At 44.6% G+C, this 72,089-nt stretch overlaps 1 protein-coding gene across 2 annotated transcripts; it reads left to right on the forward strand.

Moving 5' to 3' along the window:
• Positions 1-13,940: 13,940 nt before the first annotated feature.
• Positions 13,941-57,391, forward strand: LOC142764776 (uncharacterized). Of its 2 annotated transcripts, none has more exons than XM_075865299.1 (6): positions 13,941-14,084; positions 14,217-14,326; positions 38,012-38,077; positions 38,300-38,341; positions 56,852-56,905; positions 57,259-57,391. In XM_075865299.1, exons 1-6 carry the CDS (start codon positions 14,000-14,002, stop codon positions 57,334-57,336), a joined length of 435 nt encoding a protein of 144 aa, XP_075721414.1. In that variant the 5' UTR covers positions 13,941-13,999; the 3' UTR covers positions 57,337-57,391. The 2 variants fall into 2 exon arrangements, with proteins under 2 accessions (XP_075721414.1, XP_075721415.1); XM_075865300.1 differs by having other exon boundaries at positions 14,250-14,326.
• The last annotated feature ends 14,698 nt before the right edge of the window (positions 57,392-72,089 follow it).

Raw genomic sequence — 72,089 nt, forward strand, 5'->3', positions numbered from 1 at the left:
TCAAGAAGAGTCTCAAGCGCGTGGCGCGCGTCAGCAGGGGCCAGCTGGGCTCTCGTGCTATCATCATCGTCTCTGCGCAACACTAAACGGCGCGCATGTATGTCCCTGTGCGCGTGGTGATAGGCGCGTTGTTTGAATGCAGGCACTATGTCGCGGCAATATAATACCAGTTTTGCAACATGTCATGTTAACAAAACCATCACTAGAGCAGCAAGACCGTGAAATGTAACTGAATAAATTCATGACATATTAAAATTTTCATGTTAAGTCTACTCAAATATTCTCGTCATAGAGTCATGTGTCATCTTATGCCATACCAAGTTTGGTATAGAAACGATTATCCAAACGGCCAGGAGGGGTAAAAGTTGTATGGGGCTAGACAGATAGATAGATAGATAGATAGATAGATAGATAGATAGATAGATAGATAGATAGATAGATAGATAGATAGATAGATAGATAGATAGATAGATAGATAGATAGATAGATAGATAGATAGATACGCTCAGAGTTGCCGAAGTTCACTAAGAAATGCTTGACATTCAATAACACCTTTGTGACAAAATTATTGCCCACACTAATAAAGGTAGTCTGGCAGCATGGAACTATGCATACACTGCATGCTATAGTCAAATTCTAGAAAGCGTTGCTATAATATGCAGGCACGCTGGAAAATTTACCAGTGTTTTGTTTAGGCCCGGGCCCAAGAAGCCGCTTTCAACTTGTGAAATGCGTGCTTATATTGTGAAGTGAATCCCACTTTTGTTATCGTCCCTCTAAATGATTCTACTGTATGCCCGCTGGAGGGAAAGTGTCTAGATATTGGCTGACGAATTCTACAATGCATATACGCGTTGTGATGTTGGAAGTGACACCAAAACCACTGTTTGTTTGACCCATATACCACAGCTTGCAAATGAAGCACTCAAGCATTAAAATCACTTTATCTGCCTCACAATAAAAAATCATTACGAATTTTTAAGAGCAAATCATTGGTGGTGCTATGAGCCACATTGGTATTGATTGATTGCATGCCTTGCGCAAAAGTTTGCAAAGTTAATGGCAACTGGCGAGTAGAGAGAGAGAAAGAAGCAACTTTATTTGAAACGACAAGCTTCCGAGAAATGATATCCTCTCCCCTGGATGGCAGCTAAGAGTCCTTGAGCCCTAGCGGCATCTTCGGCTAGGCGGATAACTTGTAGCTGGTCCTGGATGTGTGAGCTAAACAGCGCAGTCTCCTACTGCTGTGCGTTGAAATATTCGGTGTTTGGCCCTTTCACAATGTTAGAACAAGCCCAGATATTGTGTTTGAGGTCTGCCCGCTGATTGCCGAGTTTACATTTGTCGGAGTAGATATCTGGATAGCAAAGGCTGCAAGCAATTGGGTTTGGGAAGGTGCTTGTTTGTAATAGGCGCCATGCTGTCGCCTGCTGCTTATTTATTGAGCAATGTGGAAGATGGTAATGCTGCATTCCTAATCGGCAGAGTTTAGTGATTTCATTTTATGAGACCACGCGCTTTTTCTCCACACGCGGGCTTCGCGTCATTCCTGCAGCTGCTTAGCTCACTAACTCTCGAGCTAGGGTGCGCGCGGTTTCCTTGCCCGGAAGGGAAGAGTGAGCGAGCGTCCATATTACATACACGTCGCGCTCTCCATGAAAGTTGGTCAAAATTCTTTTTGCCTCTTTCGTGACCCTACCTTCAACAAAATTAAGAACTGCAGTTTTAAAGGTCGCTGAATATAACGCTGGCTGTTGCATTCAGACGCAAGCGCCGACGCTATGGCTGCTTCCTCAGCGATTTCTGACCTTCCTTGATTTGATAGAACTGCTTGTGAGCAGGTGGCCCGCTTGATTTGAAGTGATCGATGCCATGTGTCGACCTTCCGGATGCTCCGCCACATCCACATAGACCACATCGACATAGTTTCGAAACGTCCTGTGTGGTGCTTTCGCCATAGCGTTCCTCCGCTCCCAGTGATACTCGGGGTGCATGTTTCTGGGTAACGGCGGTATCATGATGCGCTCTCTGGTTTATCTTGGAATATCGTATTGATCCCCGCTTTGGTCAGCGTACGTGATGCCCAGTTTGTGTATTACAGTTTTTCCTGTGTCACTTTTTGATAGTCGTTTATATTGTGCAGTAATATGAGCCTCAATAAGTTCGTCTAGCTTGTTATCCATACATAGTGCTTCAAACTTCTCGTTTGATATGGTGATGGGTAAGCCGAGTGCTTGCTTATATGCTTTTTTGATGATGAATTTTACCTTTAGTTTTTCCGCTGCTTGCTACGTTAGGTATGGGGTCACATACACTATGTGGCTGATGACGAAGGCTTGTAAGAGCTGCACCAAATTGTGTTCTTTCATTCCGTGATTCTTGTTGGTGATTCTTCGGATAAGTCTGATGGTCTGCTGGGTGTTGCTATTCAGTACGTTTATTGCTTCTCCATTATGTCCGTTCTCGGATATGCGGAGGCCTAGTATTCTGATTTGATGGACCTAAAAAATTGGGTAACCCCCTGCTCAGATAGGTATGCTAGGCCATTCTTGAGTGCACTTGCGTCTCCAGCTTGTAGGTCTGTAGAGCAGTAACTCTCATTTTCGGAGAGAGTATTTCATGCCTTTGGCCTCCACGTATCTCTTAACCGTATTTACTGCTTCTTGTAAAATGTCTTCGATGTGAGCCTCACTCTCGCCCGAAACCCAGAAGGTGACGTCATCTGCGTACAGACTTGCTGAAGCCCTTCGATGCGTTCCAGCTCTGAGGGCATACCAATCATCGCCACATTGAATAGGAAGGGGAAAAGCTCAGAACCTTGGGGTGTTCCCTTGTTGCCAAGTTTGATTTCCTCGGATTTCACTTCGCCGGACACGATTATTGCTTTATGGTTAGGGAGGAAACCTTTCAAATAATTATACACTCGTCAGCCGACGTGCAGCTGTTGTAAGTTGCGCACTATTGGCTCGTGGGAGACGTTATCAAATTTCTTGTGCAGGTCAAGGGCAAAAATGACTTTTGTATCCAGGGTGTGTATTTCGGCGTCTGTGATTTGATGCTTTAGCCGCAACATGACGTCTTGCGTTGAAAGTCGTGGTCAAAAGCCCAGCATCGTGTTCGGGTATAGCTTGTTGTCGTTCATATATCTGACGATGCGTGTTAGAACTACTTTTTCTATAAGCTTTCCGATGCACGACGTCAGTGAGTTAGGCCTTAGATTCCATATGTGTGGTCTTTTACTGGCTTTGGGTATAAATACAATTTTGGCAGTTTTCCATTGCGGGGGTATGACTCCTTTCTCCGAACAATCGTTCATGTACTTTCTTAGAGCAATGACGAATTGCGAAGTTTTTCAGTCGTTACACCGTCGGGGGCCTGGGACGAACTGGGGACTCAGCCGTTTGAATCCGTATCAAACTTCTGCTTCAGTTACGGAGGCATCAATGGCTATCTTGCCCTTACCTTGGTACTGCGGTAGTCAGTTCTCTGTTGCATCGCTAAGGTAGGTCTGGTGTAGCTCGCGCAGAAGCTCTGCCTCTGTGTCTGCGTAGCTGTGTAGCTTGCACTGTTGATTTTGCCGTTGTGTTGTTTTTGTGCCCTCTAGATCAAGGAGGCCTCGAAGCTTGCTCCAAGTTTTTGGCCTTCTGAATTGTCGGTTTGTTAAAGCTCACGTGCCTTCCCATTGCTGTTGGCACAACCTGTTTGCGTGATCCTCTATGTCTCTGTCGAGGGTGACGATTCTCTTTCTCAGGCGCTGGTTGTGCTTTTGACATTTCCAAGTTTCTTGCAAGCTGCGTTTTGCCTCCCACATGTGGAAAAAGCTTGCTGTCCATTACATCCACGCCAGTGTCTTCGGGAACGTGTTGACAGGCTTTCTGCACGCAACACTGAAGTGCGTCTGTCCACTGCTGTATATCTTCGATGCTCTCTATCGCATCGTCCTTCCTTAGCTTACGATAAGTGTACCATTCAGTTAACATTATTTTTTTGCCTTTCTTTTTTCGCGTGCCCACTTGGAGCTCTTTGCATACGATAGAGGAATTGTGCCAAGATTCACGCTCGTGTTGGTCCAACGTGGGTTGAATATGTTTTTTTACAAATGTCAGGTCCGGCGTAGTGTCTCTGCTGACGCTATTTCCCATTCTGGTTGAATCTTGTGGGTTGGTCAGTAGCGTGAGGCCCTTGTGTTATGCGTCGTTCCACAGGTTGCGACCTTTAGTGTTCTCAATGATGTAACCCCAGGTGGCGTGCGATGCAATAGTCTCTCACGATGATCAGTGCCTGTCGGCCCGCGACATTTAGCCCTTTGTGATAAAGTGATCCAAACTTCATCTTTTGTCGTGGTGAGCTGTATACGTTCAGCACAAACAAGCTTCTCTCCTTTTTTTTTGAGAAGGGATAATTTCTAGTAGGACGTGGTCTATGTTTTGTGTGGAAGTGTCATGTTCGACAGCCACGATATTCCGGTGTATCAGTGTGGTCGCTGCTGCTTTGTCACCTATAGTGGTGTATGACTTGTATCCGGATAATTTAGCGGTCCTCCCTGTTTGCTGGAAGGGTGGGGGGGGGCGATTACATCTGGTGCTTGCTTGGTTTTTACGAATTGCTGCAGGTTACCCCTCTTACGACGAAACCCACGACCATTCCACTGCCAAATAATTTACTCGTTACTCGGTGCCATGTTGGCTGCCGGATTTTTTCATGCAGCTGTTTTCAGCTGCATCTGATTTGCTGTACGGTTTGCTCTTGACCGGCCTAGCTCCCACGGGCTGGGCGTCTTTCGGCACGGTTTCCAACTGCGCTACTCTGACCTCGAGGCTGTCGAACCTCTGCCACATTTCTACTCGCGTTTGCGTCATCTGTTCCTCGAGGTGTGTGCGCATCTGCATGAACTGTGTTTGTAAACCTACGACCATTCCCTGAAACATGTCTTTACTTCTTCTAGTGTTGAGTTGCTTTTTTCTTCGGTGTTCTCTTCGCTTATGCGGCGGCGTCTCTTCACTCCCCGGCGCGCTGCAACAAGTGTCGCCGGAGCGTGAGCAGGCGTCGATGCAATACTAGCTGTTGGCGTGGCATTGATCGACTCTGTATGTTTTGGATTTTTAAGTTTTGCGTTTTCACATTAAACTTTTTTTCTCTTACCTTAGCGTCGTGCTTTCACGCATTATTTGCTGTAGTGCCTGTTTGATCTGTGTTATTTTCTGTTCTAACACGCACGCCGTGCTTGTAGGTGTAACAGCAGTACCAGAGCCCGCGGCTACAAAGCTCACTTGTGCATTGGTTTCCGCCTCTCCACGGCTCGATTGTGACATTGAGCTTGCTTTGTATCTTGAATGGATTCTTGAACGGGTTCTGCACCGGGTCCTCGACCTGGGCCTGCGACCGGGCCTTCCCCGACTGTCGCCTTTGTGTGGTGTGGTTGAAGAGCCTTTGGTTCTTTGGCCTTCTGATGCCTCGGTGTCCTTGCCCATTGCCTTGACAGCTCGTGTGTTGTGGTCGTTGATGCCGTACTGTGCTTCGTCCTCGGTTTCTCTTCTTCGTCACTCCCAGCGTCTTCGCCGTACCAGATACGGTATCTTGTATATTTCTTTGCAGCGTCTGTCTCCCGTAAGATGACCTAGTCCGCATAGCTGACATCTTGTTTCACACTGATGTTCTTGCGCTGGGTTGGTTACGCCACATCCCCTGCATATTGTTTCGTCAGGATTGGGGCAAACGTTTGCTGTGTGTCCCAGTTTTTCACATTTATAGCACATGTCTATGTGTTTTTGGTACAGCGAACACCGAACGATGAGTGCTCCATATTTCGCGTATCTTGGCACGTGCAGTCCATTGAAGAGTACAATCACATTCTCTGTGTTGCCCATACTCTTCGCGTGGAGTATGCTTGGGTTTGTTACTGTAACTAGGTTGTCAATAATGTCTTTGGAACTTTCTTCTTGGGATATCCCTCTTATGAGTCCCTTAGATGAGTTTTCCGACGTGGCTCTGTTTAGGCACTGGCTTAGTGTTCTTGCTCTCCCACGTGTATCTTCGTTGAAGCTCCGTACTGCCTGGACCGCTCTCCGGATGGCGTGCTTACAACCACAATATTCTGCTTATAGTTTATGAATATGCTGTCTGCTGCTGTTGCTTCGCGACCGACGCCAGGGGCGTTTCGCAAGCAACAGTAAATGCGCGCTTGCCTGTGCTCCGAAACGCTGAGTCCTCCTCAGGGTCACACAATCACTTTGAAATCTTCTGGTGGTATACGAGGTAACCGGCTTGCTTTAGTAACTTGTCGTATGTTTTATTCACTTTTACACTTGCTGGCTCCATGAGCACATGGGGGTGCAGCAGCGTCTCGGTTTGAAGTTGCTTCGATTGTTTTCTTGATGTTTCTTCTGCGCACTTCGCACCATCTGGCGTCGTTGGTAAAATCATCCGGTTAAATATCTTCTCCTACCACGCTTAAAACCTTCATTGTGATGCCAGACGCACCGTCGAGGCGTTCCGATGGCGTTGCATCTATGCGTTCCCTCCAGCTCTACCTGCCACCGCGGCGGCTGATCCGGTTAAGTATCTTCTCCTACCACGCTTAAAACCTTCATTGTGATGCTAGACGCACCGTCGAGGCGTTCCGATGGCGTTGCATCTATGCGTTCCCTCCAGCTCTACCTGCCACCGCGGCGGCTGATGCAATAAATGATCTGTCAGGCGAGTCCAATTCGGTGTCGGTGCGAAAAAAGCGGGCTCACTTTTGCAAATCTTCGTGTCCAGGTGTTCCGCTGAACTTGCTTCGTTGATTGGTGTAGAAATTTAGCCAAGTACAGCGATTTTACAAAGAAAATCATTTGAACACGTCGGAGCCCAGATAACGTGCGTCCGCACTCTGCGACTCTTAGTGTCCAACCAACCGGCGGGTAGAATATAATTAACAATTCGACTGTTTCTTTGCTTCTCTTAAAATATTTTGAGTGCTGTTTTATTTGTTGAATCTATTGTTTTGGTTGAAAACTATGTAGTCAAACTATTATGTGTACCTCCCCTACGTAATGCCTCACGGCGATGTAGGTGAAATGTAAATAAATAAAATAAACAGTACCAGCTTTAGAGGAAGTAAGAATGTCCGGCAAATTACTGCAACGCCGATATATGACACGGCGTGGCTCTGGAAAAACTTGTTTGAGTGCTCACTTTGCGTCAAAATGTTGTAATGTTTCTTCAGATTTGCTGACATTAGGCGCGGACGCGTTACGCGTGAATACAGAATTTCCTCTCTAACCCGATAAGCTTAATGCTGTTGTGATATGTAGTGGAGTGTTCTGTCCACTATGCACCGCTCAGCTGTTCTTTATGCGCATATATTCTGATTGTGGTACACTGCGCTTAGTGTACAACTACTTACTAATATATAAAGCCAGTACCACCATGTAGTACATCTATGCTGACGAAGGCTTGCCCTCCCCTCGCCCTCCCCCCAAACAATATTAAAACCCCACATTTCGTGCGTGCAAATTTCTCCTCTGCCAGTGTCCTAACAGTGATAATAATTCTTGTGGTTTAACACCTTAAAATCACGGCAGGGTTATTACGGATGCTGTATAGTAGAGGGCTCCGGAAAATTTCAACAATCTGGGGTTCTTTAAAGTGTGCATATATGTGGCAGTAACAGGAATATCTAGCCTGAGAAGCGCTTTCTATTTGTACGGCTTGCGATATACACATACACACTTATGTACGACTATACACAAGTAGACGTTTGCAGTGATGTATTAACCACAATGCCAGCTGACAGAAGGTGAATGTTTCAGTTGCCTCTCCATTTGTCCTCTATTTTAGCATACGGAGCGAGTCTTCCTTCGGTAATCGACTAGTTCTCTCGGTAAGGTCATTTGTCTCCGGATAAAACGCGTATTCGAAGTGGTGTTGGGCTCATCTTTGCAAAGGTTCAGGCGTCGTTTATAGCGGTGGGATGTTGTTCAGATCAGATAGATGTTGATCAAATATAAATGCTTTCTGCAAACGACGTCTCTAATATAATGTGAGTTTAAATGGAGGAATAAATGAACGCCGTTGAGGGATCGTATGGCTACCACATCCATATATCTGGACCCATCGTCTCAGGTGTACAATGATGTTGTGGTTTCTAGCAGTGGGGTTGTAGGAAAGGGCCCAATTTATGTAGATACTGCTACCCTCAAGAAAATCTGATCGGATATCATCAGTACAGATGCTAACAACCCGAAATGGCGCGCGAGCCGGAAGTTGCTTAAATTGTCGACGTGTATACGCTTCGCAGCATGCGTCATGACCACCCACACAATGCTTTGCATCTTCAGCCCTCTGAAGCATTCTTGTGGCTCATCGAGCATGGATCATGAACCGATGTGTCCTCTGTCGGAGGGATCATGAACTGCTGATAGCATTTCTGTGCGAAAACATTTCGGAACGGCCAGGAGATATACTTTTCTTCCGAGAAGTGATTGCACCGCGCATTCATGATGATATGGTCTACATCTACATGGTTGCGTATTGCAAACATCAGGTTTGATTTTGCGGTCGTTATACAGGTAATGATTGGCGCCAACTGTTAACTCTCATGTTGAATTTCAAGCATACTTAATCAGGCAAAATATATGCGATTTACTCGTTTCTATGACACCAGTGGGTAGGGGGAAATGGCCTTGGTGATATTAATTGAGACCCGCGCAGGATGACGCTCGTCGAAATCACAGTCTTGTAGTGTGATAAACAACAGGACAAACTGTACTTGAGCAATTACTTGGAAATCATATACGTCAATACATATATGTTACAACGGTGAATCTGTGCCCGAACATATATTGCCACAATTTATGTTCTATGCTTACGATCAGCGCTTTATACAGCCCCCCTTTAAACAGGTTTCGATGACACCATATTTAGCTGATAGCTTCACCGTTGTCGTGATGGCGTAGTGACGATGGTACTTGAGCACTGATCCGAAGGTCATTGAATGTTGGCCGTGGTGATATTGATGGACGCGACATACTACATGGACTTGAGTGCACATTCTGCAACACCAGGTGGTCAAAATTTCCACTGCCTTCCAACGGCATCCCTCATTACCATACGTTGGTTTAGGGATATGAAACCTGGAATATTTTTTAAAACGAGTGATTTTGTATATTCAGCAACTAAACGAACCGTGCTACATGGACCTATACTGTACGATTGCCTCGGTGCACTTGACGCTTCTTTATCTTATCTATAATACACCTGACGAGGCTCAAACACCTAAATAACATTTCTTGATAATCATAGCTGGCGCTGACCATATCTCTAAGAGAAGGTTCCCTGTACATCAGTGATCGAACTTATTTATTTAGTTATTTTTTCTGTGTTCTAAAGAAAGCCTATATAGCACAGCGCTAGACGTATCGTACAGGAAACAATTTAGTCGGTGATTTGTGAAAGTGCTCTACATCTCAATGTTCATATTTTGGGTTTTCAGCCCTTATTTAAATTATGTAATTAGAAATTAATAATTAATTAGTATAGGGACAAATAAAAAATAGCCTGAGTACCTACAGGCTAGTGCAAATATTAGGCGTTTGATTCAATCAGCCACCTAAGTGTCTCATTTTCAAATTTTTGGCTCAAGTTATGTGGGACAACCTGTATGTATAGATCACGCCCACTCTTCGAGACTGGCCAAGAAAGGATATATTTTTTAAAAAGTGTTCACATAAGAATTCTATGACTGATAATTTTTATAAATAGGTACCCTAAATATTGACGGCTAACTTGGATAGTTCAGGTCGAAACTGCCATTATTCTTTCAAAACATTTTACTGTAGAACGAAGTTCTCAGTGACAATGACGATGAAGAACTCAGAACTCCCGAGGATAGAATATTTGAAATGACGAAATCCAATCGAATTTCAGTAAACACTGCCTTGAGAATGTTTCCAATTAGTAAATTGAAGCAGATGCATGATAAGCAATAAATTTCAGTCGCTTTGCCTTTTTTACAAAACTGTCAAAAAAGGAGAGGAGCCAGACGAACTCTGTCCGTATAATAGTTCAATTTCAGAACGCGGCAGCGTATTTTTATGGAAGTAACTATACGGCTTTTCGTCTTGAACAGAAATTCCTACGCCAAGAGAACAGTAGGTGCCAATGCTCGTAAATGTGAGTAATGAATGACTTCACAGTGTGAAGCTTTTCTTGGGTTCTCAATCTATCACGAATCATGAGGGCTGATAGCATGATTGAGATTATTGGTCCACTGAGAGCGCCTCTCGACGGAGCGTCAACTATTTCGTCCTTTTCGTTCATTTTTGTCTCTTTTATTGCCCGGTACCCAAATTAATTCGATTAGAGTTATGGGGGTCGGGAACAGAGAAGTAGAAGTCCGAGTTAATTGAAAATATCGATCATACCATCTATGGGTTATAGGTCACAAAGACACATAATAATTGAGAACCATTATTTTCAGCGGGTGCCGCACACGCAAAAAAGTATGTGTAATTGCGGCCACTCTTGAGGTTGATGGGCCGAGCTTTCCCAATGCCATTCGGCCGAAGAAACTGATAAAATATCGGAAAGTCTTAATGAGAATGAACAGTTAAAAGTCTGGGAAACAATACCGATGCCGGATTTTTATTCAGAACGTCAGGCATTTGTAGCTATAATAGCTTTTTATATTTATCCGCTCTAAATGCCTCTGCAGAAGCTACTTTATCATATAGTCAGGTGAAATTTTTGAATGACTCGGATATATATCGTGAGAAACGTTTTTTTCAATACCGATTCAAGGAGCTTCTGTCAGTTATGTCAGTTTGATATCTAATGGTCCAACAAGTGCTTCTACGAAGGCCCCCCACGCTGTATGAAACTGAGGTCAATGAGATAGAAAAAAAGAACTCTGACTGATGCATAGATGAAAAATAATTTTCATTTATATTTATAGAGTTCTCATAAATTTTTAGGAATGACTGCACAGTTAGTATCCTAAATCTGCACAAAAGAGAAGAAAACCTCGGTTCTAAATTAGGTCATATTATTGGCTATGAAATTCGGTTATCTAAGAAATACATTTAGGCCTCTCTTTCCAAGAGTACCAAAGGACGCAGTTTGTGAGCCAGTGGACCAGAATATAAAACACATCCGAATTTTGATACGATGCTAAACCACTGGCGACCAGAAAAGCTGCATGTTTGTAGATTTCGCAAAACATAATTAGCGTGGCTATCCATATGCCCGATCGACTGATGCACATACTTCGTAAGACTCTCGGCTCCCATACTCCTTTCTTCGCCATATGTCAAAGGCGGTGGTTATGACAAGAAATGTCCAGGTATTTTACCGAGTCCAGCTGTGGTATGTTCCGTAGGCTGCGAGTTATTCAAAAGTAACCGGGTTATCCAAAGGTAAAACTATATTTGCGCTCTTTGAACCATAAGGGCATAAATGAATGACCTGCTACTAATATTTAGAGGCTCACTTGTACGTTTGTAAGTAAGTATATAGCAAATGTATATCACTGTTTGAATCGAGAAAAGCTATATCATCTGCATATACGTATGTGTATGCTTCTTCATGACTGGGAGTAGTGCTTAGCAGTATATTAAAAAAAAAGAAGCGAGGGGACTGGTTTTTCAGGAACTCCTCCAACCTGGAATGTATATTTTAATAATGACACTTCAGTAAAAATTAAAACTTCCCACTCAGTTGAAAACTCTCTAGATCATCTCACCTTTCAACTAGACGTATCATAGTATTTCAATTTAGCCATTAATAGTTTATGCTCTACTCTGTTGTAAGAATTTTACTAAAGAGAATAATGTTGCTTTCTCTCTCTCTCTTTTTTTTTTGCTCGTGCGAGGAGGGTCTACAGTGTGCGGAGCACGCGGCCCCGACAGCGTCGACAGGCTGACATGGGCATGCTTGATCACAAGTTTTATCACGACGTAGTCTGAGGTGCTGTCGCATGGTACCTATCAACCTGCGTGCGTACGTTCGAGACACAGCCGCTTCAATGGCGCCAAGCTGGATGTGGCAGCCACATTTTGACAAGAACTAAATGAAAACAAAAATGACAGTATGACTGTATGAAAACTTCGTTTTCATTCTGTCATTTTTAGTGTTCTCGAAGCTATCCAACTTCACTTTGACGTAACGCAAGAAGCAAGCGAGCATCACCTCAGTAGCACACACACAAAAGAATAGGTTATTATACAACTGCAATGTCCTGTTCGTACCCAAGAATAACGCTAGACGTTTGGTGAACACGACACCTTGAAAGCACCAGGCTTCTCTAATATCCCCAATGATACGGCAGCACAGAAACTGAAAACAAAAATACAAAAAAAAACAAATACGCTTCTTTTGATACGCCAAGGGTGCGTCTAGGACGGCCAATCATTTCGTGCGCAATGCTGCGTGTTGTCTGGCACGGTATGTCTAGAAAACTGTCAATTCATTGCCAGTCATCATTGAGATAACGCCGACGGACGCACCACACTCTTTTTTCTGCGCACTGAGGCGAAACGAACGTCTCAGGGTGCACGTGAACCATTTCTTTTTATTATATCTTGTTTAGTGCAACGTCACTGCATACGTCAAGGCGGGACTTATGAATTCTTTAAGGTCCATACGCCACGTGGTGTCGTTCACGCAAACTAAACCGCTCATGCCCAGAAAAGCTGGATATGTTGAAGTAGAGCTCCGAGGTGCCAAAGGTGCTATTCGAAGTTTGAGGAAACCACAGAGACGCCATCCATGTGCACGATGCAACTCAGGCACTTCAAGCCGAGAAGTATTGTATTTATAACAAATTGGAACGTCGCGGGAATGAAGCAAAGACCAAAACACATGACCTTGTACCCGAAGTGGTCGCCGGGTGTCGAGGCCGTCCTCTCTTGGTCGCTCTTATTGACTTCAATCTGCCAGTAGCGTGTCTTGAGGTCCATCGATGGATCCACGTCGATAAGACTGGTCACGGCGGAGTTACACCGTCATTTATGCAAGAGCAATGAAACTTTCCAGCTTTATTTCTGCTGGTGGTGAAAGCTTTAAAATAACCATTGAGGTTGGCATCCACCGTGAAATCTGAAAAAAAAAGAAAACGTTGTAGTACAATTGTGACGCTTCTCAAACACAGAGATGTGGTCCTAACCGAGCATCGCTGACAGTCATTGTAGGCTTAAATCAAGCCCATCAAAATAACACGCCAGGCACTATTTTCCTAGTATTACTATGGTCAGGACTAGAGTGCACAGCAGCGTGCCAACACACGGGGCAAACGGCGGCTCGGAGATGGTGGTTTACCAACCGGAGACGCCACGATGTAACGGATGCCCACTGATTCAGTTTCTTCCTCGCACTTGCTATCATCCTTGTGTGTGGGAGCTGGCGAGGAACATCCCTCTTCCAGGGATAACCCCTACCTAGAAAAAAAGAAAGAAAAACTAAAGATGGAAGAACGCAAAAAAGATATAGAAAAAAACATGAAGACTACAAACAAAGCTAGCAAAAGTTAAAAGTAGTGCATAAAAGCATGGCCAGGAGAAGGCCTTGATTACCCGACTTGAAAAGGCTCCCAACTTTTCATAACATGTACTAAGGGCACACTTTTTCTCGTAGAAAATTCCTCTCAATGAGCTATATAAGGCGGCTACTTGTATTATTTATGAGCTACAATTAGGTCTAGTGATAGGCTGCATCTAGAATTGAAAAACATACTTCTATCTGATGCACTGGAGTGCTTAAAAAAAGGGGGACAGTTTATAACACGCTGGCGTGTTCCAAAATGAAATCACAAAGGAGAAATGTCTCGGCACGAATTTGTCGACATTTTCCTCTTACTACCGCGCTACCAGAAGCAATGGGCAGTATTATGTTGAACCAGCCGTTCTTTCTTTGTACACTCATCGACTTTCTGGCTATCTGCCCTTTCGTAGTCGCCGAGACAAACCAATCACATTCTACTCAATCTTTGCTGACTCTGCTGGTACTTTCGCACACCTAAAGGATGCTTGGAGTTTCTATGGGCGTTCTCCTCCTTCTGTCAGGAGCAAATGGAGATCTCAACAACTGTGAGCCTGACCCGAGAGATGGTGAGTTTCGTTACATTCATCGCTTGTGTGAAGATGATGCGTAAACACCCTCTTTCTTTCAATGTGGCAGCTTGCGTGTGCTATCGATAGAATTGGTTAGTAAATAATTCGAAACTTCTTGTTATCTCACAGCCATAATTTACGCCAAACAACTGGCTCTCGCAGTGAAACATTTCATGAAAAACTGCATGGGCTTTATGGATTGCTTCAAAGGTCGACCAGCCATCAACCTCATCATTGAGGTAAATAGCATCTAGTGATAACTCATGCACATGTATCTCACAGAAAATGTAACATTGTCGCGAATAATAAAAATCAATTATTTGAAGGAAACTCCAGGCAAATGCCTGCCCATCATGATCCTGTTGCTAACATAATACATAACGATCACACACAAAAGCGGTATCTTTGATATCAAACTGTGAACTGCAGAAGGGTGGTGTGGCCAGTTGTCGCGCTTGATAAACGTCAATGTAATTAAGAGCGAAGCTGTAAGTTATAAAATTACGCCACACTATTTTCTGTGAACCACAGAAACAGCCACGCGCTGCTTTATTGTGCGTTTTTCGGTATTGTCGAGTTAATATTATAGTACACTAGCTGCAGGAAAATAGAAAAAAATGGTCAATACTGCATTGTCTTAAACATGTCGTTTGATTGCTCAAAAATAGCGTAAGAAAAGATGTGAAAGCACAATACTTAAGAAAATGACATTAGCACATTTTAAGCAAAGTCACTGAGGTGCACCGTAGTACCTCTGTTATAGTGTTCCTATGACTGCACAACATCGCCAGACCCGACACTGTATAGCGTACAGTAGTGATGGAACTGGTTTAGTGTAAAAATACTTTGATAGGTGCAAGGCAACTGCCGCAACGAAATTCAGAGTTCGTGAAATCAGTTCGAGACACGGTAACGGGAGTCCCACCACGACACATCGCGATAAAATATGCGTACTAATACATCCTGCATATCCTGTCGGTGAAAAATTCCACACTGCGTAATATCTTGTTGTTTTGTTATCCCAGCACGAGGTACCTATTGTTTTATCATTGTGCCGGAAATATCAAACTCCTGATTCCCAACTATGATACCAGCATTCAAGTGCCAAAGTTACGAGGCTAGAGGTTCAAGTATTTTACCGAAAACGAGTGTGTTGTTTATTTCCTGTACGCTGCGTCATTTAACACTGAAGTGGTTTATGCCAGCCGTCAGTCATATTATTTATTGTCAGCTTCACTCCCGAAACACCCGCGCCGAGCTGTCTCGCATGAGATGGCATAAAACTAATAGCTGGGAGAGATATATAAAAATAAAGGGAAAATTAGGCTTTTTGAGAAAAAAATTTATGGCGAGGAGGGATAAGAACATCTTAAACGAAAAGCGGCGCACAAAAAGACGGAGACAAAGAAGAGAACCACACACATCTGTACCCTCAATCTCTGTACCCTCTGTACCCTTAATCTGTACCCTCAATATCTACCCAGAACAATGGATTGCTCAGAACCCTCAATACGAGAGTGGGTATTGTAACCATTAGGCTACCCACATACTACAAAAGAGCATCACTCAAATTTCTCTATCATAGTATCCCGAGGCCAGAGTGGGGAGGGGGGGATAAATGGAAGTGATAGTAAAGAGAAGATGTGCGAGTGTGAGTTTGAGGAAAGTAGAGAAGAGAGAGAAAAGCATAGCTGACAAAGGAACCGGAACAATTGAGAAAAGAAGGCGAAAAAAACAGAAATGTGAAGAACAGTAGAGAGCAGAAGAAACGAAAGGAAGTTTATATATATAAAGAGAAAGAGGTGTGGCAGGTACTGAAAGAGAGAAATAGGGCGATATTTCAAAAAAAGGGACGAAAACGAAATAAATATAGAACGACTTACAATTTAAAGAAATCCAAGCACATTTAAATAATAAATTAAAAAATGACGAGAACAAAAAATATAAAAACGCATTGTGACAACACACAAAACGAACGCAAGGGACAAAAAAGAAAGAGCAAAATAAAAAGCAAAAGCAAGCAAGCCTGCTCTGCACATATTCCAAGCTTCTCACGACAACTTGCTGAGCTTTTGAGTTACTTTGGAGCGCAGGATATCTGCACTGATGTGAACGTTGCCTTGGACGCACTGTGCAAAATACTCTCTGCGAGCACCGTAAAGAAAAAAGCTTATTCGGCAGCCTTCTGAGAAACTTCGTTGTTAGCAGTAGGTATCCTCAATGTCTGACCTCCTGGAGTTGCCTGGACCAGCATTGTTTTGTCACCGGAAAGACGTGTTGCCACGTCCGCCTCAGGATACACCTGTTGGGGCACAGTGGGGTCTTCTGTTGACTTTTCTAATCCTCGGCCTGGGTCATCAAAGGGCGCCTCTACCTCGTTTCATCCTGCACAGTGCGAAAAGCTTCAAGCGCACGTGACTAACATGAACGTGCCGAAAAGTATTCCGCATCTCTACCATATGAGCCACAACGCTAACTGGCCCCAGTGCCCACCCTTCCGTCCACGACACCTTCTCTCGCCAGACAGTCGTCACGTAAACACAGCCTGCTTCTTTGAATGAAAACGGGACCCTCCAATGGTCATGCTGCCGTTTTAGTTTCCTGTTCTACCTGTATGTCGTCTCTCAACTATTTTCTTACTAAGGATAACTTCGTGTGACGTTTTCTTCAGAAACAATTCCACTAGACATTTACGTATTCCTGTGTAAGGCAACGTCTGATACGCCAGCAAAAAGACGATAGATATAGCGCGAGAACAAAACGACGACACAGAGACAAGAAGGACACGAAAGACACGTGTCCTTCTTGTCTCTGTGTCGTCGTTTTGTTTTCGCGCTATAACTATCGTCATGCCATACCAACTAGCCCAAGCTGCCACACTTCTAAGCCAGCAAGAAGTCACGCAGTGTCTTCATCAGTGGCCTGCTGTTGCTCCTCCTCGTCAGGCATTACCTGCTTACGAGAGCTTCTCTATGTTTTTCACGGCCATTTCAGCAACTTTATTGTATTCTGGGTGATATGTAGGGCTCTACGCAAACTGAATGCCTCAAGCATGCAGCTTGTCCTGAAACTCCTGCGTAAGAAACTGGGATCCATTATTGAAAACCACTTCAGCAGTTCATCCGTAAGCAAACATGCTCAATCAGTGCTCCATCCAATTCGCAACCGTAGTTGACTTTGCAAGAAACGTATTATTTCACTTAAAAAACGAATCATTTTCCAAAGTTGAGAAAAAAAACCACATCAGTTCCCTGCCAGCCTTAGGTTTGCAGTGGTCTTGGCTCCAGTGGGGTACAATATGTTGGGTTGTGCATTTCCTGACCAAAGTTGCAACACTTTACCTGTCTTTCTAGGTCTTTTCTCCGCCCCGACCACCACGGCAGACTCTATTTTCTAGCATCTTCATTAGTGACGCACCGGGAGGTCCTGCATGCAGGTGTCCAAGCACTGCGTCTTGCAACTTTGCAGGCACGATAATCCGACTTCCCTTTCCCCGTGATGCACGCTGCATTTAACGATAGCTCCAAAAGCCTGAAATGCAGCGGTTCAAGTTCAACGCCATCGACTTGTGCAGGGCATCTCTTCTGCATATATCGGTAAATCTTGCTTATCGTTTGGGAGCCCTTCTGTACTTTTACTTGCCATTACGCTTCGCCGCAACACTAAGGGGAAGCTTTGTGCGCTGTAAGCGGAGACAGCGTTTAAGCGCTGCCTTCACTTGCGCAGTTTTCCGCTCATTCTAGTAGTATACCCAGTCTGTTATGTCTGATGATCGGAAATGATACCATGCACCTGTTGAGTACTGGTGTGTCCGTTAGTATACATGTAAAATCACGAAAAAATGTCGAAAATGTTATGCTCGGGTGCCCTGGAGACAGTGAACAGCGGGAGCAGTGGAACCCGCATTCGTCGGGAAGAAAGGGGTTTGTTTCACAGTTGACTCCCCGAATGTGCATTTTCGCGGAACGTATTTTGGTGAGAGTGACAGTGTACTACAGGAAAGTTGAATTTGTTTCTATTGTGTAAGAGCACGACGTTTCCTGAAAGTTTGCTGGACGCTGGGCCGAGCATTTCCAAAGGCCTCCCAGCGTAACCGCATGGCGCAAAATTGTCCAACGCTCACCCGCTTACACAACAAAAACATAAAGCACACACACAGCGTATGAGCTGTGCATGTATATTGACGCGACAACCTAGTGCTCGTTTGGCAAAAATTGTCGCATCGGTATTAACTTTGGCATCGTTGGTTGAAAGTGAAAAATTATCTTTTACGGAATGAAAAAATCGACAAAAGTACAAGTAAAATGAACTCAAAATTTTCAGGTTAGAGGGAGGGTAGATATCAAAAATCCTGCTTGGTAGGCCCTATAGCCATGACATTTTTTAACGACTTCTAAAAAAAAACGCCAGGCCTGTGTTGTAGGCAGAGCACTGTCACAGCGAATGCTAGAAGAGCGGCCTTTCAGACCCTTTTCAAAACACTCATTGGGTAACTACTGCAAGCGCACTTGCTTGGTACCCACTATGGCATCATTAATAAACTTTTGGGTAGTAGGCCGGCATTTTCTATGCTATTTTCCGTCATTCTTTTGAGAAGCGTGGTATCCGCTAAACACTTGCAAGGAATTTTGCGCCAATCGTCCATACAGTGACTGACGACGATGAGCAATTATGGCTGAAGTGGGTATGTGCCACAGTTAATAGGGGAACACGAAGAAGCTTTTGTGATGGGTTGGAGCATTGGATGAGGCACTCGTTACGCTATTCGCATTGTGCGATGACTGGTTAATGTTTCGCTACTTTAAACCGCTTTATGTTTCGGTTTCGTATTAATGTGATTGCTTTCCCGATATCAAACCTGCCTAAGACAAGTTTTTTGCTGTTATCTATTTATTTACATATTATTTATTAATTAATTATTTATTAATTAAATATTTATTTATTTATTTATTTATTTATTTATTTATTTATTTACAACACGATGTTGTGGGAGACCAGGGAAAAAAGGCTGATACAATCAGCTTGAAGATGCCCTGGCCACCCTACACGTACTACAGCGTAAAAGATGGCAACGAACAAAAAAAGAGAACAAGACAATAAAATGTACACATAATGTCGTGTACTTGAATATTCTACAGGCAAAAAAATATGTACACTAAATATATTTTACAAGACTATCCTTCAAGCAAAAAAAGGGATTTACTTTTAATGACAAAATAAAGAAAAAACAATACAAATAATTTTCGCTTCAGAAACAGTGAAATACAAAAAATAAATATACGGCGTTACATGTGAGACATATTCATGATAATGATATTGTGGTGGGAAACCTCCGCGTCTCTTTCAATGTGGTTCTTCGAATGTTGAAAAGCTGCTCTTTACTGATTCTATTTATTAAAGCGGGGAGCATGAACTGAAACATTTATTGGCCGTAGCCAGTGTGCCAATTTTTGATTTTCCATCCTTCAGAATTGCGATTTAGCAGGGTCACTTGTAATTCTGCTAGTGTTTGTAGTAAACTAGTTTTTTTTTCATTAGGCTGGATTTATACTGCTGACATTGATTACTGTTAAAGATTTTACAGGTATATTGTTGTGTCTTATAAAGACGTCACCAGTGTGTGAGAGGAAACGCTGCATGCTATTCGAATTATGCGTTGCTGTAAAACTGCGAGTTTAGCATTGTTTTCTTTTGTTGTAGTACCCCAAGCTAGTATTCCATAATTAACTATCAGTATAAACAAAGCATTATATAAGAACATGCTTATATGATGAACATGCACATGATGCTTATAGGGCATTCAAACGAGACACGACGCGTCACACCTAATGTACTAGATAGTTTGCTAATTAGGTGATTTATGTTGTCATCTCATGTCATGAGCTCATTTAAATAGACGCCTAAAGTTTGTATTGACAGTGCGAACTCAATTTCTGCTTTATTTAGAGTTAATGGTGCTAGTTTACCATTCTAGTTCCATGGTCAAAACAATATTGCCTGAGTTTTGCCAATGTTAATTTTAAGTGGCTTTGAGTCGTTCATGAAAATATTTTCGATAGCACTTCATTAGCTTTATTCAATAGGTGTGTTTCTGAGTTCCGTGAAAAAATAGACTGGTATCATCTGCGTAAATAATAAATTGGCTGTATAACTGATTCTAGGAGTTTCGTTATTATAAAGTAAAAATAAAAATGGTCCTAGGATACCCTCCTGTAAAACACCGCATCTGACCGCGTTTTCATCTGACCTTTCTCCCACAACAATTAGTGATTGACTTCTATGTTTCAAATATGATGAAATTGATGAATGGCCTATGCCTCTAATGCCATAAGTTTCCAACTTTGTCAACAAAATGCTACGGTTAACAAGGTCGAATTCCTTTATAAAGTCTAAGAAGATGCCCAGCACCATTTCGACAGATTCAAATTTCTGTGATATAAATTCTTTCTGTTCAAGAAGGGCAAGCTCGATGGACGTATTCTTACCAAAACAAATAACGTTGGATGCAAAAGAATATGGCAGTCTAGAAAAGATGACAAGGGCTATAAAATCAATGTTTCGAAACCTTTCGAAAACACTGGTAATATGCATATTGGCCTGCAGTTGCTCATTTCATTTTTAGTTTGACAAGTCACAAGCACCGGTGTAGCTCAGTGGTAGAATACAAGGCTGGCACTCAGCGGACCCGGCTTCGAGCGCCACTGTGCCATTGGTGCTAGGTCATGCCTGTCTAAGGCAAGTTTCACAACAACTTACAAGCACCAATGTGATTCAGTGGCAGAATATTGGGCTGGCAGCCAGGGGACGCGGGTTCAAGCCCCACTGTGTCCGCTAAACACTTGCAAAGAATTTCGTGCCAATTGTCCAAGGTTTTTTTTTATATTTTGCACGATGTGGTTATGGACACCGGCGGTGGCGGCGGCGGCGGACAACAAGTGTGCGTGACTCGAAAAGTGATCTCAAAACAGCTTTTGCTGTAAACTAACCCTAAATAATGTCGTGCAGTCAAAGGAATGTCCCTCTACCACATCGTATCTTGTGTGCAGAAGTGTACAATCACACCGGAAGTCCAAACACGTGAGTCGAGCAACGTGCGGTTGCTTTAAAGTCCCATACATTACATAGGGTTCTGATATACTTCATCATCATCAGCAACACAACCGTCATCAAGGTGAACAGCTGCGTAGGTTCGTGTTTTTGTCCACATGCGCGTGATGCGCCCCTCGCTGATTCGCATTACGGAGTATGGGGCACTGACAAATATGCTTGCAGTAGGTGTATTAAGATACTTTGAAATGGCTAATTGTACACGTACAGTCATTCGTTTCCTTACAGCATGGTTGAGGCCTGTCTCGCCTCGGTGGTGGCAGTGGTTATGGCACTCAACTGCTGACCCAAAGGTACTATTTTCAATGAAGGCGGGAATGCTTGAGGCCTGTGTACTTAAACAAGGGTGCACATTAAGGAACCCCCGGTGGTCGAAATTTCCGGAGCCCTCAATACGACGTCTCTCATTATCATATCGTGGCTTTCAAACGTCCAACTTTATATAATAATATGGGGGAGCCATGTACTGGGAACCGAAACAAGCTCGCAATTCAGAAGGTGATGCGCACGAGGCCCGACTACGCTGGCGACCTGCTCCGGAAAGCGCAGCTCTGGCAGTCTCCAGTTATTAAAATTAAGCCTCTAAACTGACGAAAAATTTTAGGTTGCGAGCACTAGTAACAGAAGTTTTGAATAAGGAAGAGGTAATCATAAATCTCCCGTTGGGCAAGAGATGCCTGTATCTGCAGCGATAACTGTAGATGACATATTATGAAGACCTCGGCATTCACAAAGGCCGGAATTAACAGAAAAAATAGTCAAAGCTCTAGAGTGGAATAAACACGCAGGGTTCCGCGTGCAGACAGCTAAGATGACTCGAACGTGAATATCATCTTTTCCTTTACCCGATGCAATGACGCTTCACCACCGTTCCCTGGAAGTTGTCTGCAATTAAGGAGGTTACGTGCCGCATGGAGTATCGGGTGCTCCGCCAGCTTTCTCCACCTCCTTGTTTAAGCATTGACTCCGTAAGGCGTGCAACGAGCATGGAGGCACCGCAAAACGACAATATTGTGCGATGGCCTGATGTGTGACGTCGTTGTGACGTCTTCAATTCTGACAAGCTGTGACGTTGTTGACGTGATAAAACGTCGTCATCACTTGATGAGTTGTTGCAACAATCATGGTGACACTGCCTGTGTGCGATGCCGAGGCCGGAATTAACAAGTCACTAGTGAGGCCGCTCTGGCTCAAATCGTCAACGCGTCCCACCTCAACATCAGAGGAGAGCGCGTTGCTATCCTACCCTTGAGACCCCAAGTCACTCAAGTCACCGTTCTGTTCCTGCAGTGCCGCGTCTCCAGCGAGGTCCTCGCGCAAGCATTGTCTACCTACGGGAAGGTGTTGCACATCAGCACCGAACTCAAGGGGTCCCATTCAACCGTCACCACTGGGACGCGATTCAGCCGGATGGAAATGAGGACATTGTCGCCGGTGCCCAACTACCTCAAGGTCGCAGGTCATCGAGTGAACTGTGAATATAAACGAATCCAGTGAGTGCGCCATTGATGTGGAGACAGTGGGCACTTCCGCATGAACTGCACAGCTCCGTTTTGTTGAAGGTGCAACGTTTACGGCCCCGACGGAAAGGGCTGCTCTCTGCCGTGTCGCCGTTGAGGTGACCCGCATGCCACCATCGACTGCATCATCAGGCCGTCGTATTCCGAGGCGGCCTCCAAGAATTATCCTCCACTTCAACCAGGCAAGAATAAGGACGTCGTGTCATTGACGCCAGGCCCAGATATTTGCCACGACGAAGATGGACGCATCACAACGCCACACCAGACGCCACACTAAACGCCCGCAGTGTCTCACGCCAGCCCGGATCAGGCAGCCCCTTAAGGTGAGGGTGATCCATCTAGCGGCCCACGACCAGAGGTGATTCCCACAGAACCACAGGTCGAGCCCTCGCCAGAGGAGGCGTCTCTCGGTGAACACGTCGCAGATGATGACAGGATATCTGATGCTCACCCCATGACTGCACAGTCTTCTCTTAGTCCTTCTATTATTGAAGAGACTTTGTCCCAAGGTGACTAGGTTTCCATCAACGAGGAGTTGAACAGCACTAGGAGGGATGCGGCCATGCAGATAGACACCGACAGCACACCACGTGAAATCAGCCGGGACAGTTTAGACGAATTTGTGCCATCTTCGCTCAAGAGCGTCGGCACCAAGCGCCACCGAATATCCAGCAGCGACTCGGATGTCCCTAGCAGAGACAGAAGTTCCCTGCGGACTTCGATGTGGCCCCAGAGCCCCGCGCTACCGGTGGATCATCTGGTCGTAAAAAGTGATTGAGCTGCTTGTGGGGCACCCGCTCCCACGTCTGTCTGAACTGTGAGTTTAGTATCCACATTTGCCTTTATTGTTTACCATGGCTACTGCATTGAATATTATTTCCCTCAACGTAAAATGTTTTCGCAGTCCGGTAAAGCAGGCTGAGGGGATTAATGTAGCCCGTGCTGCAAATTGTGATGTTTTGTGCCTGCAGGAAACTAATTTCTTTTCACTATCTAACGTTAGGGCTTTTAAACTAATGTTTAACATAGATTGCTCTTTTTTCGCTACAACTCGTTTTATGGGACTAGGCATCATTATATTTATTCGGGCTTCATTGAGAGGTCACCACGTTATTTATGGCGGCGTGGGTAGAATTATGGCTCTAGATTATACCTACTTTTCTTTTCGAATGAGAATACTCTGTGTGTATGAGCCTGCACAAGCCGGACTGTCTAATAATTTTTTTCAAACTTTGGATGTTTTTTCCTAGACGGTTGTCACGTAATTCTAATTGAACACTTAAACTGTGTGCTAAATACGCAATGCGATGTAGAAGGTCCTGGCTGGGGTCGGTCTGCTTGGAATTCACGTGAGCTGCGACGCCTTGTCCAGCATTTTTCATTGCTGTATGCGCAAAATATCATGCACGGGAACACTTTTTTTGGATATGGCGCCGCGGAACATCCTCCAGCAGACTTGACTGAGCTTATATTACACATGCTTTAGAGACGTTTGTCTACGACTTACGGGTTCCACCCATCCCACCTTCGCCTGTGTACGTCTCTGACCATCGTCCTATTCTCTTGGAACTAAAAACCCCATTTTCTTTTTAAGGAAAAACATGGCATCTTGCTGTTCGCGTCCTCCAGAACGCGTGCTTTCGGCCAAATTCGTGCCGTAACATACGGGTGTGACTCGCTGCGCCTGATTCATTTGATTGGGATGCGCTTAAAACGCAGTGCCGCCTTCATTGCTCACTTGAAGGGCGTTCACTTCGTCGTCGCGTTTCTGAGAAGCTGGCCGATACTGCAGCGATGTTACGAATTGCCTTGCGTGCTGAAACACCGTCTCCCCTGATGCGAGCTTGGCAACATGAATTACGTGAACGTTGCCAGCATTTGATTGCCACCTCGTCTCTGGCGGTGGCTGCATGGCGTTGTAGGCACAACCTTTGTGCCCACCTCGAGGTGCTACGTTATGCGAGTTAATTTTGTTTTGGGCAGTCACAATCACCTGCTTTTACGACCACGCAGACACCACCTACACAGCCGCTTCCTATGCATGATCGATCTCTTTTTTGGCGCATTTTGGAGAGATGTCATGTTCGGCCATGTGAACAAACTGTGATATAATACCGCTTACGCTTAGAGGTTTGCCTCGCGTTCCTCAACAAGCTTCTGATTCACTGCACTCCATCAGTAGATGAGGTAAAGGCAGTACTACGATCTACGAAACGGGGCACAGACCCTGGGCGAGACGGTTTTCCAGTTGAATTTTACTTGTCTCTTTGGAATGAGCTTGGTACTGCCTTAATTGTGATTATCCGGTGATGTTTCTAGGATGGTGTCCTTCCATCAAGTTTTTGAGATGGACGCATTGTGCTTATTCCAAAAGGTGATGCTTCCTCTGTTAATCCTGAATATTGGAGACCGATCACGCTTCTTAACGTTGACGATAAGATATTCGCGACGGTGATCGTTCAACATTTGAAGGCTCTGCTGAACACCCTGGTGGGTCATCACCAGGCTTCATCTATGCCTGGACTAGAACTACACAGCTTGTCCTTTACAGCCCGGGATATCATAGCCTATACTCTGTCACAATCTGCGCGTGGTCTCCATGTGTCTTTGGATGAAGAGAAAGCATTTGACTGACTAGAGCACACGTATATCTTTAAAGCAATCACAGCTCTTGGTTATCCTGGTACTTTTCTGGAATTAATTAGACATACCTACTCTAGTATAAAAAGCACACTAGTTCTGGATGGTTGGGAGATTGCTGCCTTTTCTATTACACGTAGGGTCCGTCAGGGATGTCCATTGTCTCCTGTTCTATCTGTCCTCAGCCTTGAGCCATTTTTGTGTGCTCTAAAAGTGGATTCGCATGTCTGGGGTCTTGCGCTTCCGGGCAGCAGAGGCGTGAAAGTCACAGCTTTTGCTGACGACGTAACCTTGTAGCTTGAATATGAAGATAGTCTTTCACATAGCTTCCATTTATTCTTTCAGTATGGTGACATTTCAGATGCCACGCTGAACTTCTCTAAATCTCGGTATTTGATCATCGGCTATTCATCGACTCCAAACTTAACTATTTATTCATCGACTCCAGACTTAGCTATACATCTCTTCTTCAGCCGGCTGCGTCTCTTCGCATTTTAGGAATTCTATACAACCTCTACGGCGTTCGTAATTCTGTTTGGTCAAACGCCCTCGATGAAGAAAAATAAAAAAATGAGAACGCTCCGGATTTTGACTTCTCGCTTCTTGAGTTGAGGTACCTTGCGCTGACTGTGTTCTGTGGTCGCATTTGGTACATTTCTCACGTGGAACAGCCGCCTTTACGCATCATGAGATCATTGCAGTCTGCCTTGTGTTCCTTCTCTTCGTCCGCTGGCACTGAGTTGGTTTCTCGTGCGGCGTTAGGACGGCAGCGTTCCCAGAGAGAATTTTTTTCCTTCGGTATCATACGCTGCCGGCTATTGGCCCTGCGCTTCCTGTTGCGCCTCGTACAAGGAGAAGAATACCCCGCACGAACTCTGGCATAGTATTTTCTAGGCACTCACCTTCGGTATTTAATGCCTAATGTGCACCTTATTCGGGGCCCACAATCAGTGTTACATCCTTCGTTTTATGCAACAGCTGTCACGTTTTTTCGTCATATCCAGTCGACTTGCCCTGAGGTAGATGTGTTAGACAATCCTATTGTTTACACAACAGCCGCTTTGTTGCTGCCGTTAGTTCCTCCGGCATGCCACACCCGCTTTAGTCGTGTGTCTTTGAGCACGCTGATGGCATCATTTCTACCTGACCACTTTCAAAATTTCATGTGCTGGCTGGGGTGGGGTGTTCTTCCTACTCTTGACCGCCTCAAAAGGTGGAGAATGGTCTAGTCATCAACATGTCCGAACTGCTCCCTACAGGAAACAAATCAGCATGTTTTAGGACAATGCGTCGTTGCTCGTGTTTTCTGCAGCGGTGTACATGCGGAGTTCATGGCCTCGGAGTAAACCGCTTTGTTTATTCTGGACGTTGTTCTCGAGGCCACTTCGCCTGCCTTCTCATTGTTGCTGGTGCCTACAGTCTTTGGCGTAACCACTGTGAGGCTGTTGCAGCAGGTCGTCACCGCCGTGCTCTCTTCGCAATTGTGGAGCGACTGTACAAAGAAATACTATCTGTTTTGTCGGAAGAACTGTTCTTTCTGGGTGAGGAGGAATCCCTTCGACACTGGACTTGCCCTTTTCTGTTCGTCTGCGAGAGACGTGTAAAGCTTGTTTTCAGGCCTGCCTGGTATTGGTAGGTTAATTTTGTTTATTACTCACACAAATACCTTGTAAATACTATGTAAATATCTGACATATAGATGTTTACATTTCATTTGTGTGTTCTTCGTTTACCATGTATTTTGCAAATGTAGACATATCTTTTTGTAACAATTCTTGTGTATCTGTGTATGTTGTGTTCCGTGTAAATATGTACACATATCTTTTTGTAACAACTTTTGGTGTGTCTGTGGATGTTATCTTCTGTGACGGTGTTCTGTTGAATTGTAATTGATATTCACTGTCCGTGAGAATAAATTTATCTAAACACAGGTTAGATGGGTTACGTTGTAGCAGTATACACTTCTGTGAGGGCGTGAGGCCCACGGGACGGCTTTATGCTCTCCCGTAGTAGAGTGCCTAGTATTTTGAATTGGTTCCCACTTTTTCTCAACTCAGGTTCAGCGAGGATTGGGACGCAGTGCCATGAATATAGTGAACTAGTTTATAGTCATAAGCGCAGGCCATAAAGAAGTGCGCGTGTGCCACCTCTCGTTTAGTACTTTGAATGTCCACTGCATGGTGGTACTTTTATATGCTCAATATGTGATGGAAATATGCGATATGGCAGTACTTAGAGTGTTCACTAGATGGACGGGTGGACAGACAGACAGATGCACGAACGCAAGCTTCGCCATATATATATATATATATATATATATATATATATATATATATATATATATATATATATATATATATATATATATATTGTGATGTAACGGTGAAGGCAACCTTTATTAGGCCCAGAAGACACGGTGAAGCGACCACACCCAAGGCACAGTACTCAGGCAAGCTGAATCCCCACAGCAGATGAAGATGACGACCACTCATGATGATGAATATGTGTAAAGATAGTAGATGTGCTTAATGAATGCCTACACTAACTCCCCCCCCCCCCCACATGAAAGCGGTCATCCTGACCGCAGTTCTTTGCCGCAGTTTAAAGCGAAGAGGAACGCCGTATGAAAGGCTTCATGCGGGATACGTGGACTATTTCTGCTTCCCTGCAGCGGCGGTCCGTCGGAAGAAGAACGGGTGCCACGTGATAATTCACAGGAGACGTTTGCTCCAAGACAGTGTAGGGGACAATAAAACGTTATTGAAACTTCTCGCACAAGCGGGCATTGTGAATGCGTGTATTAAGGAGGACTTCGTCGCCAGGGCTAAAAGACACGGCACGATGAGAGGGCTGAAAGACACGGCACGATGAGAGGCATCACATCCAAGCTTGCGATCATGTTGCTTGGCTTCAGTGTTGACGCGAGACAGCTGGCGGCAATGAAGTAGACGAGACACGTATTCTTCACTTGAAGATGAACACGGTTTGAAAGGCGCAGATAAGAACGAAACATCGAGGAATGAAGAATGGAAGCGACCGTGGACGAGGTAGAACAGCAAGTAACCGGTTGTGCGCTGTACAGAGGTATTATACGCAAAAGTGACAAATGACAAAATGGTGTCCCAGTTTCTGTGGTCGGGTTCAAAATATATCGCTATCATATCTGACAGTGCACAATGAAAGTGCTCAGTCAGGCCGTTCGTCTGAGGATGGTAAGTGGAGCTTGTTTTGTGTGCAGTGCCGGATACCTTGAGCACTTTTTCAACGAGTTCTGAAAGAAATACTCCTCCACGGTCACTCAGGATTACACGAGGAGCTCCGTGTCGAAGGATTATTGCTCGAAGGATGAAGTCAGCCACTTCCGAAGCTGATGGAGAAGGCACGGGAGCTGTTTCGGCGTAGCTGGTCAGGTGGTCGACAGCTGTAACTATCCATCGATTGCCCGTGACAGTCATAGGAAGCGGACCATATAGGTCAACGCCAACTACCTCGAATGGTTGCAGGGGACACGGGAGTGGTTGTAATTGTCCACTTCGAGTTGGTGTGGGTAGCTTGCGACGCTGACAAAGGGCGCATGAGGCAACGTACTTCGCGACACAGGTGGACAAGCCCGGCCAGTAGTAGTGACAACTTATGCGGTCATACGTTTTCTGGACGCCCATGTGTCCAGTAGTCATGTCATCGTGATATGTCTTGAATACTTGAGCCCGAAGAGAGCGAGGTAAGCGGGCACCTAGCGTTGACCATCTGGGTGGTAGATAGGACGGTACAGGACATGGTTGTTTAGCTTGAATTGCGCTAGCTGTCAGCGAAGACGGGCGTTAGGGGGTTGGCAAGTCCCGTATAGACGGTCCATGATGAGGCGACTGTAAGGGTCAGCCCGTTGGTGAGATAAGAACAAACCACACTTGCTTGGAGTAGTTGGGTCCACAGTAGCTAATCATGAAACATGTAGGGAAGAGACGGCCGAAAGCTTCTCGAGTGTGGCAGTGGCGGGTTTGTTAAGTGGCTCCGAAGAGAGCGGGAAACGCGAAAGTGTGTCAGCGTCTTGATGTTCGTTTCCCGACTTGTATATAATCATGAAGTCGTATTCTTATAATCGAAGAATCCAGCGACCAAGGCCGCCGGACAAGTTCCTGATTGTCGAGAGCCAGCAGAAGGCGTAATGGTCCGTAACCACAGTAAACTGGTGGCCGTGGAGATAAGGTCGAAACTTTTGTATCGACCATACGACCACTAGGCACTCCTGTTCGGGGATGGTATAATTCTTTTCGGCAGGGGTCGGTGCACGGCTTGTGTATGAGACGACTTTCTCACGTGAAGATTTGCCTTGCTGTAGGAGAATTCTACCAATGCCTCGACCACTAGCGTCTGTATGCAGGAGCGTAGGCGTGGTTTCGTCAAAATGGCAGAGGACTGGTTCGCATTGGAGTGCACACTTCAGTTGGGCAAACGCCACTTCACATTCAGGAGACCACACAAAGGCGACGCCTGATCCGAGCGACTTGTGCAACGGCGAAGCCATTGAGGCGAAGTCTCGAATGAATCGGCGAAAATAAGAAGGGAGGCCAAAGAAACTGCACAAATCGTTGGCTTTTTCAGGATGAGGGAAGTGTTGGACAGCGTAAATCTTGTCTGTATCTGGGTCATTACCATTCTTGCTTACGATGTGGCCTAGCACTTTAATCGTCTTGCTCACAAAACGGCCCTTCTTGGTGTTCAGCTGAAGGCCTGCGTTTGCAAGCCACGTAAGAACTTCGTCCAGTCGTTGCAAGTGCTGAGGGAAGGTTGACGAGAAAATAACAGTGTCGTCTAAATAGCATAAGCAAGTCTCCCATATCAAGCCTCGTAAAACTGCGTCGATCATCCGCTCGAATGTTGCTGGAGCATTGCAAAGGCCGAATGGCATGACGTTGAATTCGCTGTCTTTTCTTTGTCATCCTCGTGCATGAGTATTTGCCAGTAACCTGAATGCAGGTCTAGGCTTCAGAAGCACTCGGCACCCTGCAGTGAATCCAAAGCATCGTCTATGTGCGGCGTGGGGTAAACATCCTAATGAGTAATCTTATTAGGTGCTCTGTAGTCCATGCAAAATCGCACGGAGCCATCATTTTTCCTTACTAAAACAACAGGGGATGACCAAGTACTCTCGGAAGAACGTATTATGTTCCTTTGCAGCATATCGGCTACATTTTGTTCAATGATTTCACTCGGACGAAGAGACGCGATATGGTCGACGGCGTACGATGAAAGTGCCTTCGGTCTGGATACGATGCCTAATAATAGACATCTGTCCCATAGATGAGGAATGGGCATTAAACAACTCCCTATGCTTTTGTAGCAAGGCGAGCAACTCATCTGTCTGTGAAGAAGTCAGTTCTGAACTAATAGTCGCAGCAAGGACAGAAATGCTTGATGAACGTCCAATAGAAGGAAGGTCAGAACACGCTGGCATAAGCGGGACAACAGAGACAGGATGGGATTCAGTAACGCAAGCCGTTTTGGTGTCTTTAGAAATAAGATTTTCTCAGACGTCTGTTTTGTAGCGTAGAAAAGTCTGGAGCCATTGTGTAACCGCGCTACACCTGATGCAAAGGCTATACTTCTTGCGAGACAGCGTGAAGATGGTTGGACAAACACGTCACCAGAGTCGATCACATTAAAAGTGATGGTAACTATTCGCTGATGACCAGGTGGTAGGTAGCTCGGTATCTTCAGCAGCGAGCAAGCGAACGGGCTTGTCATCCGCATACAGGGCATAGTCAGTTTCCATTATATGAACTACATTTTCTCGACAGCACATGGAAGCGTTCGCAGAAGACAGAAAATCCCAGCCTAATATAAGCTGGTGGGCACACGAACTCAGCAAAGCAAATTGCACAAAATGAAGAAGACCAGCTATTAAAACACGAGCGGTGCACATAGCGGCAGGTCTAACGGCGTCCCTTTGAGCAGCGAGCAGTGTAGGTCCATCTCAAAGGGTGGCGACTTTTCGCAGACGTGAGCACAAGGAACGATCAATCACAGACAAACAAGCACCAGTGTTTATTAGAGCGTCCACGTACACACCTTCTATTAAAACAGATATCTTATTATATGGACGCACTGGAGGAATTTCTGTCTTTACGTTCGATGCAGCTTTTCCTCCAAAAGCTGCAGAGGTTAGTTTTCCGGGCTTTGGTTGGTGAATTGCGAGACAGGTCGCAATGGTGACGTGGAGCGGCGGAGGGGTGAGGGTGAGCGGCGTCTAGTAGAGTGGTAAGAAGTGGTTGGCTCAGATGTTGCAGTTGGAGACGATGAGCGACGTAGCGGCGGATCATAAGGACGACGTTAGAAAGCGTTCCAGCTTGTCCCATCATCCCGTCCGTAGGTGTCGAATCCGCGACGCTCCTCCTGCTGACGCTTCCGACAGACGCGTGCAATGTGGCCCCGATAGCCGCAGCAATAACAGATCGGACGAGGCGGCCGCCATGGTGAATGAAAGAGCTGGCTAGGTGCTATAATTTATTTATTTATTTATTTATTTATTTATTTATTTATTTATTTATTTATTTATTTACAGTACCTACAGCGCCCGCGAGGGGCATTAGTGTAGGGGGAGATAATGATTTCGAAATGCAGAAAGGCGACAGTCCATTAACACTGAGTTGAACATAAAAGAAATACAGATACATAATAAAGCATCCAATGGTGACACGTAATAAACATTGACGTGTGTGAAGGTACAGCAGCAAGAAATATATATATATAAAATGCATACGCAGACACACACACACACACACACACACACACACACATATATATATATATATATATATATATATATATATATATATATATATATATATATATATATATATATATATATATATATATATATATATATAAAAGCAGGCGAAAAAAAAAGCTGAAGCGTAGATCGCTAGAGAGATGAAACGAAAGTGTAGGCAACTTTAATGTGTGCTCAGGCTACGATAAAATATGATGTTCCAGAGCAGTGGTGAATGTTTCCCTGGACGCGGCTACAATTTCATGAGGTAGTTCGTTCCATTGCTTAATTGATCGCAGAAAAAATGAATATTTAAAAAGGTTAATTCTGGTAGCGAACTCGCGCACTTTAAGGGGGTGATCAGTACGAGCAGATATATACGTAGGCACCGATATGTAGTTTTCTTTGTGAATATCTGTTAAACCATAGAATGTTTTGTGAAACAGAGATAAACGTAAGAATTTGCGCCTCTCTTCAAGAGGAGGCCATCCTAAAGTACTCCTGATTTCGAAAGATCTTTTAGAAAAGTTGTAATCACCTGTGACGAAACGGGCCGCTCTCAGCTGCACGCGTTCTAGAGCGTCGATGTTCACCTTAGTAAAAGGATCCCACGTGCTGCACGCGTATTCCAAAAGTAGGCGTACATTCGACACATACAGGATTTCTTTCAGGCTGGCCGATGCTTGTTTAAATTTACGTCTTAAGAAGTTTAATGTGTTGCTGGCCTTTGTTACGATGTAATTTATGTGGGCAATCCAAGTCAAATTGCTGGAAAAAATAACTCCAAAGTACTTATATTCTGTTACAAGGGACAGTTGTGTTGTATTCATGACATAGCTTGCCATCAGCGGGTGTCGTTTGTTTGTGAATCTTAAGAGGTTGCATTCGGACAGGTTGAGTGTCATGTTCCAAGTCGCACACCAAGACATGATCTTGTTCAGATCATTCTGTAGCAGTTGATTATCTCATTCACTTGAAATTTCACGGTAAATACAGCAATCACCTGCATATAACTTCACACGGCAAGACAAGTGTTCAGGAAGGTCATTGATAAATATAAGAAAAAGCAGGGGCCCTAAGACAGACCCCTGTGGCACTCCAGATAATACAGAGACATCAGAAGAGCGGACACCATGAAGTATCACGCGTTAATTTCTATCTAACATGTACGCTTCTAACCACTTCAGGAGGGTGTTCGGTAAGTTGAGGTAGGACAACTTTAGTAGTAACAGGGTGTGAGATACGGTATCGAAAGCTTTCCGAAAGTCTAAAAAGATGCAGTCAACTTGCAAGCCTGAGTTAATAAATGCTGCGATGTCATGGCAAAATTCTACAAGCTGAGTGTTGCAAGAAAAGCCAGCCCTGAAGCCATGATGCGTTGGAATAATGGAGCTACTTTCTTGAAGGTGTGCCAATAAATTTGTATAAACAACATGTTCTAATGTTTTACAAGAAACGCTTGTGAGTGAAATTGGCCTGCAGTTGCACGTTCTTGTTTTTGAACCACTTTTGTGAATTGGAATAACATTTGCAGTTTTCCAGTCCGAAGGTAGAGCACTAACTTGAAGAGATATCTTGAATAACAGTATCAAGAAAGGGGTGACAGACAATGCACAGTTTTTTAGGACAAAATTTGAAATAAAGTCAGGACCGGTAGCCGAGTGGATGTTTATCTTCAGTAGTAATAATGCGATACCATCTTCAGACAGCTCAATTTCTCTCATCTGAGTAAGCTCTCTGACGTCATGTGATTTCAAAAGTGCGGCTTTTGAGCATGAAAACACGGAGTGAAAATAAGCAATGAAGACCTCTGCTTTTGCCAAAATATCTGCGCCATAGGCTTTTTCATCTATGACGTCAGGGATAGCGTCACCAGAGTTCTTTTTGCTCTTGACATATTTCCACATTTCTTTTGGATTAGTTTTCACTTTGTGTCCTAGAGTGAAAAGAAACTTTTTATGTGCATTGCGCATCAATCTCGCTATCGTTTTGCTCATTACCTTAATCTTTGCGAACAATGTAGGATTCGGCAAGTGGCAGTGCTTACGAAAGGCTGTATTTTTACTGCTTAACATCGTACGAATCTCTTTAGTAATCCATGGTTTATCGTTTCGACGCTGGGAAGTAATGACATGCGAAGAAATGAAGATTTGTGTGAAGGACAGTATTTTAGTCTTAAAAAGATCCCACAATGCATTTATGTCTAGACACGAACATTGAGCCCTAAACTCTGGGAAAAAATTGTCTAGTTTACATGATATTGCTGCATAATCGCCTCTCTCATAAAAAAAGACCTTGCGAGGCTGCGCAGAACGACAATTCTTGGTGGCACAGGACATCTTAGCGACGACAACATCATAATCACTAATACCAGGAATCAAGGTAATCGAAGACACAAGATCAAGCACATTGCAAAAAAATAAATCAAGTACATTTGCACTACTAGCCATAATTCGCGTTGGTTTTTGCACAAACTGTAGTAACAAACGAGCATTTATCATTTCGCGGAAGGTCGTGTACAGGAGGAGTGAATTGACTAACACTGGTGTAAGCTGCTGCTATATCACATCTGGTAAATTAAAATCACCTGCCAAAACAAGATATGTGGTTTGTAGTGTCAGCAGCACATTGCTTAAATTGAAAAGGGGCTGAGGGGCTCTCGTGCTGGGTGGGTGACCTGTAGAAGGAAACGAATGCCCCAGACGAGCCGTCGTTCAAGACTACTTTGCAGCAAACAATTTCGGGTGAGCCAGCTTCAACGTCAACGAGGAAGCTAGATATAGTATTGTGAATCAAAATGAAAACACCTCCGCCATGCACGTTTCTGTCCTTCCTGTAGACTGTGTAGCAGGTTGGAAAGATTTCATTGTCATTTATTGTGTCGTCTAACCAAGATTCAGAACCAAGTACTACATGTGGCTTTGTCGTTTCAATGAGGGCGGTGAGTTCTACAATTTTATTTTTTACGCTACGGCAATTTACCACAATACACACGATGATTTATTGGTTGATTTGTGGGGTTTATTGTCCCACAACCACTATTTGATTATGAGAGACGCCGTAGTGGAGGGCTCTGGAAATTTTGACCACCTGGGGTTCTTTAACGTGCACCCAAATCTGAGTACACTGGCCTGCAACATTTCTGCCTCCATCGGAAACACTATACACACGATGTCATCCGGGCTGGATGGTTGTCTAGAAGTTACGAGGGCCTTTTTTAGTTGCTATGTCTTGGTTTTAGTCAGGCTGTCTCTTTCAGCATTATAGACAAAAGTTTCCTTGCAATCTTTAGTTTGTTAAACGATAGTCTGAAGTCCCCTCCCTTACTCTTCGCAAATTGAATTAATTTCCGCCTCTCTTGTCAAACTTTGTTGCTATAGTCTTCGCTAATAGCAAATTTTGTACCTTTCAACCTCAAAGTAGCTGATAAAACACGCTGTTTTTCCTTAAACGACCGAAACCGAACTATAATAGGCCTGTTTTTAGTTGCCGTGAAGCGACCTAACCTGTGGGCCCTCTCAACCGCATCAGCCGAAACAGTTTCGGGAGGGGACCTCCCTTCATCAGGGGATGAGTTATACGGACATGAGCTTCCAAACTTCCTTGCTGCCGCGTCCCTCTCGCCTTGAAAGACGTTTGCGAGAGTGAGAGGGAACTGGAAAAAGGAAAAAAAGGAGAAGAAAAACGAAAAAAGAAAGAAAAGAAAGAAAGTAAAAAAGACTTTCTTTCTTTTCTTTCTTTTTTCGTCTTTTTTCTCCTTTTTTTTTCCTTTTTCCAGTTCCCTCTCACTCTCGCAAACGTCTTTCAAGGCGAGAGGGACGCGGCAGCAAGGAAGTTTGGAAGCTCATGTCAGTATAACTCATCCCCTGATGAAGGGAGGTCCCCTCCCGAAACTGTTGGGAAATAAATATATTTATTCTTGTTGACAACGCTCCCGTTGTGCCATATCCCATACCTTCACGAAGACTAACTGGCCCATTGAATTATTACTCCCGCTATATATATATATATATATATATATATATATACATATATACGGAAAACTATGCGCTAGCCTCCTATTTTGCGGAGCGAGCATCGCCTTTTTCCGGCTGGGGTCGTCTGCGCGCACGCTGATCTCGAGAGTGAACAGGGGGGGGGGGGGGGGCTGATTGTTGTGCCACTATTACGGCAGCAATTAGCATGCAGCTCTTGCCGAACAACAGACGGGAGCTTCTGTGGGCTGTGCTCTCAACACAAAAAAAACACGGTGCCAATAGTGTACCTGGAGCAACTTTCCACATATACGGATGCGCTATACACATAACAAATTGCCACCAGTGGCCACACGCGACTTATAGCTCATAGTACTAGGATGCGCTGCACACTAGAGCCGCTTCTCATAAACCCCGTCACTATATACGAGCCTTGTTGCGGTCATCTACTGTGGCTGCGCCCCAGAAAAATTGATTACTTAAAAAGCACATGTTTACTACAATTATATATACTACTAAAATGCTGGCCTTGCTTTGTAAAACATTCTAATCTGTTACTATCGCATTCATTGCTTCATCGTTTTTGCGAAACTTCGACTTTCTTTAGCTATTGTTTTGCGGAAAACTGGGCTCATTTTCGAACTTTGAATGAAAGTCAGTGCCCAGAACGATTCCGCCACGTGGTCGTAGTGAACCTCATGGTGTACATTCGCACAGCGGAGCTTGTCCTTTTTTCTTGTACCGTATAAGCAGAATTATTCAAGAAATTACTACAATAATTAGAGATACCTCAGCGGTGGACTGTACACCCTCGAGCCAACAGTAACAGAATCAGATGAAAAATTGGTTCCAAATCTGCATGTTACACCGCAAATAGAGTCAAAAAACAATAGTCTTGCGTCTGGAGGGAGTGAACAAAACGCTTATTTGGTGTTATGTGCAAGAAAATTGGTGGAGGGTATTCTAGAGGCGCTGCAGTAGAGTGCCTAGAGCGTCTAGCGGAGGCGAACGAGCGCATCCGGCAGTTATCTTGGAAAACGAAGGCGTGCAGCCTGCGGAGAAAGATGCGCGCCGGTCTCGTATCTGAGAAGGTGTAGAACGCAAAGCAACGGGCAGGTGCCACCTCCGTGACGTCCTAGCAAAGCGTTGGAAACAACTTTTTGAGAATCGCGTTGCACTGTCAGCGCAGCGCGCTAAAACACTACATTCCTTAGAGTTACTTGTGTTTGCCTCTTCTAGTACAAAGGCAGACATACAAAACTTCGAAGTGTGGATATGGCACCTCAGATATGCGCAATAATTGTTTTTTATTTGAAAATCGCAAAACTATGAACGCTAAACCTTGAGCAATATTGGTGGGCGCTGCGAATGGGGTTGGCCGTTCGGTGCCATTTGAGGTATTGTTAGGGGGGATAAACCGACAATTGTACAGACAGACAGACAAATAATTTTGCGTCGAAGGTCCCGAAAAAGGACTAACGTCTTTAATAGTATGCCGGCTGCTTATGGTTCTCGCTGCCGACAAGGTCGCTTTCTCGTTGACCTGCCGGAGACTTGCCGGGGAGGGCACGTCACTTGTTCATAACATTGTGGCTTGTTTCAGTGCAGTTTAGTACCCTCAATGTTTTCATTCACGTATTGAAAATATGAAAATGCACAGCAAAGGCATACACCGTGCCTAGAAATACACACACCATGACCCCAAAAGCAACCTCCAGCATAGGTCGCTATTTCATTCCCAAGGTAATCAATGCAATATTACACACTTACTAAAGCAGTAACCCATCAGGCGAACTTTTCGAACGAGAGAAATGAGTGTTTTGTCCTCTTTAATGCAACAAGTACGGGTCGATATAAGCAACGCACTTCCCTTCTGGTCGTTTGGTCACTTAATCATTATTATTATAACTGCAGTTTTTTGGCTATGGCTGCAACGTAACCCTGGAGTGTGCGAAGAAACTTGGAACTGAGGATATAAGTGTGAGTTGACATGCTTTTATAGTAATTGCTTGTGCAAACTTTACGGACAGTGCCAGCAATAGCGTGAATCTCAATGCTGCTTCTCCTATTTATTACTGTCTATTTTATTGCAATACCTTGGTTGGATACTGCACTTTTGTTTCATAGGGGATATGTGCTTTAGAATGTTGCATATTTTTCCATGTATAGATCCAAACAATGCTTTTTTTCTTTAAACTGCAGAAGATTGTCGTATGCTCTAGGCCGATTCTTTCGTCTATAAACGTGAGTATCTTCGCCAGTTGTTCCACGATCACTGAGTTTCGTTAATCCAAGCGCATGCTTGATGACACCGAGGAAGTGTATTGGAGACGAGGTTATACTCGTGAGAACTTTCTGTGGGAATGAGAGGAAGGATACGGAGCCAAACTGGTTGTGTGCCACCACTGCCGATTATAGTCCAACAAATGCGCTCTTGTTTTCTGAGCGGAATCATAAAAACAACATCATTATATTATCTACAGGTTGCTCTTTATAAAGAGACACTGAACTAACCAAGGAGATATAGTATTTGTTTTGCTGTATGAAGTTTTATTTCACATTGTGGAGGTCAGAAAAAGCCACACGTTTTAGTTGCACCTCCTATACAAAACGGCGTCTTCGCCTTCAGGTGAGCGCGAGTCAACCTTAAGCTATACCGATGACTCACCGAAAGAGCTTGTCGAATTTCACTCACAAATGGTTGTGTAAGGAGACGCAGCAAGTTCTACGCTATGGTATTACATACGAATAATTACTCCTGCTTTTTTCATTCATTTAAACGTTTTACAAGACAAGTTTTCTGCCAAGTTGAATGAAATAATAGTTCCCTTTTTAAACCATTAAAACGTTTCATTCTTTCAAACTTCATGTCTATCGGTTACCTGGATATATAAAAGGAAGTGGTATTATTCGCGTGGTAACTTGGGCGTTGGTAGGACATAACTGAATGTAGGAACAGCGCAACCTTGAAGTAGTTGCTTTGCAACTACGAAGGCTTCCATAGTTCGGACTTCACTTCCGTAGTTACGAAGTCACTACTTCTAGGTTGCGCTGTTCCTACACTCAGGCATTATTCGAACGCAGCCGTCATTCGAAAAGCAAGTGCAGCCAGTCTACTTTGCGGAGCAGTACATTGGCGGTAGCTCCGTTTCCGGACCTTTCCCTTCATTGCCACAGAAAGTTGTCCACGAGTATACCGGCATTTTTTGTAGCAATTACTCGTATACCCCCTAGTTTTTGGTGTCAACAATTGTACTTGTCAGTTACTCCTTGACCGTTTACATCAGGTCATTTAACTTGAGCGTACCTTACACTTTCCGCGTCCGGCTCTTGTTAGCTGTTTGATATTTGAGCATTCACGATACACATTGGCGTTTTATTTCGAGGTAAGAGGGCACTTCTGAAAAAAATGGTTAAAATTTTTTGCGTGACTGTAGTCGTCTGCTTTCCTTGACCACGCATAACATGTTATATTGAAATATTTTTACAACTAGTCGACGGCTAAAAATAACCACGTTTTCACATACAAGGTATGTATTATGATATAACAGTTCATATAAAACCTATCTTAGATAACTTGTCTATTGTGAGATCCGAGAAATGTTAAGAACGACAGTCATAATCTTCATACGAAATGTAAGAGCAGTGCGACACGTATTTTTGTTTGGCGGCATATTGACGCAAATGATCTGACACACAGGTGGAGCGCACTTGCAGCACGCTCACTTTCTGGGAGCCTCATTTTACGTCTGGTTTTCGCCATGGCATTGAACGGCACGTGTAGATTGATGGTCTACTAAGCACGTGTACCAGGGATGTTTCGCCGAGAATTTTTTAATACTTTGAGTGGAGCCCCACCTTCGAAGTTTCTAGACATGCGCTGCTTATAGACAGCTACAGTTGCAATATTGACGTCAAAATAAATGCTCAATTATGAGAAAGGCAAGCTCCGTCAACGTTTGTTGAAAATGATGACGGAGCTGTTTTAACTGATTGTGTTTAAGTTTGAGTTTACTTTATTTACCACGTACAGTTGTACAGTAAGTGACTGGGACAGAGGAAAAAAGCTTTAATAAACAGCTTTAAACAATTAGTTTAAATAACTGTATAAATAGTTTTAAATAACTAGTTGCTGTGAAATTACTTGCCAGCAAAACATGTGCGTTGAGCGTGAGCGAAAGTTTCAATTGGATGCATAGAAAAATAGTACCTCAGGTTTTTTTCCACCATGACCTACTCCTACTTGCTCCTGACCTGCCCAGATGTCCCCTCTCCAGTTTTCCCTTCTATTTCATACCGTGTACCGTTCATACCGTTAGAAAGGTATCTTTGAAGCGGCATGGCGCTAGTCAGCACCTGTTCGCTGACCTCAGCTTCAACGTTTGTCGTCATAATTCCGGCAACAAAGTACTTATATTGAGTATTATGCATAAATGCAAAAAAAAATTGGAAACAAGTATACCGGATGTGATACAGATATGTTTTTGCAATTTAATGAACGTGGCACCTCATCGGCTCTCCTACATTATACCAAAGTCTACGGCTTCTCGTACTTGTCAAATAATGCGCAATAAAAAGGTAGCAGTTTGGCCGCAAAGGCAATCTAATAAATGGAATAGCAACAACTTGGAATGTAACGATGACAATGGCAAGCAGATTAGAACGTGTAGCGCGCTGCTCACGCCGCAATGACGGGCAAAAACAACACTCACAGGACGAGGGTGAACTAACAACGTTAGCAGCTTCGCACAAAAAGCGCTGCTTAAAAAAAACGACGCATAAACACAGGTACAGATGAGTGCAAACTAAGCAGTGTCTGAGTTGGTATTTGACTGTGTATGAAAATCGTGCTCTTTTCGCAAATGGGGCCTGCGCTTCGAGCGAAGTGACACTTGTGCGCCCGGAAACTACAATGCCATTAATACGGTTAGAGCCGAGGGTGCGGGATTCTTCCGTACAGATGGATAAGCCCCCGCGTGCAATTATTTACCCGTTACCCTTCTGCGGGACAAATTACTCGTGGGAGATGAGCGTCCGTCGGCGAAGCGCGACAAGCTGGTCGCCGAGCGCGCGTTCATTGCGCTATCTCGCTGGCAATGCTGAAAACACAATTTTGCCTCCAAGATAGACAGCGCCAGCTGTAGGTGGTATAAATGAATGGCTTGCCGCTTCAGTGATGAAATGAGTGCTCCCCAGTGAATCAGTGGCTCACGGCACGCGCTCAGAAATGAGTGGTGAGTCATTTGATTCCACGCAGTCTTTTTTGTGGAATTTTCCATTCTTGCGTTTTCACACACACACACACACATATATATATATATATATATATATATATATATATATATATATATATATATATATATATATACGTGTGTGTGTGTGTGTGTTTCTGCCCACACCCCACATGATATCCGCCAGCTTGCCTACACATGGGAGTTCACGAGTGATACCCAACACATCAGTGGCAAAGACAACCCTGTTGCTGACGCGCTTTACTGAATAGAAATCAACGCAACTATGGATAAGCGCCCAACAGTCCATTGTGCAGCCATGGCTACAGCACAACCGGATGACAGCGAGCTTCAGGTGTTGCGACTTCAAGAGAACTTCCTCAAGCTCGAAGATGTCCAACTTCCAGGTTGCGCGATTCCCCTCATTTGTGACACCTCTACCGGTTGTCGTCGCCCTTACGTTCCAGCACCATTTCGCCGCAGAGTATTCGACGCCTTGCATTCCTTGTCCCACCCTGGTATACGTGCGACTCAGCGCCTCATCGCAGGGCGATATCTATGGCCTCGAATGGACATCGACGTCCGCCACTGGACACGTGTTTGTCTCAAGTTCCAGCTAACCAAAGTTCAACGCAACACGGTCAGCCCACTGGGTACTTTTACGCCTCCTGACTCGTGGTTTAGTCACGTGCACCTGGACCTCGTAGGCCCTTTGCCCCATCGCAAAACAGCCAGTTATTCTAACCTGTGTAGACCAGTTCACACGGTGGCCTCAAGCACTACCTGTCACCAACATCACGGCAGAGTCAATAGCCCGTGGACTCATCACCGTGTGGATAAGTCGCTATGGAGTTCCCAAGACCATCACAACGGATCGAGGGAGTCAATTTCACTCGGTGCTCTTCCGCAACTTATCCCAAATGCTTGCTGTCGACCACATCAAGATGACGCCCTACCACCCGATGTCGAATGGCATGGTTGAGCGATTTCTTCGCCAACTCAAAGCTTCGCTCTTCCATGGCTTCGCAATCGTCGATACCATGGACGGAGCGACTACCACTCATCCTTCTCACCTTATGCAGCATGATAGGTAGGGATGCGTCCTGCTCCTCACCTGAGCTCGCATTCGGCACTACCCTGAGGCTTCCTGCACAGTTTTTCGACACGTCACTGGTATTACCATTGGACGTAGCTGATTATGCCAGTCGCCTCAGGAATGCCATGAGAGATGTGTCCCCTATTCTTGAACGTCAACACTCACGCCTATGTTTCGTCAGTCGTGCGCTACACGACTGCACCCACCACTTAGTACAAAATGACGCAATCATACCACCACTGCAACATCCCTACGACGGACCCTTTCAGGTCGTCAAGCTTTGCCCGAAGCATTTCGTTCTGTTGCTTAATAGATGCGTAGACAGTGTTTCCATTGACCGCATAAAGCCGGCTTTCCTACACAATGACACCGTCCTCGAAGACTATAAGCCATCCGCGAAAACAAGACGAACGCGATTCGCATTAGCAGAACCTACAACCTGCTCATAAGGTTCGCTCCTTCCCGCACTGGCTACCTCACTATAGAGGAGACCCCATGGCAAGCCGTCAGAGTCTCGGAGAATATGAAGAAGTCGTGCCGCAGCTGCTCCGGGTGTTCGAGCCAGCACGAGAGAAAAAGACGCCAGCTAGTACGACAGCGTCTGTGGACGTCCATGCCAGAGCAGGGACAAATAAATTCGTGGGAAACCAAAGCCACACGTCTTCCTACATGCCCATCGCTCGGCATCGTGCTCTCTCTCTGTTTGTCTTCATCATAATGTCATACTGATTGCCACAAAACGTACACTTTCTGTCCTATGAGTGTGCACCACGCGCATTCCTACACTCGACACTGTGGTCGTGCTCTGTTTCTCGTCCTAATAAAGCAATACTGGTCACCAACAATCGTACACTTTCTATCGTAGGATTGTGCATCACATGCCCACCGCTGGATACAGTGGTCTCACTTTGTTTGTCGTCCTCATTTTACCGTAATGATTGCTACAAACCGTACACTTTCGCTCGTAGGAATGCGCACCACATGCCTCCCCATCGCTCGGCACTGTCTTCTTGCTCTGTTCGCCGTCCTGATTTTGCCGTACTGATAATCAGAAACCGTACACTTTTCGCAGCAGGAATGTACACCACATGCATGTACATCACTGGATAGTCTGGTCTTGCTCTGTTTGTCGTTCTCGTATTGCTGTACTGGTCCCACAAACCGTAAACATTCCGTCATAGGAATCTGCACCACACGCATCCCTATCACTCCATATTTCGCTCTCGCTATGTTTGTCATCCTCATATTGTCCTAGTGATTGCCATAACCATAAAAGTTCTGCCGTAAAAATGTGCACCACACCTGCCCATTTTTCGACGCTGTGTTCTCGCTCTGCTCGTCGTCCTCATATTATAGTGCTTAGAATTTATTGAGGTTGTTTTGATTACCGCTCAGATAAACTCACAAAACTAATTAGACGCATAGCCATAGGCTAGTAGGGGATCTAATGGACAAAGTTTTACAAGCACAACAACAATTTCTGTGAAAAACCACAACATGAAGGACGCTTTCTTTTTATGAAAACGACTAGGACTACACACGGGATTTCATTAGGAGTAATCCTGATATTAATGCATGATAGCACCTACAGGAATATAAAGGTCATATTCACGTTGCATTTGGTTTAACTTGACACAAAGAAAAAAGTGCAGACGAAACATAAAACCAAGGCTAAGGTTTAATGCATGGTCATTATTATTGTTCTACAAATAGCAAATATTTTAGGTGCCTTTAGGAAAATTTTAGTATTTTAATCTGAAGTGGTAAGTTATTTCACCTTTTAGCTTTACCGGAATGTAGTAAGCGTTCAATATAGACGTTATTATTATATAGTATATTAAAATTCCGCGATGGTCATGCATATAGTGACGCGTGAGGATTATGAAAGGATACATAAATCGAAAAGTACACTTGGAGCAACGAAGTTACTGGTCGTGACTGTGGTTTTATGTTGCCGTATGTAATCAATTGTTAGAATTTGTAACTTGTAAAACAAAGGCATGCTGGCTTTATTACAGGTCAAGTTATCAATTATTCTAAAAGCTTGCTTTCGTAATAAGTGGATAGAGTCCCGCTAAATTTAAACGTCCAGCCTTATGAGTCTACGCAGTCTTAGAGACTAAAATGCACAAATGAGGCATTCGGAGCTCAGGAAAATTGCGATTCAAATAATTTCTAGCAGCCAAGCTCATCTTAGACGATCTGAAAGACCAGCGAACACTAGTCGCCAGTCCTAAGAGGGCAGTCGAAACCAGAGGGTTCCTGAACTAGGGAACCCTTCCACCTCAGAGTGATACCGGGCAACGCTCAGAACTCTGTTTCGAAATGAAGGCTTATTTCTCTCTTGATCACTCTCTCTAGAAGCCAGCAGCATCCTGCAGGCAGATGTTAGCTTTTACATACAGAATTTATTAGTTTATTTTTTCAGTGTAATTGGCTGTTGAACGCTACATATAGATATTCAATTTTTTACATGCTCAAGTCGGCAGTGGTTCCTTGTAAGTAGAAATTACTCGAAGTGTATATTTCGGTAATGAGAGTGAAAATGGTGTATTTGGTTTTCCGTGCATTACATGTTGATTTGTTCACTGTAAACCACATAGCATTATTTTAGTTCTCCGTTAGCTCGGTGTGCTGGGCCGGCAATGTTGTCACCAGTTACCAATAAAGTTGTTTCATCAGCGTACAATAGCAACTAAGCCGATTTGAGTTTGCCATTTACATATAGTCATAATAACAGTGGCCCATGGACAGACCCCTGCGGTACAGCAGTGTTTATGTTTAATAATGATGACGCCATATTTTACATGCTGACCAATCGATGACATCCAAAGAAAATAAGCTGAAACGTTCGTCAAGGCTTCCATTGTGTTGCGATTTCATAAGTAGAATATTGTCGTCGAAAAGAATCAAATGTTTTTTTAAGTCAATGAAGAAAACTGCAACAAGAAGATTCATATTGAGACGAGCGCAAAAATACACTCACTCAGAGAGGACACAGACAAGCGCTTACTAGCGAATGAAAATTTTATTTTGAAGCGAACTCTAATTAATACATCACACGCATGTACGTCATTTGCGACTTTCCCTGTCATGAACAACAACGTGATATAACGCTATATGCACGCGCCCGCAACCGGAAACAAACACGTGCCAAGAACTAAGAAAATAAAACGTAAATAAAATGAAAAAACGTAAAAAACACAAAAATAAACAAAAAACAAAGAAACAAAAACAAAACGTAACACAGAGAAAAACAAATTTATTATGTGACGTCCAAAAAATCAAATTCCGCATCTGTTAGTAGAACTGACGCTTGGCTGACGCAACTGTCCCCTCCTTTCCTTATTCTATGCGCTTCCATTATTTCTCTCGTCGTCCGCTTGTTGTGCCCGTCAATTATTCGTGTGTCGGAAAATTTCGATTGGCAGGTGCACTCCTTGCAGTGCATCGTTAAGTGCGAGTAAGGGGCCCCCTTTAGTGAACTCTCATGTTCACGAAGGCGCACATTTATGCACTGACACGTCTGACCAACGTATTTCTTTTCACATGTGAAGAGTTCCGTACACAACATCTTTTTTGCACTTAACGTACCTCCTGCAGTGCTTTATGCTACATCTGTTCGATTCTCCAGTTCCTTTCTTGTTGACTAGCCTTTCTACTGCTGGACAAATCTTTGATAATTTGTTTTCTGGTGAAAAAACAACCGAACGCCATACCTTATTGCAACGACGTTTTTCAACTTATGTGAAATATTGTGCAGATACGGGATCACCACTGTCTGCTCTCTTTCACCCTCAACTTGTCTCCTCTCTTCGCTTGTGCCAATGATTGCATATTTCGCTTCCCGACGATTCTTCTCACAGGCCAAAAGAATACAATCATCTTGGTAACCAGCTCCCCTCAAGCGCTTGATCTGCGCGGAAACACTGTCATTCATTGAGTGTACGCACGATTTAATGAGGACAGCTTTGATGCAAGAAGTTACAACCCCATTCTTTACTATCTTCGAATGCGCCGAATGATCGCTCAGCAATGGTTTTTCCGATCTAGGGTGATACATCCAACACGTGTGAAAAGGAGGCAAATTATTTTTAGGTACAGAAACTGAATGCGTCATTCCTTTTGCACCTCAAAACTAAACTGTAAGCCACACCCATTTTTCTTAAAAGCTTTTAGAACAGTCACTAACGTGCTCATACCCGGATCGTTTTGTACCAAAACAAGGGAGTCATCTACAAATCAAAACAGCTTCAGATTTATACCATCTAGCTCTTTACCTACTGCTGTGTCAAGTTTGCTCAAAAAACATTGCATAAAATCGGCGCGACACTAGACCCAATGCGAATCCCATCCGTCTGGACGTACAGTTCTTCATTCCACCCCACTAGCGTGGAACTCAAATACATGGCCGAAATCTCCAGAAAACCTTCTACAGACACACCACAGGCGTTACAAAAAGCCACTTCAACATTTTTTTTCGTGATGCACTCTTCTACGCTTTGTAGTAACGGACCATGCGGAACAGAATAATACAGATCGACGACATCAATACTGAAGGCATCATAGACCCCTACATCATCTCCCTTTAAGTAGTCCACTACTTCCATGGAGTTGGAAACCAAAAACGGGTCACAAAACCGGAGCGTTTTCAAATGTTTTTGCGAAAATTCGGACACGAAACGTAGCCAGGTACCGCTCTCTGAGACAATAGTTCGGAACGGAAGGTTCTCCTTGTGCGTTTTTCCCGTAAAGAACGCTTCCAGCAACAAGCCTTTTTCGCCTTTTACCGCTGAAGACAGCCTGCTCAGGTTCAAGTCAGCTAGCTTCCTAACCGCCCGATGTTTTACAATGCCGACCTTCTCATCACCTTTGCGGAAATACTTTTCTATAGCAGCCTGGGCCTTCTCCAAATTTAGCTTTTCTGGCAAAAACACAAAGTAACCTTTCTTATCTGAAACCGCAATACGACTACCACTGGCAGACAGCAACTTGACTACAGGTCCCATTTTCTTTGCCATGTGCGGTGTTACATTGCTAGACGAAAACACATTCACGCAATCAGTACTGCACCTCGGTTTTCCCTCGTCCTTCACATGGCTTGCCACGGACCTGGCCACTTCCACCTTCTCGGCACGGGAGAGAACTGGTTCCACACAGAACTTGGGTCCGTGTTGAAGAAGCCGTTTATGATGGTCGGGAAAAACCAAATCTAGAATTCTGACCTTTCCTTCCGTATTTGTGCGTCTTTTCTTCATGGGTAAACTTCTTCGCGTCTGGTTTTACGAAGCTTCTGTGGCACTTTCCGACAGCCATAGCCACTCTCGGTATTGTCGGTGTCCATTTCCACTTTGCGACAGGCCACTCGCAAGCAGTCTTTGAAGTACCGAACCTGATGGCTCCATTCCGAGGACAGTTTTTGCACAAACGCCTGCTGTTTCCACGAGTAGGAGCCAGTAACCCACACAAAAGTTGCACATCCGGGGGGCACAGCGACGCTTGTTTATCCCAAGAGGCAATGCGAATCTTGCAAACGTAGAGAGCGATTAACGAGGTGGTGGTGGCAGGGTTAGAAAAGAAGGTTGTTCTAACACATGGAAGAGGGCCCTTTGTAAAAGAAATTACATTTATGATGACTGCCAGTTGGGCGTGTTGGTAAAGGTTCATGTTGAGACAAGCACAAAAATACACACACTCAGAAAGGACACAGACAAGCGCTTACTAGCAACTGAAAATTTCATTTCGAAGCAAGCACTAATAAATACATCACACGCACGTACGTCATTCCCGACTTCCCCTGTCATCATCAACAACTTGATAAAACAAAATATGCACGTGCCCACAACCGGAAACAAACACGCGCCAAGAACTGAAAGAAAAGAGTTGTGCATCCGGGGGGCACAGCGACCTAGCGTCGCTGTGCCCTTCGAATGTGCAACTTTTGTGCGGGTTACTGGCTTCTACTCGTGGAAACAGCAGGCGTTCATGCAAAACACTGTCCTCGAAATGGAGCCTTCAGGTTCGGTACTTCAAAGACTGCTTGCGAGTGGCCTGTCACACTCAGAGTGGAAATGGACATTGACACTACCGAGAGTGGCTACAGCTGTCGGAAAGTGCCACAGAGGCTTTGTGGAACCAGGCACGAAGACGTTTACCCAAGAAGGAAAGACGCACAGGTACGGAAGGAAAGGTCGTGCTCCTAGAAGATCTGGCTTTGCCCGACCTTCACAAAAGGCTTCTTCAACACGAACCCAAGTTCTGTATGGGACCAGTTCTCTCCCGTGCCGAGAAGGTGGAAGTGGCCAGGTCCGTGGCAAGCCGTGTGAAGAACGAGGAAAAACTGAGGTGCTGTACTGATTGCGTGAATGTGTTTTCGTCTAGCAATGTAACACCGCACAAGGCAAAGAAAACGGGACCTGTGGTCAAGTTGCTGTCTGCTAGTGGTAGTCGTAATGCGGTTTCAGATAAGGAGAGTTACTTTGTGATTTTGCCAGAAAAGCTATATTTGAAGAAGGCCCAGGCTGCTATAGAAAAGAATTTCCGCAAAGTTGATGAGAAGGTCAGCCTTGCGAAACGTCTGGCGGTTAGGAAGCTAGCTGACTTGAACCTGAGCAGGCTGTCTTCAGCGGTAAAAGGCGAAAAAGGCTTGCTGCTGGAAGCATTCTTTACCATAAAAAGACACAAGGAGAACCTTCCGTTCCGAACCATTGTCTCAGAAAAGGGTATCTGGCTACGTCTGGTGTCCGAATTTTTGCAAAAACATTTGAAAACGCTCCGGTTTTGTGACCCGTTTTTGGTTTCCATGGAAGTAGTGCACTACCTAAAGGGAGATGATGTAAGGGTCTATGATGCCTTCAGTATTCATGTCGTCGATCTGTATTATTCTGTTCCGCATGATCCGTTGCTACAAAACGTACAAGAGTGCATCACGGAAAAAAATGATGAAGTGGCTTTTTGTAACGCCTGTGGTGTGTCTGTAGAAGGTTTTATGGAGATTTCGGCCATGTATCTGAGTTTCACGCTAGTGCAGTGTAATAAAGAATTGTGCGTCCAGAAGGATGGGATTTGGATTGGGTCTAGTGTCGCCCCGACCTTATGCAATGTTTTTTGAGCAAACTTGACACAGCAGTATGTAAGGATCTAGATGGTATGGATCTGAAGCTGTTTAGATTGTAGATGACTACCCTGTTTTGGTAAAAAACGATTCGGGTATGAGCACGTTAGTGACTGTTTTAAAAGCTTTTAGGAAAAACGGGTGTGGCTTACAGTTTACCTTTGAAGTGCAAAAGGAACGACGCATTCAGTTTCTGGACCTAAAAAATAATTTGCCTCCTTTTCACACGTGTTGGATGTATCACCCTAGATCGGAAAAACCATTGCTGAGCGATCATTCGGCGCATTCGAAGATAGTAAAGAATGGGGTTGTAACTTCTTGCATCAAAGCTGTCCTCATTAAATCGTGCGTACACTCAATGAATGACAGTGTTTCCGCGCAGATCAAGCGCTTGAGGGGAGCTGGTTACCAAGATGATTGTATTCTTTTGGCCTGTGAGAAGAATCGTCGGGAAGCGAAATGTGCAATCATTGGCACAAGCGAAGAGAGGAGACAAGTTGAGGGTGAAAGAGAGCAGACAGTGGTGATCCCGTATCTGCACAATATTTCACATAAGTTGAAAAACGTCGTTGCAATAAGGTATGGCGTTCGGTTGTTTTTTCACCAGAAAACAAATTATCAAAGATTTGTCCAGCAGTAGAAAGGCTAGTCAACAAGAAAGGAACTGGATAATCGAACAGATGTAGCATAAAGTACAGCAGGGGGTACTTTGAGGGCAAAAAAGATGTTGTATACGGAACTCCTTTCAAATGTGGAAAGGAATACGTTGGTCAGACGGATCGGTGCATAAATGTGCGCCTTCATGGACATGACAGTTCACTAAAGGGGGCTCCTTACTCACACTTAGCGATGCACTGCACGGAATGCACCTGCCAATCGAAATTTTCCGACACACGAATAATTGACAGGCACAGCAAGCGGACGACGAGAGAAATAGTGCAAGCGTGTAGAATAAGAAAAGGAGGGGACAGTTGCGTCAGCCAAGCGTCAGTTCTACTAACAGACGCGGAATTCGAGTTTTTGGACGTCACATAACCCAGTGGTTTTCTTTGTGTTACGTTTTGTTTTTTTCTTGTTTTTGTTTTTTTGTGGTTTTTACTTTTTGTTTTTTTTACGTTTTCTTTTCTTAGTTCTTGGCACGTGTTTGTTTCCGGTTGTGGGCGTGTGCATATTGCCACGTTCCATTTCCCAAGTTTTGGTTATCGTCCCAAAACACCACACGATTCTCAGCGCAAACCGTGCCTGCAGTTTTCGAGAATGTTCCGTACTGTAGTAGTTCATTTCGATAAGATCACGCCCACTGTGCCAACGGTACAGATTGTTCTGGAACCTACGCCACCGCCAGCGATAGCACTAGAACATTCGATGGCAAGAGTATAAATGCCGACGCGCTTCGCCGCTTGTCAGTATTTGAACGAAGGCCGAAGCTCCAATCGCCGCTATCAGTCCGAGACTGCTATCTGTGCAAGACTGCTGCTGTAATCAGACTTTCCGTTTACTGGGCACAGGTTCGCCCAAATAAACTGTTAAATCCCAACACGAAGTCTCCTGTCTTCGGCCACGTCACGACCCCGTGACAATATTTTTTTATATCACGTTGTTGATGGTGACAGGGGAAGTCGGGAACAACGTACATGCGTGTGATGTATTTATTAGTGTTCGCCTTGAAATAAAATTTTCAGTTGCTAGTAAGCGCTTGTCTGTGTCCTCTCTGTGTGTATGTATTTTTGCGCTTGTCTCATCATGAACCTTTACCAACTCGCCCAACTAACAGTCGTCCTAAACAAGAAGATTGTTTGCAATTCTGTGGTTATCTTCTGTTATAAAACAATAACACTGCAGTTGATGTCCCTACTGCACGGGGAAAAAAGCATTATACTTTTCATGGGGATAGGGGAATCTTTTTCCTATAATCATTTGTGAATATGATGTTTTATTGCTTGTAGTTATGGCCCCATAGCTTGAAGGAACAGAGCCATTGCTCTCTTTGTATACTGGCACAGCGTTTTCGATTTTTAAGCAGGATGGGTACGTTGATACACGCAAGCAATTGTTAAATACTTCACACAAGAAAGACCTCAGAATATCAATGTTATCTTTCACTTACCAAGCTGCAATACCATATAGCAATCTGGGTTTGTCGATGCTTATACTGGCGACAGTGAAGAGCAAACGCATTTGACAAGGAGGTTGAAAAACTTTTCATTTCGCTGCGACAGAACTTTACGGTTAAAGTAGAGCCAATCTTCATAAAGAATAAATTAAAATGATCTAGCATATGCGCAAAAACTACACCAGGTAATACACGCTGTGATTGTTAATTACCGACAACTTCTTTTACGATTCGCCATGTTTTCTTAGAATCGCCTTGTGCTTGGAAAATAAGTCGAAAATATGAGGCCTTCTTTTGTCGCCGCATAAAATTCATGGTTTGGTGTCTAAACAACTGGGGTTAGCCGAGATATTACTTACTTTGTTTATGCTCTCTCCACTTGTTGCACTAAAGGTCTTTGTTTTTGAGCAATTCAAGGATCTCTGTTGTCATCGTAGCAGTTAGCGGGGTGTTGTGTGAGCGTGCAGACACGTCTGAACGACTGCATTCATTGGCATGGCGAAGGGCTTTTGTTATGTTCTCTAGTTTGTTAGTAACGCTCACGTCATCTAATGTTTCATTTTCACATAAGAGATCGTTATATTGTAATAGGTTGTAATCTATATTGCTTATCGCCTTACTGATCGCCACCAAATACACCTTTTCGTTCATGGAAATGTGCATCACACACATGCTGATTGCTCGACCCTGTGTTCTCGATCTGTTCGTCGTGCTGGTATTTCGTACAATATTCCCATTATACAAGCGGTAAGAGCAGTGGTGGCAGCCGACAACTACGGCGCGCGCAATCCTCACTGTGATCTCGTGTCAGCTTTCACGGTAATGATGAAACGTGTGCAAGTTGGGAGGTTAGCATGGAGCATGGAGAATGAAGTGCTCCACGGCACCCGAGAGAGTTGCATGATGAACCCTTGGTGGGACGCTCAATGTTAATTTTTGTTCACGAGCTCACCAAACAGGTTTACGAAACAGCAGCGTCATGAAGAATGAGCACGATCACTAAAACCAAGCGGCCACGCAGGAGGCTGGATTGTATATGCTAGGCGTGTTCCCTCCGCTTTTATCCTGCATGCCTGCCACCTATTCACATCATCTGGGTGCCCGCTCACGCAGCCAAGCATTACAACGAGGTGGCGAGTTGCATCGCTCGCGATTATACCAGGCCAGTGAGCCCACTTCCCCTGCCCTCCCTTGTATTGAATACGGGTGATGCACCGTTCATGTACTATAGTATCACATTGCACTACAGCCTCCGTTGTCTGACCTTACTTGGCCACACTATTCTCTTTTTTCAGTAGCACCAAGATGCGTGCGACCAACTTCAGACCCACAAATCAATTAATTCTCGTTAAGATATTGGCGCAAAAACGCGGGAATAAAGAGAGCAGAACACGGACGCGTGGGAGGATCCAGCAGCTTCCTTATTTTCAGGAAAACAAAAACTGTCTTCAAAACAATGCGATTTGTGCTGTCCATTGAACGCAACTAATCTAAAGCGCACAATGAGCGTATCACTACTACATGTTTTAGCGTTACGAAGACGTAAGCGTAATTTCGTTCCCCAGCGATTCAACAAATAAGTTCAATGATTCAATCACACACTTCTTTTCCCTATTTGAAGGTCCGAATGCTTCAGTTATCATCCTCAAGGCTCGATTTTGATGTGCGACTCTAATGATGCTGGAGCTACAACACTGGGTCAACACGCATTGATTACAACGCAGCGCTAAGTGTGTTCTACGGAGAACTTTCATACAGGGCATGTGCTCCTTCATCTCCGTGATTGCGCATCTGCCGGTCTGCACTGGGCACCCACTCGCACGTGTCATAGTAATTTGCGCACAGTATCATTTACAGAATGTACGTAGGAGAGAGCAGCAGATGTGTAAATACGATACAAAAAAGTGCATATATAGTCTGAAAGGCGGCCGCAATAGTCATTTAGCACTGCATTGTAATGACTGCACTTGTACACCATGTTTGCGTAGCACTGCACTGCAGCGTCATTGGTTATGCCATCCAGCTGTCACCGAGAGATGTGCATAATTGCTGTATTATTTAACAGGGGGATTCCGGTACTTTCTTTCCAGCAGCTAAATTTTAACCCTATGCACTGTTTCGTGAGTTTCGTCACGTCATCGAGTGCAGAACCGATTGCCCGTTCTCATGACCTTTACAAACAGTCTCGTCAGAGCACTTTTACTTGAAGTTTTCTCTGCGTTTTGTAAATCTGATCTGCCGCGCTACTTTGCCCCATTTTCATTAGGAAAACAGTTTTTTGACTCTAACATATTGAAAAAGAGTTCTCGCCTCTTCGTGTTATAACTTTGAAATGGCAGAAGAAATAACACAGCTTTGCCTTGTGTACAGTTAGTTTTAATCTCTAATATACAAACTGATGCTCAGACATGGTCTGAAACTTTACATGTTGTCGGCACGGCCACAGACTACACAGTACCAAAGAGCAGCCGATATTAGGTACAAAAACATGGTTGCACTGCAGGAAGAAGTTCGCACCCATCTCGAGTCTATCAAGCGGCTATCATGAACTCTGTAGTATGTAAGCACCAAAATTACGCTTTCATTCGCTTTGGACTCCTCTATGTTTTCATGCTTCGCTAACATTGTATTTGGATAAATTCAGCACTGTGTTTGAAAGTCAAACTCAAATAATTGAAGCTGTAGTTTTGGTCACTGGAAATAGGTGCTTCGCAGCTTCGCAGGAGGGCATACACTGCACGCTTGGACAACTCTTTCTAATCTTCGATAAGTGGCGCCGTTTACCCTGGTGGTAGCTAGCTTGGAAAGACTTTATTTTGTTTGATGGTACGTTTTTTCGAATACTAGGACTGTGATCGAGAAAAGCTGCTTTACGACTTTCAACTTCGGTTACTGCAGAGTCGTTCGCATTTACTTTAAAGGAAGGAAATTCTGACGTTGCGGAAGCTCATGGCTAGCAGTTGAATGATACATTTAGTAGCAGGCGTTGAACGACACATTTAGGTGTGCTCGCCTTTTTCATTGATCGAGAAGAACTGGAGCTTCCACAACGCTGCACGAAAGTACTGAAAGAGAGTGTGCATGGGGAGAATGCATTTCTAATTGGTCCATGTACCACCGCTTGCTTTGCTGGCTTCTATGCCAGAATTATCTACCAGCCCGTCTTGTTGTCTGGTCTTGGGGCCTTCAGTAGTACTTCAATTTCTTCGTTAACCATATTCTTGTTTGGCGAAAACACTAGAGAAACGAGAGCACGTAGACCCTAGTTTGTCTCTTGTCTAGTGTTTGCGCTAAACAACAATATATCTTGCTCGTTCCAACTCCGCCAACGACAACGATATTTGCTCACCAATTGTACCACTTACATCACAATCCACACTGCGTATCTTGTCAAAAGGTTCTTGCATTGACATGCACTCAAGTGTGCATCCACCTTTATCGTCTCTGGCGACGCCATAATGCCTAATATTATGCTCATAATACAACCCGGTGATATCGGAGATAAATAAAGGTGAGATGTTGAGATGTGACGCCATGTTATGCTGCTGAAATCTTCGTGATCTCATCCTTACCTGCTTGTTTTTTGTTATTTTACTCTAATACGCAGTTTTCTATCTTCTCAATCTGATAGCTAATGGCCTCAAGGTCATCCCTGTTATTCGTGAGAAATTGCGACCCTCATTGCTCATCTTGTCAGCGTTTCGCACACATTATATCTACATGCAACCATAAAAACAGCCTGCTATCAAACAAGCCGTGTGACATTAACATGTGTGAAAACAGTCAGGCGCCAGTACGAGGGATCTGCAAATTTTACATTCTGAGTTAAGTTGGACAGACCCGAGCGCCCGTCGTTTGTGATTGCAACCTCATCACATTATCTGATGAACGCATGTACCTGTAGTTCCCACGTGTGGAGTGTAACGCCTTTCGAACATGTAAAAGATGTGAATAGTAAAGTACGGTGCCGCTATTAGGGCAATTGTTAAATAACTGCAGTCGAACCACGCTGGTTTAGGACGGTCGAAGGAACTCCAACTTCCAGATCGTTTATGGGCAGGACGAGGTACTTCGGATGCGGCCGAGTACTTTAACGACCGTTGCGCGGAGGCTGTAAGTGGGACCTCTTGGCATGGTGTGCAACGAAACCACGCGTAGAGTTTCCTATAGTGAGCACTAAAACACACAAGGCGAGATAATGGTGTCGTCAATAACCCGGTCTTATGCTTTCTGCTGCCAATTTATACCCGCAAACTTCTTAATTTCATCTGCCCACCTAACCTTCTGTCTCCCCCTAACCCACTTGCCTTCTCTGCGAATCCAGTTAGTTACCTTTAACGACCACCGGTTATCCTGTCTACGCGCTACATGCCCGGCCCATGTCCTTTCTTCTTGATATCAGCAATGATATCCTTAACCGCCATTTGTTCCCTAATCCACCTCTGCTCTCTTCTTGTCTCTTAAGGTTACACCTACCATTTTTCTTTCCATTGCTCACTACGTCGTCCTCAATTTAAGCTGAACCCTCTATGTAAGTCTCCAGGTGTCTGCTCCATAGCTAAGTACTGGCAAAATACAGCTGTTGTATACCTTCCTCTTGAGGGATAGTGGCAATCTACCTGTCATAGTTTGAGAGTGCTTGCCAAATGTGCTCCACCCCATTCTTATTCTTCTAGTTACTTCAATCTCGTGGTTCGGCTCCGCGGTTGTTACCTGCCCTAAGTAGACACAGTCTTTTACAACTCGAATTGCGTTGCGCGTGCACATATTGTCCTTGAGCCGCAGAAAGATTCCCCAAGAACTCAAAGTGTGGTACCGAATATCTCCTCGGCGGCGCTTCAGGTGGCATCATTACAAAGATATGTGTTGATGTGAAACATGACTGGCAGAAGTGATTCAGTCCAAGGTTATGAAAAACTGGAGGTTTTGAGGGATGCATCCCATTCGCGATGCAAATGTTGATTGATTCTGTTGAAGATCGACAAGTAGGAGATAGGATCAGTGTGGTTGACACTAACAAACTGACACTTACGAGGCCATTCGTGCTTCTGTTGTGCATGGTCATGCTCACATAGAAAAAATATATGCGACAAAGTGAGCCAAGTGTGGTCTAGGTGGCTGATGTGAGGTCAGAGAACCACGTTTTCGGACCCCTGTTATATACAGAAGCTTGACGCCTTTGTGCTTCTTTTCATCGCAGAGAAAAACGGGCAGGTTCACGGAAGAGCAATTGGTGTGCCTAGAAGACGTAGTGGTAAGTCCACGATTTTTTCAAGGTGCCCAATATGCAAGCTGCTTTCATTTAGAAACTCCATGTCTTTTTGATAGAACTGTGCATGTAATTGATACATATCATGAAACCTGTCCTAGCAATTATCTATTTGTTAGTTTTATTTTATTCGGCGAGAGGTAGTCAGAAGAACAAGACAGAAGGCGGGGAGGTCAACCAAGCACATGCCTGGTTGGTTACACTACGCGGGGGGAATTAAAAAGGGGGGAATTAAGATGGGCAGTAGCCTTGTACAAAATTACGTGTTTATTGCAAAGGTCTAACTTAAGCATACGGGACAATATAGTAACAGATTTCCACTTTGTTTCATTCTGCAGGATTGTGCTGTCAAGGCAACACCAAACGTGGCTGTCGCAAAACTGCTGCTCGCCTACTTCAGGAGAATGCTTGGATAATAAGGCAGTGCTCCACATCATTCAGTGGAAATAATAAATTTTACAATACTATAGAGCTATGACTGAAGCCCAGAGTAACTTCGCTCGTATATTGAGATGACTCATTCTGTTTATACAGTGTTTGATTGTATGAGGTCCCAATAAGGTACAGTGGCGCTAATATAACATCCAGTTTTGACAAAAAATGAAATCAACAAGAAGGTCATAAAAATTAACACGTACGCTAAGCGGGTCCCTAACAAGTACGCTACGAAGGAGGCACTCAGGTTGCCAGAAATTGAAGTCTGCTCCGAGTCCTCAATACGTCGATTTATAAAGGAAGAGCAGTGAAAACATGTCACAACCTAGGCAAATAAAGCTATTGAAAGAACCTGTGGGGCGCTACAAACGTATAGGCAGAATATGCGACAACTTCCATAGAAAGCTGCGTTAGGAACGCGTAAGCGACAGATTTCCGCCGACAAATCAGCAGAACTGCCGTACCAACGCAAATGGTAGCTCAATTCTTCCTACGGAACACTTCTACCTGATTGGTCAAAATTGACCAATCAGGTAAAAGTGTTACAGAAAGTCAGCTTTCTCGCTTCACCCCGAGGAAAGACGATGCTAATCCCGAACGCAGCACTTTCGCACACTACAACCCTTCCCGGGGATCGCTTCGCGTCAACCAAATAACGTATATCAGTAACTGAATCTTTTTATGGTATTTACAACACAAATCTAAAAATTTTGTACAATATTTATAGAAGCAACTCTACTTGGAGAATGAAGCAAATGACACTATTGTGAGCCAAAAACCTCGCTAGTTCTCCCATATCATGCCGACAGCAAGTGTGTTCACCATACGGCTTTGTAAAACGTAATGCGATGTAGAACCTAAAACATAACGCAAACTTTTATGTAAGCGTACTGCTTAGACCAGTGGGTGCCTGGTGCATTTTGGTGCAGCATTTAGGTGTCTTTCAGCCGTCACTCGCCACCGGCTTTTCACAGTTTTGTTCTTTAGAGCGCACCTAATTTTTCACAGTCTTAATCGGAAATTCGACGAATTTTGTCATCAAACGTATAAAAATAATAAACAAATGCCTATCTTGTCAATACGGTTTCATTGACTTGTTGAATACACCAATATTGTGCTTACGCTGCTTAAGAGCTGTGCAGAAGCCGCAGTTTTTGCCCCTTATCACTGTGATGGTGGCCGTGGCTCAAGATGCTCCTATCCTAATCAAACCAAAAAGATCTAAACCGTGACGTCATTGTCACTGTGCCCTACGATTCATGCTGATGATGGTGATGCAGACTGCGCCACTTTAGAATGACCCCGTGGGAATATGTCGGCAAAAAAATAGCACTCGCCCTTCTCTTTCAAGAAAGATATCTTGTGCTTCGGACTTGCTCGTAATCACTCACCAATGCTATCCTGCGCTGCACTCACTCACACTCATGACAAGTTTTTTCAACCAGACTCACTCGAGCACAAACGCACCAAAAAGTTTGTCACCTTCACTCGCTCTGAATCACGGCGTGATCTCCGCCTATAAGTGAGCCCCAGTTAGTAGACTCGTGAGTCATTTAGCCGTGAATGAACTTGATCGACCATGGTGTGAATGCTATTTAATGCCAAAGTATCACGTAATTGTTGTGAGGTGGCAACTTAGCATATGCTTATCGTGACCTTTTCTGGAAAAATTCGCGCAGGGAGGTAAGGCCCACCCTACTTAAATAAACCATCTGACAGGATAAATATTGAAATGCTGTATGATGGATACTTCTTTCCAATAATTGTGAGTAGACGCGCATTACTTTAAGGCTGATAGCAATGCTATGATAGCAAATACACGTAGATACGTTCACATGTCGGCAAAAGAGCTCATACTCACTCCAGAAATTAATCTTACGCTTTGAACTGACTCGAACACAGATTCGCCACAATCCTCCTGTGCCGAACAGACTCGTACTGAAGCTCACAAAATATTACTCACCCTGAATCACTCAGATTTATGGTTGGATGTGAGTCTGAATCTGAGTAAGTCAACTGATGAGTGATCTCGATCATCGATTCCCGTGAATCACATTGTCAAGAGCACCCAGCAGATCAAGCACGAGAACCACTTTATCAATGTTGGGATGCTCGACTGGTTCAAAGATCTCTTTGTGATGTTGCAGGAGAACATCTGGTGTGGACCTGTGGTGGCACAATCCGTATGTGTTCAAAGGCGTAACCTGAGGGTGACACACAAGGACGATTCTTTTACCACGCCCGAGTGGACTTATTTTCACCATATCATACGGAGCCCAAAATCACAGTCGACCACATCTGCTTGCACGAAACCCAGTGCAGATAATTTAAGTATCCACCCCCCTACGCAAATGTTTATGCTTACACCTCTGTACGGGTCCGCCACCCGGGTCTGCCACGTGCCACCTAAGTATTTTACCACTAAGTCACACCGGTCTTGGGAATTGTTCAAAAACTCGCCTAAGGCTGGCTGGATGTCGGTAAAAGAATTGAGTTATTATGAGTAATAAAGCCTTTTAAAACAGAAAAAGTACAACGAGGCATCAAACAATGCGGATAGCCTAGCGAGTGGGTCGTTCGATGCTACAACCTATTATAAAAGCTTCTTTTTTGATTACCTATCAACTCTGACGCAGACCCAATTCAGGTATAATTCTTCATCGTCGTCAACCACTGCATAAACAAGTGGCCTAAAATTTCACGCAAGTTTTTAGCGGATACAACGCTTCTCAAAAGAATCACGAAAAATAGCATATCGAATGCTCACCGACTACCCAGAAATAATTGTCATTAAATCCAGAGTGGGTGCCTAGCAACTGTGCTTGTAGCAGTAACCTAATGAGTGCTTAGAAAAGGCTCTGAAAGGTCGCTCTTCTAGCTTTCGCTGTGAATGTGCTGCCCCTTCCATATTGACTTTGCAATTTTTTGTCGCCAATTAATGCACCCTCCATAATAAAGTTTATAATCCAATTCTCAAGTAGGCACCATGAGCTTCTTTACCTCAGTAAGCCCTATAGCATCATTCATACTAAACAAATTATGCAACTTCGTTTCCCCCATGAAGTCAAGGAGGTGCCTGCGATTCGTACCCCACGCCGAAGACAGCACGGACGAGCCGCTTAAAGCCAAGGGCATGTCTATAAGAGGTGGTCGAGGTCTGCTTCCCGCACCGACGCGGAACAAAACATGCAGCTTGAGGTTGTGACGGTGTAGCCCCACTTCGCGCGTACTGATGGCGTCACAGCTGCACTGACACGAACCCTTCAGAGTGATATCTTCTCGTGGCGAGTAAGTCCAAAGATTTCTTTTGTGTACGTCCACAGTGTCAGAAGGTGGCAGCAGGAGCAGACGTAAAGGGTTCACGACGGTTACACAATGACAAGCTGCATCTTCCGTGACATGAGCGAGAAAAGTAGATCTGTAAATCCAGTGCACTCAATCTGAGCATGAATAAGCTGCAGCAGGACGATAAAATGCACTGCTACACCTACAGAATGGTCAACACGACGGAGTACGCGAACACTTTGCGTCGAGCCCGTTTAAAGGGTGACACTTGATGGGTGCTGCATCTCGACCTGTGGCTGAAGTGCAGAAGACCATAGGAAAGAGCAACCAGCTCTGCCATTACGGGTGTAATGGGGATCTCTAAAGCATAAGAACAAGTCTGGGTGCCAGGTGGTTGAAAAGGGCACTAAGGAAGTGTTCAGTATGAATGGTGGCAACTCGGCATCAACATATGTGCTCAATGACGGTTTCTGAGATCACCAAACTGAAAAGTGCAACTGGGTAAAGTAAAATGGATTCACCTCTCGAAAAATACATCTCATAGGCTTGTTGGCCATCACTAGACAATGATCCTGCTGTGGCACTGACAAACTAGGTTTGTCAAGTAAATAGGCTTTAGGGTACAATGTGTTAAGGCAGCAGTCACAGGAACTTAGCTGTCCTTTATCATTTTATCTTGCTGCTTTGATTCATGAGCTCGTCCAGAGTTTTGAGTAATGAGCCACTATACTGCCATGGTTTTCTATTTGCTAAAGCACGCGGCTGCTGGCCAGCAGGTCACAGAATGACATCCCCGCCGCGGCAGCAGCATTTACGATGGAAGTGAACATGCTGTAGGCCTTTATGCTCAGATTTGGGTCCACGGTAAACAACCCCAGGTGGTTTAAATTCGTGGAGCCCTCCCATACGGCATCTCTCATATTCATATGACATTTTAGGCAATAAACCTCACATATCAATTGATCAATCAATCAATCAATCAATCATTTTTTCAATCACCCAACCAGCGTATTCCGTTGTGCTTCTGCCTGGACTTTTGAAATGGGAGTGCATCTTGGTAGGCCTGTACCTTGGTAGGACACGATTGAGAGCTTCCAATCGGGCAGGCAGAATATTGTGTAGACGACGACGAGCGTCACCGTCATCACCCTCATAGTAGAGAAGAACTAATGGGAGGCTACGTCATGTGGAGGGTGGCTCGTCCTTCTCATTCATATTTTCATCCCACGAGAACTGGGAAAAGAGCCCTCGGAGGGGAGACGGAACAAACTTCGGAAATTGCGACTGCATCCATAGCCTAAAGGACTTTTTTGAAGCCGCCGTGAGTCAAGCTTGTGTGCGAGGCCTAAACAGTTACCCAGATCTTGAAGAATGACGTCTCGACAAAGCCCGGATCTTCGCGCGACCCTTCTGCGTTGAATGTCATGTTCACTCCGACTTCGCCTCGTACGCGGTCGGCCAGTGATTTTTCAAATTTCGGACACTGAACGGGATCATGGAGGTCTTCTTCGAAAGGTGGAGTCAAGTACGCAAGGCCGTCACACAGATTATTGCGGGCATCGAACGTCTTCGGCAATTCAATCGCCCACCAATGTGTGACTTCCAGAACATTCACTGAATTTTGACTGAACAGTACGAGCTTCTCAAAAAGCGATAAGGAGATCAAAACACAGTCGGCATCGACAATTTAGAAGCCGAGGTGGAAGAAGCCGACGATTACGAAAGCCACAATATCATAGCAACAATGAGAATAGAACACAAGCTCCGGAAACATTAAAGGCTCCACAGGCACACTTTACATAAACAAAGAAACAGATTAAAACGGAGGAAGAGAAAATGTACTCACTTCGTCAGCTTCACCAGCATTTAGCCGATCCGTGCTAGATATAATCTTGTAGCACAAAAGCCAGGCGAGTCGGCCTCACAAGAAATTCTCGGACATAGGGGAAGCCGACAGATTAACCCCTTCACTACAGTAAGGACCACCGAAGGAACTCGCGCAAAGCAACCGCTATTTACAAAGATCTGGCCCACGTGTTTATAACAGGCTTCAGCGCGCACTGCCCGTAGAACTATTGATGAAACTTTTACAACTACTCAGGCGTTCAAGGTGGAAGACATTTCTATGACAGAAAGTCAGAAGACCTTATAAATCCAAAAGGTGATGCACCAGATTTACCGTATTAGTGCTCGCAGAAGACTGCAGATTCAGGTGTTATGGAGTCTTCTCTGCCATGCACCCTATTGCCTAATGTAGGCAAATTGAAGCCTATTCGTAAGGCGAGAAAAAAATAGATGGCAGCCGTGAGAGAAAAGATTGTCGTCCACGCTTCTCAAAAGTGCCACCGTTCGTGTAAATTGCAATGAAGAAGGTGGATAAAAATATCGATTGTACAGCCCACCTCAAAGTAAGTTCGAAAATCTGATACGGTATCACAGCGATGGAGGAAGCGGTAAAGATCAAGGCAGACGCAGACGGATCATAGTTCTAAGCTGAGTGCATACAAGGTCGGAAAACCAAGAACCTCACGGGAGAGACTGCACAATAGATGTTTCGTGCGAAGTAAAACTTATTATCGACAATGCATCCATCAAGGTCTACACATTCAAATTCACTGACATGGCACATGTGTAGGAAGCATCGATGGAAAATCAGGCGCAAGAGCAGACACGGATGGCTCCACAAGGGATGACTTGAAACTGCTAGGAATACTGTTGAACAGTTAGTGTGCTCTTAGAACCATGGTGTGTGTTGAGTGCTCTTCATCTTCTGGCCTGACTACGCGCGCACGGAAGATATTCAATATTGTGTAGATGATGGCAAGTGCCACTGTCAACATCATCATCATTAGAAGAGGTTAGCAGGAGGCATCGCCACGGGGTCGGTGGTTCGCCCTTTTCTCCACAGCACCCATTCTGCTTCAATGAAGCGCTGGAACTGTGCTTGGTACATCAATGGAGGCTGGAATACTAAGCATATCATTAGCCGTGCAATACGAGTTAATGCTCCGCCATTTCACTGAGCGATACGACGAAATAGATGAAGCATTCTGGAGTCAGTGCTGAGTGCAGACCGAAGCCACAGTGATGTGTCTTTCGACGCAGAAACATCTACCCCACAAGGACGCGGATTGTAGACACCACAGTGAGAACAAGACCATCAAACGCAAGTCGTACGAGGCTTCAGTCAAGCTTGCGGCGGCCCTTCCTATTAGCAATGCTCATTTAGGTAGTCTTTGCTTGTGAGAGTGTGACTTCCACTGCATAGCACCAAGGAAATTTTGAATTGAGCACTGCCTGCAGCACCCGCAATTGATAATCCGAAGAGTGAGTACACCCCACTGTCAAGTCATCAGCATACATCAAAAAATTAAGTTGGGAATGTTTCATAGCTTTCACGTCATCGGTATAGTTGTGCGACGTTAAATAATATTGGCACAAGAACTGACGCCTGTGGAACTCCTCATTGCATGTTCATGTTGCCGTAGCTGTTACCTAAGATGTGGATGGAGAAAGAGGGCTATCCAAAAGAGGGACTTGTGAGTGCTCAGACATGACCAGGCAAGCGAATCTTTTGAAGAACCTTAACGATTACTTCAAAGCTAACGTTGTCATCAGTTCGGTGTATGTCCAGTGAAAACAAAATTTGTACCCGGTGTGAGCAACCACCTATGACCATCACAAAAAAAGGTATTCAACTCCATTTTCGGTTCCAAGCAGAGGGCTAAATCTAATCTGCGCTGGGTGATGCCACCTGAAGTGTTTCAGCCACCATGAAAGACGTTACGCAACTATTCCCTCCCGGAGTTTACACAAGGTTACGGTGAGTGCAGAAGGACCTAAAGCTGGGTCAGTTTGTGATAGTACTCGAACATATTCTAACATATAACATGACTATGAGGACACAAGAGAAGAAGGCAGAAGTACTGTGGTTTGTCCCTTCTTCTCTTCTGGTCGCGTAGTCGTGCACGGTGTTAAAATGTGTTTATGTACGGTGAGCGCACTCTGTCGCAGGTTCTTGTGGACTCCATGGTGTTCGCCTTGTTTCAGAATGGCTACAAGAACGGCATATGGCGCTGGAACTTCTCCCGACATTCACAACCAAATAAAGGAATGTAGAAGCCACATAAGTACCAGCCTTTCTATGATCTTCTACACTTCTTATGGTATCCAGTAAGCGCATAGGACTCGACCTTAGTACTTCAAGGCTCGGCACTGCTCCCCCCTGTTTCGCAACGAAGAACTGGCCGCGTGAATGCGATTGAAGCACTGCAATATTGTGGGTATAAGGGTCTCTGAACCTGTGGTGCAAATAGAGCAGGATTGTTCCAAGACGCCAGGCATGCTGTGGATACCGAATCGGGTTCTCGTGCACCTCACTCTATTGCACGAAAGGTACGCTAATCGAACAAGCTGTAGAAGAAGCCAAGGCACGCACACCATTGCATCCAGTTTCTACTGGAAAGACGCTTTTCCCGTTTGCGAGCCAGTGCAGTCAGGCGGTTGAGGCTGTACTGATTCCGAAAAAAACTTGGCGAGTAGGAAGGGCTTTCTCCAAACGTCAATGCGCTACCCACAACTGTAGCAGTTGTAGATCAGGTGTGGCGTGGTGCTCGTCAACCTAAGAACTCACAGTAGCTTTGGAAACTTTGAAAACTTGTGTAGAAGCCGGAAAAGTCACCGATGCCGCAGATGCGGAAGACAACGTGTCTATTGGGTGTTTGCCCCAGCCGCAGCCACTCGGTTCTTTATGCGTCAGTGTACAAGTGTCCATTCGGCAGTCATTGCTTCAGCACAGCCCTGAGTTTCACTTAGTAGCGAAGCTGCTTCACTTTTTGTTGGTACAATGCCGTCAAGCACAAGTGACGAATCACTCACTACTGGCCGCGAGATCAACGCATCTTGTTTAGCTCGTTTCCGTCCACCGCTGCGGCTGGAGGTTAAGCGTAAGGCCCACCTCGGAGTGTGTCGAACCGGTGCTACCCAAAGGGCATTCTCTGTGAATTTAAAGTACAGCTGGTGCACCATCACTGACCCTGGCACTCAACCGTCGCACCTGCAGCTACATGGGATGCTGCATGGCGTGCCGGATGAAGACATTCATGAAGCCCTAGCAGCCTACAGCTGGCTTACCGACTTACAAAGCTGTACGGAAGATCTCCTATATAAGAGAAGACGATTGACACGTGGTTCCCCTCGTGCAATCTTTGAACTCTGAAAATGCCTTTCTCTTACAGTAGAAAGGTTGTGTCAATGAAACGATTCCTTTAGGTGTGTGAACAGGTTTAGCGTAGGGAAAATACTGTATGTACGTTGTCCTTCTTGAATATTTTTCTCGCTATATCTACGCGTTCAAAGCCACATATACTTCTTTTCAAGCGGTAAAGTGCTAGACTCTATAAGTGTCTCGGTCCAACACGAGCTGCTCAATCAGGCACAAATTCATCGTTTTCAAAATGTCACAGCTTTGCCGCAAAGGCGAAGCATGGTACACGATAGCAACAAATTGGAAGTTCGCATGCAGAGTGGCAAGCAGATTAAAACACATGCCCCGCGTTTCTCACGCACAAATGACGCACAAAACGTACCCACAAGTATCACAGAATGCAAATAAGCGTCTCATTCGTTACTTTTCTGTGTCTGAAAAGCACGCTCTTTTCACAAACAGAGCCTGTGCAACGATGGTAGTGACCTTTGCGCGTCTGGTAACTACAACAGAATCGTTCCAATGAAAGCCAAAGGCCAGCCAAGACGTACGATTGTCCCAACAACGAGATAAGCCTGCGCGTTAGCGTTCACCCTGCTCCCTCTCCACGGTGCAAAGTACGCGTTGGAGATGAGAGCACGCACCGCCGCGTCCTGACGATGTGGCAATACCCGCTCATTGCACCATCTTGCTAGTAATGCTGAAAACACGATGGCTGCCCCAAAATGACCGCCACCAGCGGTAAGTGGTAGATACGAATAGCTTGCCGTTTTAACGCATATATATATATATATATATATATATATATATATATATATATATATATATATATATCATCAGCCTGACTACGTCCACTGCAGGATAAAGGCCTCTCCCATGTTCCACCAGTTAACCCGGTCCTGTGCTTGCTGCTGCAATTTATACCCGCAAACTTCTTAATCTCGTCTGCCCACCTAACCTTCTGCCTCCCCCTAACCCGCTTCCTTTCTCTGGGAATCCAGTTAGTTACCCTTAATGACCAGCGGTTATCCTGTCTACGCGCTACATGCCCAGCCCATGTCCATTTCCTCTTCTTTATTTCAACTATGATATCCTTAACCCCCGTTTGTCCCCTAATCCACTCTGCTTTCTTCTTATCTCTTAAGGTTACACCTACCATTTTTCTTTCCATTCTTCGCTGCGTCGTCCTCAATTTATGCTGAACCCTCTTTGTAAGTCTCCAGGTTTCTGCTCCGTAGCTAAGCACCGGCAAGATACAGCTGTTATATACCTTCCTCTTGAGGGATAGTGGCAATCTACCTGTCATAATTTGAGAGTACTTGCCGATTGTACTCCACCCCAGTCTTATTCTTCTAGCTACTTCAATCTCGTGGTTCGGCTCTGCGGTTATTACCTGCCCCAAGTAGACATAGTCTTTTACAACTTCAAGTGCACTTTTACCTATCTCGAAGCGCTGCTCTTTCCCGAGGTTGTTGTACATTACTTTCGTTTTCTGCAGATTCATTTTAAGACCCACCTTTCTGCTCTCCTTGTCTAACTCAGTAATCATGAATTGCAATTCGTCCCCTGAGTTACTCAGCAATGCAATGTCATCGGCGAAGCGCAGGTTACTAAGGTGCTCTCCATTAACTCTTATCCCTAACTGTTCCCATTCTAGGCTTCTGAAAACCTCCTGTAAGCACGCGGTAAATAGCATTGGGGAGATTGTGTCCTCCTGCCTTACACCCTTCTTGATTGGTATTCTCTTGCTTTCTTTATGAAGCACTATGGTCGCAGTTGATCCCCTTTAGATTCTTCCAGGATGTTTATATATACTTCATCGACGCCCTGATACCACAGTGTCTGCATGACGGCTGATATTTCTACTGAATCAAACGCGTTCTCGAAATCTATGAAGGCTATGTATACTGGTTTGGTTCTATTCTGAGCATTTCTCTATTACCTGATTGATATTATGAATGTGGTCCATTATTGAGTAGCCTGTTCGAAGTCCTGCTTGTTCCTTTGGTTGATTGAATTCAAATGTTTTCTTTACTCTGTTAGCAATTACCTTTGTAAATAGCTTGTGTACTACAGAGAGCAAGCTGATCGGCCTGTAATTCTTCAAGTCCTTGTCATCTCCTTTCTTATGTATTAAGATGATGTTAGCGTTCTTTCAAGACTCTGGTACCCTTCCTATCAGGAGACACCTCGTAAACAGGGTGGCTAGTTTTTCTAACACAATCTGTCCTCCTTCTATCGGGAGATCTGATGTTACCTGATCCTCACCAGCAGCTTTGCCTCTTTGCATGCTCTCCAAAGCTTTTCTGACTTCTTTTATCATTACTGGTGGGGTGTCATCTGGGTTACTGCTAGTTCTTATAGTATTAAGATCGTGGTTGTCTCGGCTACTGTACAGATCTCTGTAAAACTCCTCCGCTATTTTAACTATCCTATCCATATTGGTAGTTATTTTTCCTTCTTTGTCCCTTAGTGCATACATCCGACTTTTGCCTGTCCCAAGTTTCCTCTTCACTGCTTTGACGCTTCCTCTGTTTTTCAGAGCGTGTTCAATTCTCTCCATGTTATACCTTCTTACATCGCATACTTTACGCCTATTAATCAACTTTGAAAGCTCTGCCAGTTCTATTTTGTCTGTTGTACATGACACTTTCATGCTTTGACGCTTCTTAATTAAGGTTCTTCGTTTCCTGGGAAAGCTTGCCGGTGTCCTGTCTGATTACCCTGCCTCCAACTTCCACTGCACACTCCGTAATGATACTCGTTAGATTATCATTCATTGTATCTACGCTAAGGTTGGTTTCCTCATAAAGAGCCGAGTACCTATTCTGCAGCGACACTCTGAATTCCTGTATTTTCCCTCTCAGTGATAGCTCATTGATTGGCTTCTTGCGTATCAGTTTCTGTCATTCCTTCTTCAAGTCTAGGCGAATTCGAGACCGTACCATTCTATGGTCACTGCATCGTACCTTGCCAACCACTTCCACATCCTGCACGATTGCTGGGTGTGCAGTCATTATAAAGTCTATTTCGTTCTTATTTTCGCCATCATGTCTGGATGCAGGTGCGTAAGCCTGTACTACCTTCATCTTGTATCTTTTATTCAGTTTTATCACAATACCTACCACCCTTTCATTGATGCTATAATATTCCTCTATGTTGCCAGCTATGTTTCTGTGAATTAGAAGCCCCACTCCCCGTTCTCTTTTGTCTGTCAAGCCCCGATAGCAAAGGACGTGCCCATTCTGCAGCACAGTATAGGCCTCATCTGTCCTCCTAACCTCACTGAGCCCTATTATATCCCATTTAACACCGTCTAGCTCCTCGAATAGTAGACTTCCCTCACTAGATAAGGTTCTAGCGTTAAATGTTGCCAAGTTCAGGTTCCAATGGCGGCCTGTCCGGATCCAGAGATTCTTAGCACCCTCTGCTGCGTTGCAGATCTGACCGCTGCCATGGTCAGTTGCTTCACAGCTGCTGGGAACTGGGGGCCGTGAGTTATTTGACGTATGCATGTGGGAGATAGTGGCCAGATACTGCACTAGGGTGGCCAATCCTTCTCTGGTGAGGGAGTGCGTTTCCGGCGGTGGTTACCGGTGAGGCCGCACCTCAGGCCCCTTAATGCAGTTCCATCAACACGCGGATTTTTTTTCCGGTTGCGAACTGCGCGGCACCGGGATTTGAACCACGGACCTCTTGTATGCGAGGCGCATGCTCTAACCACTATGCCATCGCCGCACCCGGATTGCTATGTTCTAAATGTAGGTTTCAGCGGTGTATCAGTCATGTTTGTGGTTGTTTTTTTATAAAAATGTTTTAATGAAATGAGATTTTTGCTGATTACCCCCTTAATTAAGGGTCTAGAGAGTACGGAGTTGGGTCTCCGATTAGCCTATGGGGTGCTGTTTCTTGATATAATAAGCGGACAAAATTTAAATTCGTTTGTGACGTGATGTTACGAAATTAATCTTTTTTAGTGATTAGGAATAATTTTGGTCACAAAATAGTTCCGGTACTATTACTTCTGTCCTGATGAAACCTGAGCGGCAACAGGTCTACAATTAGGGCTTTGCACTGTATGAGTTAGAAGTTTCCCGGTAGGTTATTAGCAAAGTTAAAAGGGATCGTAAAGGAAAAAAAACACCTGGTTCAAGACTTATATATATATATATATATATATATAGTCTAGTAGATCCTCCGTGAGCGGTCACAACGTGGTTTAATTCGACGTTTCGGCCTAGAGTCTGGCCTTCATCAGGAATAAAGATACAGTATATATATATATATATATATATATATAAATATATATATATATATATATATATATATATATATATATATATATATATATATATATATATATATATATATATATGACGTAAGAAGGTAGCGACGGTTGGTAGAAGCAGATGAGGTGGAAGTGCTTGAGAATAAACATGGGGTATGAGCCACGCCACGTCTCCCGCATGTAGCGTCACACGAGTCGACAGGATGGAGACCTGCCTGCCCCTTCATCAGTCACTCATCATCGACGCTGTTCCCCAGAAGACGCCCTGACCGTACATTGACTACCGAATCATCGCGTAGGAGGCCAACGACATGCACCATGACAGAACCATCGGCTGACCTCGACATCCCCAAGTACACCGGATCAGCGGACGACGGACCCGTACAGGACTGGTTCAACCTGTTCGTACTCCACGCTACCGCTGCATCTTGGTCGGAACGGGAGATGGTTACGAACTTCAGCGACTACGTCACCGGTGAGGCATTCAAATTTTATCTAATTCACATATTCGAGAACGACGAGTCATGGCAAAAAATAAAAGAGGAGATGATTACCCGTGTTAATGACTATGACCAACACTTACTCATTGCCAACCATCTAGAGGCAACTGCACACTATCGTCAATTTCCTAAGCAGTCCTCAAGCATTCAAAAGTCCAGCGCGAATCGACAAGTGCCTCAAGACGAAGTGGCACATGCGTTTACTTACAGAAGGCCATGCGTATATTGGGGAAAACCCAACCGTCAAGCGCAGCTCCCTTGTGCATGAAAGTCGGCATTTCCAAAGTCGTGGCACCAACATACGACACGAGACGTCGCTCACCCTACTGATGCCTTTCATGCTTCGTCTCGCATACATGGTCCACCACCTGCTTTTCTATGACGCAGCTCTTCAAAGGCTCCTAAACGTCACTATTCGTGTCATAAGGACGCCTTGTTCATGGTAGACCAGCTGACCCATGGGGAAAATACCAAACAACACCAAGATGACTCAAAGAGTGAAAATCAATCTTCACCCATTGGAGCAGCTTACTCCCCATCTCGCAGACTTGACCCGCCTCCTGGTTTTCGATCGCTTGGCTCTTTCGTGACTCAAAATGTCCATCTCACATCTAGCACGCTCACAATGGTCGGGAAAGAGCTGCGGAGCTCGGACGATGCTACGCCAAGCCTTAGACTTACCACCCAGATTCATGCTGGCGAACAGCTCGCATCGTTAGTTGCACAGAAAGAGGGCCATTCACAACTCAAACCCTACCGAACTACCCCTGTTGCGGTGTTGCCGTGCAGTGCGCAGCCACCAGAAACTCCAAACACAGGAGGCTCAGACGCATGGAACGTCGCATGCTACCAGGCGCAAGAACCACTCATAGTGAGCCACGAAGAAGCCCCTGATGAACTATCTGTCAACTCTCAATGTTTTGTGTCACCAGAGTTCATTTATACGGCAAGGCAGACTTGCCAAAATTTGCATTTTCAACCTGGTGATGCGACGTCACTTGTGGTACCCTCATGCAGTGGTCACCAATCCAAGAATCGAACCAATTCAGAAGCAAATCATACATCAAACCTCGTACACAGTTGTCTTTCAGAAGCGTCCATAATAAACCACGTCACAGAAGCCTCTGAAGAGCAAGCTAGCAATGATGGTGTGCCACCAACCATGCCCGATAAGCAAGAGACCTGCTCACCATGCATCAGCTGTATACAGGACGCGTCAAACCTCAAAGTAAATGAATGTCCCCATCCGGAAGGCTTACCACTACAGCCATCTCCTGAACAGCATCAGCAAAGCAAGCATAGCCAAGCGCGCAACCTTATGCGACAACAAAATAGACTGCAACGAAGGCATCGACGAACGCGAAATTCAACGTAAGCACACTCACCAATTGAAGAACAGCGGAAAATAAGATCTCTAACCCAAAATTATTCCAAGACGTCACATTTTCTCGCACA

This window comes from Rhipicephalus microplus, chromosome 6 (genome assembly GCF_043290135.1).
Source record: "Rhipicephalus microplus isolate Deutch F79 chromosome 6, USDA_Rmic, whole genome shotgun sequence".
Lineage (NCBI taxonomy): Eukaryota > Metazoa > Arthropoda > Arachnida > Ixodida > Ixodidae > Rhipicephalus > Rhipicephalus microplus.

What these genes read in the sequence shown, in the direction of transcription:
- LOC142764776 (XM_075865299.1), top strand. Translation starts at nt 14,000, where the DNA reads ATGCTTGGAGTTTCTATGGGCGTTCTCCTCCTTCTGTCAGGAGCAAAT. An exon ending in TGAGCCTGACCCGAGAGATG is followed by an intron (nt 14,085 to 14,216) that starts GTGAGTTTCGTT and finishes GTTATCTCACAG; the next exon opens with CCATAATTTACGCCAAACAA. An exon ending in CCATCAACCTCATCATTGAG is followed by an intron (nt 14,327 to 38,011) that starts GTAAATAGCATC and finishes TTATAACTGCAG; the next exon opens with TTTTTTGGCTATGGCTGCAA.